Source organism: Rattus norvegicus, chromosome 9 (assembly GCF_036323735.1).
Source record: "Rattus norvegicus strain BN/NHsdMcwi chromosome 9, GRCr8, whole genome shotgun sequence".
Classification (NCBI taxonomy): Eukaryota; Metazoa; Chordata; class Mammalia; order Rodentia; family Muridae; genus Rattus; species Rattus norvegicus.
This window is the reverse complement of record NC_086027.1, coordinates 20692321-20761532: the sequence shown is the minus strand read 5'-3', so window position 1 is coordinate 20761532 and position 69212 is coordinate 20692321. Positions and strand designations below refer to the sequence as shown.

At 52.5% G+C, this 69212-nt stretch overlaps 2 protein-coding genes and 2 long non-coding RNA genes across 10 annotated transcripts in view; 2 read left to right on the top strand and 2 right to left on the bottom strand.

Moving 5' to 3' along the window:
* The window catches only part of LOC102554309 (uncharacterized), a 5252-nt gene extending 2889 nt beyond the window's left edge, over positions 1-2363 (bottom strand). The window contains exons 1-2 of the long non-coding RNA XR_356853.5: positions 1940-2363; positions 1143-1367 (exon numbers count right to left, since the gene is read on the bottom strand). This is a non-coding gene — a long non-coding RNA (uncharacterized LOC102554309). The remainder of the gene's footprint in view (positions 1-1142; positions 1368-1939) is intronic.
* Positions 1-6531, top strand: part of Pgc (progastricsin) — an 8219-nt gene extending 1688 nt beyond the window's left edge. The window contains exons 2-9 of the mRNA NM_133284.2: positions 188-347; positions 694-811; positions 1691-1809; positions 2220-2419; positions 4451-4570; positions 5046-5196; positions 5852-5950; positions 6247-6531. Of these exons, the coding sequence (NP_579818.1) occupies positions 188-347; positions 694-811; positions 1691-1809; positions 2220-2419; positions 4451-4570; positions 5046-5196; positions 5852-5950; positions 6247-6399 (1120 nt within the window). The 3' untranslated portion in view covers positions 6400-6531. The remainder of the gene's footprint in view (positions 1-187; positions 348-693; positions 812-1690; positions 1810-2219; positions 2420-4450; positions 4571-5045; positions 5197-5851; positions 5951-6246) is intronic.
* Positions 6532-9267: 2736 nt separating this feature from the next.
* Positions 9268-65093, top strand: Tfeb (transcription factor EB). 6 transcript variants are annotated; one of them, XM_039083486.2, is made up of 10 exons: positions 9268-9406; positions 21909-22071; positions 58633-58867; positions 58949-59203; positions 59626-59706; positions 60936-61056; positions 61153-61209; positions 61795-61870; positions 62327-62474; positions 64025-65090. In XM_039083486.2, exons 3-10 carry the CDS (start codon positions 58655-58657, stop codon positions 64502-64504), a joined length of 1431 nt encoding a protein of 476 aa, XP_038939414.1. In that variant the 5' UTR covers positions 9268-9406; positions 21909-22071; positions 58633-58654; the 3' UTR covers positions 64505-65090. The 6 variants fall into 6 exon arrangements, with proteins under 6 accessions (XP_038939414.1, XP_006244504.1, XP_038939416.1 ...); XM_006244442.4 differs by lacking the exon at positions 21909-22071 and having other exon boundaries at positions 9340-9406; XM_039083488.2 differs by lacking the exons at positions 9268-9406; positions 21909-22071 and adding an exon at positions 10227-12053.
* On the bottom strand, positions 33695-43527 carry LOC134480340 (uncharacterized). 2 transcript variants are annotated; one of them, XR_010054712.1, is made up of 2 exons: positions 42952-43527; positions 33695-42814 (listed from the first exon to the last, which is right to left on the bottom strand). It is a non-coding gene; the product is annotated as an uncharacterized LOC134480340 (long non-coding RNA). The 2 variants fall into 2 exon arrangements; XR_010054713.1 differs by having other exon boundaries at positions 42998-43527.
* Positions 65094-69212: the final 4119 nt, after the last annotated feature.

Here is a 69212-nt window from a genome sequence, read left to right as displayed (position 1 = left end):
GCAGACTGGAAGAGAGACTGAGGCACACAGACAGAGCCAGGAGACAGACAGACAGACAGAGACAGAGACAGAAAGACAGAGAGAGACAGACACACAGAGACAGAGAGAGACAAAGAGAGAAATAGAAGGAGACAAGGAAGAAAGAAGAAGAAGGCAGGGCCTGGGCCTGACATACAGCCTTCGGCAGGGTCCCCCTGAGGAAAATGAAGAGTATCCGTGAGACCATGAAGGAACAGGGCGTCCTTAAAGACTTTCTGAAGACCCACAAATATGACCCTGGCCAGAAGTACCACTTCGGCAACTTCGGTGACTACAGTGTACTCTATGAGCCCATGGCCTACATGGATGTAAGTCTCAACACCTCGCGGGGAGTCTCTATCCATGCTGCCTTCCTACCCTGGGGTGCACATTCTTCTTCTAGTCTGCTATGGGAAGCTGATGGAAGAGCCTCGGGATGAGGGGCGAAGGTGGGGAGTCCTTTCTGCCTCTGCAGCTGAGCCCACAAAAGAAGCCTTGTGTCTGTCTGAGCATTCCTTGTAGCTTGAGGCAGGTTTTGAGGGGAGAATTGGGCCAGCGGTTTTGGTGTGTTCTGGAGGGCAGCTGCTGGGTCCCTTTCTGTTACTTTTGGAGTTGTTGAGCCCTTGGAGCCCTCAGAACTAAACAGTTTGCCCCGTGACACCCCTACCCCATCAGGCTTCCTACTTCGGTGAGATCAGCATTGGGACTCCACCCCAGAACTTCCTGGTCCTTTTCGACACCGGCTCCTCCAACCTGTGGGTGTCTTCTGTCTACTGCCAGAGCGAGGCCTGCAGTGAGTGCTGGAATGGGGGGCAAAGGGGACAGATACCTCCCTGAGAATGCTGGGAGGAAATCCACTCCTGGAGAGGATGGTGGTGTTTGGCAGTCACATGACAGACATATCCGAGCCACGTCAAGAGGCTGGCCCTGCAGCTGGGTGGCTCCATTGCCTTTCTTGCTAAGCAGTATATACCTTCCCCGGTGCAGGCCCACTTTACCCACTCTGTTATCCCCCCTTACCCATCTCGATCGCCCGGACAATGGCATCCCTTTTTCTCCTGGGAAATGGCTATTCTGTTTTACAACAGTCAATCCCGCCATCTATTCACCCCACATGACCTCACCTCTCATGCTTGCATCATGCATGTCTAAAGGATGGGTTGGAGCAATACTGGATGTGGTCTTGTCCTGCAGTAGTTCGGTCCACGGAAGAGCCTTGGAATCCTATTGCCTCTGGTCCAAGGAGTCTCTCTTTGGTCCTATCTCATGCCACTCAGGATCTTGGTGTAGGCAGCTTCTTGAAGGGGTGGAGGCCGTGGGATAAAGGCGTGCTTAGAGGCCCATTCACCCTAAGGGGGAGTGAGTGGTCACCATTGGTCTGTGCTAGGACTCTTCTGTGACCTAAGACGCAGAAGGAGGTCTAACCAACCCTGTCCAGAGACACAAGCCATAGTCTCAGAGCTCTCCCTGTAAGCCACAGGAGGCTCTCAGGTCACGTGATTCGATGTTGGAAGCCTCAGCTGGTCACCCCTTGACTTGGGGTCCTAAGTAGGGGATGCTAAAACCTCTTGGACTTTAAGCACAGACTGAGGAGGGATGGCACGTTCTGGGCTTGAGAGCACAAAGTCCTCCACTCACCAGCCTGTGCTCTATGCCCTGTCTCTCCTTGTAGCCACACACGCCCGCTTCAACCCCAGCAAGTCCTCCACTTACTACACCGAAGGGCAGACCTTCTCCCTGCAGTACGGCACTGGCAGCCTTACTGGCTTCTTTGGCTATGACACTCTGACCGTGAGTGAGGTTCTCTACTCCTGGCTGGGGGGATGGTAGGAAGATGAGGACCTTAGGCAAAGCCCCTGATATGTGATGGAATCGCTGTTCATAGGACGGGCGTCAGCACAACAAGACCTCGTCCACTCACCTGCTGACCTTCATTTCATGTCAGGAGCCAGGGAAGCCATGATGAACCCTTTGGTTGTGGCCATTTTCCTTCAGGAACATAAGCTCTGCTGAGGAGAGAGGGGTGGGACAGGGGCAGAGATTCTGATACTGTTAGAGCTGGCCCTGGAAAGAGAGTATGGCTCCTGCCAGACTTACCAAGGTGGGGATGGGGATGAACAAGACGTCTCTGGGGAAAGGGTCTGGAGGAGGGAAGTCTAGTCTGGGTTGTCACTATCCTGTATTTTAACCTCCGTCCCCAGGTCCAAAGCATTCAGGTTCCCAACCAGGAGTTTGGCCTGAGTGAGAATGAGCCTGGTACCAATTTTGTCTATGCCCAATTTGATGGCATCATGGGCCTGGCCTACCCCGGCCTGTCTTCAGGGGGTGCCACCACCGCCTTGCAGGGCATGTTGGGGGAGGGCGCTCTCTCCCAGCCCCTCTTCGGAGTCTACCTTGGCAGGTAAGCAACCGCTCAGCAGGCTCTCAGTCCTTCCGCTACTCGGCTGGGGTTGAGGTTCGATAGTTTGAGGGGTTGGCAGGTTCAGCCATACCTGTTCCGGTTCCTGAATGCTGCGCTCTCCACCCTGTATCTGTTTCCTGTCCACTCCTTTTTATTTTTTTATTTTTTCTTTTTTAAACATGTATTTATTTGTGTTAGAGCAGGGGTTGGGATACACTCCACAGTGAGCTTGTGGAGGTCAAAGGACAACTCGCAGGAGTCGGTTCTCTGCTTTTATCGTGTGGGTCCCAGAGATGGAACTCAGCTGCTCCGGCCGCAGGCACCTTTACTTGCTGAACCTTCCTGCCAGTCCGTACAATTGTTCTTTGTCTTTCGTGGATGGGACAAACTCCTACACACACACACACACACACACACACACACACACACACACACACACACATGGACAGGCACACACATGGACACACACACACACACACACACACACACACACACACGGACAGGCACACACATGGACACACACACACACACACACACACACACGGACAGGCACACACATGGACACACACACACACACACACACACACACACACGGACAGGCACACACATGGACACACACACACACACACACACATGGACAGGCACACACATGGACACACACACACACACACACACACACACATGGACAGGCACACACATGGACACACACACACACACACACACACACACACATGGACAGGCACACACATGGACACACACACACACACACACGGACAGGCACGGACAGGCACACACATGGACACACACACACACACACACACACACACACGGACAGGCACACACATGGACACACACACACACACACACACACACGGACAGGCACACACATGGACACACACACACACACACACACACACACATGGACAGGCACACACATGGACACACACACACACACACACACACATGGACAGGCACACACATGGACACACACACACACACACACACACACACACACACACACACACACACACACACACACGCCCCTGCTCAAATCTGCTGGAACTTCCTGTGTCCATCTCCAGCGCCCGCCCCACTGAGGTCCCACTCTGGGGAGACTTTCCATTCCCTATCTCTTTTGTGTGGTAATCTCGCTTCAACTCCTTTGATCTGTTGTTCCGACTGGTCCTGGAGTCTTTGGGGCCGAGGCCCAGGATTGACTTCTAACCTGGTGTTACCCTTCCAGCAGAGGTGAGCAGGTGCTGGCTAGGCTTCACCTTTCTTTCCTTCCTTCCTTTTTTCCTTCCTTCCTTTTTTCCTTCCTTCCTTCCTTCCTCTCCTTCTTTCTTTCTTTCTTTCTTTCTTTCTTTCTTTCTTTCTTTCTTTCTTCCTTCCTTCCTTCCTTCTTCCAAGTTAGCTACCTTCTAGAGTGTCCATATGCTTGCTCACCGTGGTTTAAGGCCCTAAATCTGACTTTGTCACCAACTCTGTGGACATACTTTTCACCTGTTTATAGTCACTACACATCACCTTTGGAAGCGCCATCCATCCCTGCTCTTTACCCTTGGCCGGGAGGCTACTAGAACAGTCTTTCCTCCCCCTCCAGACAAGCCCCACTTGTCTGTCCCAAAAGAGAAGTGAACAGCCAGGGTGTGGCGGGCTCCTGGGGGTAGATGGATGGAGGAAAAGGTAGAAGACAGCAAAGTAGCTGGTGGGGTTCGAAAAGTAGCTTCCCTTCCAAGGAGGCCGGGACTCTGAAGGACAGCTTCACTCCAGAGTCTGAAGCACTGAGGATTCTGAGAGGCCCAGACAGGGGCCCATCTGAGAGAAACACATCCCATCTTCAGGAAGCCCTAGACTGAAGGAAACACAGACTGTCCTCAGGGAGCCCCAGTCTGAGGGAGAAAGCCTGTCCCCAGGAAGCCTCCATGGGAAATGAGGGAAGGAGATGTTTTCCTCTGAAAATGGTTAGCGGACCACCACCGGAATTCTTTTGCTGTTCACCCCTACCCTTCTTCCTTTTGTTCTCTGTAGCCAGCAGGGGTCTAACGGTGGGCAGATTGTGTTTGGAGGCGTGGACAAGAACCTCTACACTGGGGAGATCACCTGGGTTCCTGTCACTCAGGAGCTCTACTGGCAGATTACCATTGACGAGTGAGTGTGGTCGGGTCTCAGGGAGCGTCACCTGGTACCTCAGGCACTGCATCCGGGTGGGGGGTGGGAGAGGACCTTCACCAAAGTCACAGCCACCTGTGCAGCAGCATGGAAGCCCAGCTCAATCTGGAGAAGAGGGGGCGAGGCCACACAGGGACAGTCTCAGACGTGAGGGAGGGCCCTGTAGTCCAAGGCTACAGTTTAGAAACTGAGTGTTTCAATGTCCTCGGGACAGCCAGTGGCTCTCTGGCTCTCAGTGTGTCGAGAGCCTTCCTTGAGAATTTGGAAGTAGATCCAGCGGTCATCCAGGTGACCTTGATAGACTCTAGGGTGACTGATGTGAGGTGAGGTGCCCTTACCTTCCTTAAGAACGGCTTGGCCTCTGTATGCACCCGCCTGAGGTGCTGTGGTGGGAAAGCCCCTCTTACTGCCTTGAGCGGGTGGGGACTGAGGCTGCCATCTTCTTACCATTCAGCTTCCTCATTGGCGACCAGGCCTCTGGATGGTGCTCCTCCCAGGGCTGCCAAGGCATTGTAGACACAGGTACCTCTCTGCTCGTCATGCCTGCCCAGTACCTCAGTGAACTTCTGCAGACCATAGGAGCCCAGGAAGGAGAGTACGGAGAGGTGAGTCTGGGAAAGGGGCTCTCTTCCTCTGGGGAGGCGATCCTCGTGTGTGGTATGTGTGTGTGTGTGTGTGTGTGTGTGTGTGTGTGTGTGTGTGTGTGTGTGTGTTTCTCTTTGGAAACACAAAGGGATCTGAATCCTTGGCTTCCAGGCTTTTAGCCACTGAAGGCACTGGTGGATTAGTGGCCTTGGTAGTGTAGCAAAGCAAGACTTTCTTCTGAGCCAAAGCCACCTTGAAATATGGATTGAACACCGTCCGGGCTTTGAGATTGGAGGAAAATAATTAGAAGATGGGAGCCACACAGATGAGTGACAAGGGACAGCTCTATCATCTACACTTTCCTCACGTCCACATGCTCTCCTGCTCCTCTCAGTCCTAAAGCCAGTGGAGAGTTTGTCTACTACTGAGCCCATTCTCTCGGATTCTGGGCGGGCACTGGCGGGTCACGTGCTCTACAGATCTGTAGGTTAAAGGGCGTTAGCTGAGGGAGGGCAGCAATTCAACCTGAATACTGAGAGTCTGTAAGTCAGGTTTCCCTTGATGCTGTGCCCTCCAAAGCAGACTGTGGGTGAGGGCCTAGGGTGTAGAATGCCCAGGATGTGACACACTCTCCTGAGGGAGCTGTATCAGCCTGGACTGTGTTCCTTTCTGCAGTATTTTGTGAGCTGCGACAGTGTCAGTAGCCTGCCTACCCTCAGTTTCGTCCTCAATGGTGTCCAGTTCCCCCTGTCACCCTCTTCCTACATCATCCAGGTATGTTCTTGTTCCTCTGGGCAGAGCTTACAGAATTTAGAGTGGGTCGGGGAAAGTTATGCTAAGGTTTGAACCCAAGTTGGTCTGTCTTCAAAGCTTACCAGGCTGACCTGCTGCAGGCTCGGAGCAGGGGGAGGGTAGCTATGGAGGAAGCTATGGAGAACCATTGCTAATCGGTCCTCGTTAAGGAGGGTCAGCTGTCCAGTGAGCCCTTCGGATAGTCTTTGTGTTATTCAAGGGCTGAAGTTCAGTCCCCAGGTAAACAAATGGGTGAACATTGTCTTTCTGTTGAACAGGAGGACAACTTCTGCATGGTGGGTCTTGAGAGCATCTCTCTGACCTCTGAGAGTGGCCAGCCCCTCTGGATCCTTGGGGATGTCTTCCTCAGGTCTTACTATGCCATCTTCGACATGGGCAACAACAAGGTGGGCCTTGCCACTTCTGTCTAGACTTGCCCTCTAGACACGCCTGTGCCCTTCTTCCCCTCAGCCTGCCTGCCCCCTCTGTTCCTCCTCTCTGCATCCAGCTTGTCTTTTCCGGACCCTAGACTTGCCCTAATAATAAATAGTCTTCCATATTGACCAGCTGGTTGTGTCATTTGTGTGTAGGGTATGCGGGTGTGGGAGCTGGGTGAAGTTGTCACATTCCTGGGTCTCGGGGAACTGTCAGAGTGGGAGACAGGGCAAGTTCCACTTTGACTGACCTTAGTGGCCACAAGCTTTCCCGGTGGGTCACTCAGATGCCAGTGAAGCAGAGTTTCAAGCCAGGCTTGGCGATTGGCCTGGAACTTGTTCACAGATTCCCTCTGAAGAGATCAAACAGGCAACGGTTCGAGGGGCGTGTGCATGATGGGTGAAGGGAAAATACTCTGTTGAGCCACTTCCCCAAACTTTCCCTCTGGCCTCAAGACCCAGGAATGTCCACCAGCAGTGTATCTGGGGGCGACATGCCACAGGGCAAAGAGTCTGCCTCTTCAACTTTGAACCGATTTTGACTAGACTTTTCTGAAGGATGCTGTATGCGTGCTCATTTATAACTGTCATGGATCCTTGAGGAAGCAAGATCCTATTTCTAGAAAAGCTGCTCATCGGTGACACTGAGGTAGACTGATGTTATTTTTACCCAGTGTGCTAAGTCCCAGGACATGTGTTGGAAGGAGGACTGTCCCTTGGCTGTGGACTGCAGGGCTAGCTTTTCCCCAGGCTTTCTCTAACCAGCTCAGTGACAGGTCTGTCACTGTAGACTTCATCCTTAGGACTATCTTAGGGAGCCCAGAAACTTGGGGTCATGTGATAGGGGGAAGAGGAGCAAGAGAAGGAGAAGAGGAAGAAAAGAAAGAGTGGGGAGGGAGAGAAGGAACGAGAGGAAGCAAAGGATAGGAAGCCGAGAGAAAAAGAGGTGGTGGGAGAAGGAAGGAAAAAAAGGAACCGGAGTTGGGGATTTAGCTCAGTAGTAGAGCGCTTGCCTAGGAAGCACAAGGCCCTGGGTTTGGTCCCCAGCTCCGGAAAAAAAAGAACCAAGGAAAAAAAAAAAAAAAGGGACCACAAGCTGAGCAATATTCTAGTGCCCGTAGCTTCCAGCAGGAGGGACAGACATGGCGGGCGACTGGAGAACTCTGAGCCGTAAAATGTAGGTTCTGACGCAGGTCCAACTTCTCTTACACTCGGGGGCAGGGACAAAAGGGCAAGATCCAGGTCGTGTGTCACATTCCAAATCGAGACAGGATAGATAGTAGACACTGTGGGCACTTGAGAGTAGAAAGAGTTTTATACCCCATACCTATTGGATGGTCTTTTGTGGGTGGCACAGCGACCGTTTTTTCCACGAAGCATGCAAACATGGAGGGAATTCCATTAGGCGTGTCTGAACAAGCAAGGAGCGGTGACACACGCCTTGAACTCCAGCATTCTCGGAAAGCAGAGGCAGGCAGATCTCGGTTAGATTGAGGGCAGCATAATCATTCAATGAATGCTGGGCCAGCTAGGGTTATTGGTTGAGTCTGTTCTCAACAAAGCAAAACAGTGGTAAAAATAACAATAAACCAGGTTTAAATCCCAAGCACGTGAGTGGGGCCTCAGCACTCTCCCAGACTTTGTCTGGAAATCCCACTAAAAGGACTGTTTTGATTACAGTTAAGATACCCTAACTTCCTTTATAACCTCTTACCTAATCAATTACAACAGTATCAGGTACAGCCCAGGAAACATCCTGTGATCTATTTAAGTGTCTCAGCAGCCCTTTGAAGATAACTTCAGAACTCACCAAAAGAAAGACAGCAATGGTAAAAGACAATGAGGAGCCCTTGCCTAGTTTCTCTGGTGAGCCTACTCTCTCCCTGATCTCAACTTTCTCTTAATCACTTCACACACACACACACACACACACACACACACACACACACACACACACACATATACATACATATATATATATGTGTGTGTGTGGCAGAGTGACACACACACACTTTTAATACCAGCACCTAAGAGGCAGGTGCATCTCTGTGAGTTCGAGGCCAGCCTGTCTACAGAACTAGTTGTAGGACAGCCAAGGCTACACAAAGAAACCCTGTCTTAAAGATATATATATATATATATATATATATATATATATATATATATATGAAATTATTATTTAACAAAGAAATCAAGATTCTCCCCAAATGGAAGTTCCTAATGCTTCTGGCAATTATGGGCATGTCTTCTTCTTCTTCTTCTTCTTTTTTTTTTTTTTTGGTTCTTTTTTTTTTTTCCGGAGCTGGGGACCGAACCCAGGGCCTTGCGCTTCCTAGGCAAGCGCTCTACCACTGAGCTAAATCCCCAACCCCTGGGCATGTCTTCTGTTGTACCACCTTTAACAAAAACTAGGAGGGACCACCTGGGATCCTATACTTTTCTCACATTCCTGAAAAAGCAGCTTGCACTTGATCTTTTCATAAGACGTAATAATGTAGTAAGTCCTATAACGGGACATCATGGATAGAAAAGAGAGAGAAAATCTGAAAAGGGAAAAAAGACAGAAAGTCAAAAGTTGACTCCTTGGGAAATCTCGGCCAGCAGAATGAAACTTCAAATCCCGGCGAACCCTGCGTGGCTGCGACGGGGACTACATTTCCCAGCGGGCGCCGCGGTTGGCCTACGGGGGGCGGTCCGCAGGAGGGGCGGGTGCTGCCCTCTGCCGGGCGCAGCGGGAAGTGGGCGCGGAGTGACAGCCGGAGCCCAAGCGCCGGGCGCGGGGCTAGGTGACAGCGGAGGCGGCAGCTGCGGGCGGGACGCAGAGAACGGCGACGGCGCCGACGGCGGCGGGAAGGGCGGACGGGGCGGGCCTGGCTGGTGGCGCGTAGCCCGAGGAGCCCGACAGCGGGCGGCGGGCGAAGCTCGGGGGCCGGGCACCCGAACTTGGGACAAGTTGCCGGAACCTCAGGGCGCCGGCGGCGGACAGATTGACCTTCAGAGCGAGGTGAGTGGGACTAGGGGGCAAGGGGTGTAGGGGGACTGGGGAACGCCAGCGCCGCACTTCCCATCCTGTGGGTGCCTGAGACAGGTGGGGGGGTAGGTGGGGGTACAGACTGGAGCAGGACAGGGTGCACTGCGCCGCCACCCACCCGCAGCCGGTGCAGCCCTGGGTACCCGGCGCGTGGCCCGAGCGATGCAGCTCGCCAGCCGGGGAGCCCCTTGGGCCCCTCCCTTCGGGCCGGGCCGGGGGCCGCCTCCCCGCGACCTTATGTAACCGGGGCGGGAGTGGCCGGGGCGGGCACGGGCCTTCCTGGCCCGGGGAAGCTGAGCGGAGCTGGGGCGGGAGGTGCAGGAGTGAACTTGCAAGAAGTTTTGAGGGACTCCCGGGCTCTGAGCTCGCTCCCCCTCCCCCGATACAACGGGGACGGGGAGGGGGGCTCGGGGGAGGGAAGTCCGAGGCCCGGGGAGGTGTGTGGGCACCAAGGCCGGCGGGGCCTGGCCCAGCCTGGATGGTCGCGCGGAGTGGGAGGGCCGGAGAGGCGCCACGCCCCGTGGGCTGGGCTGCCAGTGTCCGGGGGTAGTGTGAACGTCCCATCCCTCCCTCCTTCTCCTGTTTGCCTTTCTCCCCTCTGGACCTCTTGCAGAAGACACCTCTGGCTTCAGACTCTGATGTCTCAGGCAGACTTCTCCTCTTGCACTATCCCAGCACCCTAGGGAACCCCAACTCGGGGTCTCACCCTCTGTGCACCTTGCTTTCTGCTTCCTTGAGCTCCCAGTCGTCTGCCCTCCTCCCTCAGCCACACTCTTGGTCCTCAATTCCGGAAAATACGCCCCCTTTTCTCTGTCTACCCCCACACTCGCACCGTCCAACCCTAGGCTAGCCCGCCCCGCCAGGTCAATGCCTTCGTCTCCCCACCCCCAACTCCGGACCCCGTCGCCTCTTCCGCTCAGCGCCTCCTGGAAGGGAGCTGGCGGATGCCACCTGGGTCCCCGCCCTCGGCCCCCGCTGTGCTCTGGGTTTTGGCTTCACGCACCGCTGCCCGGAGCTGCTTCGGGCTGCGCGAGCAGGTTCGCGCCGCAGCCGCCCGGCGCGCCCCAGCCCCGCGCCCTGGGGAGGAAGGGAGGGCGCCCGCCCGGGTGGGGTTGGTCTGCGCCAGCGCTACCCCGGCCCCCGCCCTGCATTCTGCGCCTGCCCCTCACCGCGACGCCCTTCCCCAACCTGCGTCAGCTCTCGCCTGCCTTGCAGCAGACCATTCAGGGTGACAGTTGCAGGACTAAACTTGAGCGCTCAGTTCGCTGGGGAAGTGTGGGTTCCACTTTCCCGGACCCGGAGTGAGGGGCTGCTTGATGAAGAAGGGAAGTGGAGCCTCTAGGACGTGGCCTGAGGCCCCTTACACCCACCCTGGCCCGGATTCCACTGGCCTAGACTAGGCACTCGGGCTGTTTGGGGGGAGGGGGGGTTGTGTTGTGTTGAGGTGGGGACGGATCTCCAGTTTCCTCTCCGGCGGCCAGGTGCAGATGCTGGCAGATCCGAACGCGGAGGCCTGGCTCGGTGGCCCGCTCCCTCTCGAGCTGCCCGGTGCTCCGCCAGGGAGCCAGTTGCCATCCCTCAGGTGGCAGCCCCAGTCTGGAGAAAGTAAGGCAGCCATAGTGACCCGCCAGCCAGGAGAGGCAGTAAACGGGCTTTCCCCTGCTTCTGGAACTTTTACTGTGCCTCAGTTTCTCTAGGTTCATTTGGTTCCCTTCTTTCAGCTCGCCTCCTAGTTACAGGAGAGCCGCGAAGCAGAGCGTGTGATGAAGGGAAAGGTCTGTTCGAGGGTTCTCCTCTGTGAGAGGAGCCGATGTCCTTACACTTTAGCGGGCCTGGTAAACTGAGTGCTAATTCTCAGACCACCTAGGAGGTGGAGCTGAATGGAGACCCAAATCTCTTGGCTCCGTGGAATGAAGCAAGGGACAACTAAGGTGAACATTGAGTCCACTGAGAGCCAACTGTGCATTTTAGGGCTGATGGCCTGGTGACTCAGTCAGAGGTGGGCAGGGAGTGGGCCAGAGACGGCAAGAGTTCATTTAAGTACTGCTGGGGTGTCCAGTGCCCGCCCATCCCATCAGCAGTGAGCCGCCCCCTGCCCCCACCCCATTTCCTGAATGCTGGGAAGTAGGTGGGAGGGGGACCCACCCCTTGCCTGGCTGCCCTTTGAGGGTCTGGCTTCTGGCCCTGATCCCTCCTGGGCTCTGTTTATAGTTGTAATTGCATCGTTAGCCAGGGTTTATAGAGTTACTTAGCACCTGCCCCCACAGGGAGTGGCCCAGCCACCCTTCCCCCTGGCTTCTGTCTCTTCCTTTTCAAAGTCAAGTTGGTTTTTGCAGGCAGCGGGGGTTTCCCCAACCACAGCTGGCATGAGAGCCAGGTTGAGCCTTTGTCCTAGGGATGGAGGGCAGGGGACACTTGGGGCCCAGCATGGGGCTGTCATAGCAATGGCAGTGGGAACCGAGTTGGCCTCCTCTAGTAGGCGGGTGGGGGTAGGGAGCTCAGATTCTCAGAGCTTCCACAAGTATCCCTGTCTCAGGATACAGCCAGCCCGCATGCATGTGTGGTGAAGCCGCCCGTTAGGCTGCTGTGAGGATTAAGGGCAGAGAGAGCCAGGTGTCTGGTGAGTAAGTGGTGGGGTTTGTGTAGTGGATGTGGAACTGTGGAATCAAGTCTTCTTTGTGGCTTCTTTGTGGATGAACTGTGGAGATGGATGTCTCTGATAGAGTCACGCGAGCACAACGCTGTATTCATTAGGATATTAATTCTACCAGAGCAGGACTGTAATAAAACCGAGCTGCAAACACCAGCTGCCAGCATAGAATGTTGTCTCTTTGCATTAAGGTAGGAAACGTTTCCTTATACTGCTTCAGAGGAGTTAAGTTGGAAACCATGCAGCCTGGAAGCAGAGGGCTGGGGTTCTAAGCCAGCCCCAACAGATTCCAAGATCCACATGCCTAATTCCTGAAGAAGACCACATCAGTGGTGGCCAGAGTGTTTTTTATTTTTGTTTTTAAAATTATTTTTATTTAAGTATGTTTGTATGAGACTGTGTGCATGGAGTGCAGTGCCTCTGGAGTCCAGAAGAGGGCATCAGCTCTCCTGCAGCTGGAGTTACAGGCAGCTGTAAGCTGCCACACTGGGTGCTGGCCACTGAGCCCGTCTTGGGGCAGAACAGCAAGAGCTCTTATTCGCTGAGCCCTCTCCCAGGGGTTCACCTTTAGATGGTGTGTGTGGTGGTGGTGGTGGTTGGGGAGCTGGTGGGAGGACTCAGCTCGCAGCAGTTAAGAGCACTGGATGCTCTTCCAGAGGGACTGAAGTTCAGTTCTCAGCATCCACACAGCAGCTCACAACTCCAGTCCTGTGGGATTGGATTCTTCTTCTGCCCTCCCTGGGAACTGTACACATATGGTACACAGACATACATCCAGGCAAACACCAACACGCATAAAATAAAAATTAAAAAAGCAAAAACCATTTATATAAAAAAGATTTTTTAAAAGATTTATTTATTATATATGAGCACACTGTAGCTGTCTTCAGCCACACCAGAAGAGGGCATCAGATCCCATTACAGATGGTTGGGAGCCACCATGTGGCTGCTGGGATTTGAACTCAGAACCTCTGGAAGAGCAGTCAGTGCTCTTAACCGCTGAGCCATCTCTCCAGCCCAGAATTTCTTTTTAAACTGGGAGTATGGTAGGTAGTTTGGGGACCTTATTTTTGCTGCCCAGGGTCTTCTGCCCTGGGGCTACACTTGTCTCCTGGCCTCTTTTCTGAGTGACTGAACCATGTGCCCAGCGGACCACTGGGAGATCCGGTCCTGTAAGGAGATAGGTTCTGACATTCTTCTGGGTATGTGGCCATGGACAACATGCTGTTAAGCCATGGGACACCCTCACAAGCACTTGTTTCATCAGATGTGGAGGAAAGGCAGTGGGAGCTTTGGTTGAGAAAGTCACAAGGTCACAGGACCAGGACCCAGAGACCCCATAGCATCTCCAATTATCTGTGTTGACTCTGTTCAGTTTCCCTTTGCTGAAAGACTAATCCTCGGTGGGGTCCCCTCCAGGAATGACCTGCAACAGGTCTCTGCCTGAGGTCCCAGAACAGCGGCCCGCAGAACAGGAGGGTGAGGGTGACTGATGAACAGAGGACCCGGGGACTGATGGCATTCTGGAATCAAGTGTCCTGCTTTGTCAGGGTTTAACCCCAGCCACCACGCAGCACTGTACTGAGTGTAACTTCGTCTGGGTGAATGTTGGGACTTGGGGCTCTGTCTTGGGAGTCCTAACTGTGCTACTCACCACTATGGGATCCTAGGCTGTTTAGCAACCACTGCCTCTGCTTCCATGACTAAGACGTGTGCACTCTATAAGCTCCACCTAAAGCAAGGGCCAAATGCCCTGCTAGCCAGAATACAGAGCGCTTAAAATGACAGACACACTGAGTCCCCGTGGCTGTTGTCATTTTGCACCTTGAAGTGGGAAGCAGAAGCCTGGATTGCTCCAGGAGGAAGAGAGAACTGTTGAACGCCAGGGATACACATGTAGCAGGGTTGATACATACAGTACTTGCCTAGCGTGCAGGAAGGCCTGGGTTTAGTCCCCAGTTCCAAATACACTGGGCATGGAGGCACATACTTGTAATGGCAGCACTGGAGAAGTAGAGTCAGGAGCAGAGGTTCGAGGTCACCCTCTGCTATCACAGTGAGTTTGAGGTCAGCATGAGAAACTTAGGAGCTTGTCTTTATTTTATTTTATTTTTTAAAGATTTATTTATTTATTATATATAAGTACACTGTAGCTGTCTTCAGATACACCAGAAGAGGGCATCGGGTCTCTTTACAGATGGTTGTGAGCCACCATGTGGTTGCTGGGAATTGAACTCATGACCTCTGGAAGAGCAGTTGGGTGCTCTTAACCACTGAGCCATCTCTCCAGCCCAGGAGCTTGTCTTTAAAAAGAACATCAGTAAGTGGGTGTAGAGACATGGCTCAGTGGTTAGAGACCTCGCTACTCTTCCAGAGGACTGGGTTCTGAGCACCTGTGTTGGGCAGCTCACAACCACCTGTATTTCCAGCTCCAGGGGTCTGACATCCTTTAGCGTCCATGGGCGTACAGACTCTGCCCCACCCCTGGCCAAAGTTGAACACACATGCACATACATTTTTAAAAAGCTAAAGGTTGGCTAAAAGCACTGACTGCTCTTCCAGAGGTCCTGAGTTCAATTCCCAGCAACCACATGGTGGCTCACAACCATCTGTAATGGGATCTGATGCCCTCTTCTGGTGTGTCTGAAGAGAGTGACAGTGTACGCCTGTGCATAAAATAAATGTATCTTGGGCTGGAGAGATGGCTCAGTGGTTAAGAGCACCCGACTGCTCTTCTAGAGGTGCTGAGTTCAATTCCCAGCAACCACATGGTGGCTCACAACCATCTGTAAAGAGTTCTGATGCCCTCTTCTGGTGTATCTGAAGACAGCTACAGTGTACTTACATATAATAAATAAATAAATAAATCTTTAAAAAAAATAAATAAATGTATCTTTAATGGCTCACAGAATCAACTAACAAGGGCTCACAGGGGCTCACAGAGACTGAACTGACAATCATGGAACCTGTATAGGTCTGAGCCACATCCTTTGCGTTTTGTAGCTTGGTGGGACTCCTAACAGTAAGGTGGGGGATATCTCTGAATCTTTTGCCTGCTTTCAGTACCCTTTTCCTCCTTCTGGGTTGCTTCGTTCAGCCTTGATAGGAGGGTTTGTGCCTAGTCTTTTTGTAACTTGTTATGCTGTGCTTGGTTGATACCCCTGGAAGTTGGTTTTTTTTAAAATTTTTTTGATGATTTATTTATTTTTATTGTATGTGCATTTGTGTTTTACCTGCATGCATGGCATGTGTGTGTGTGTGTGTGTGTGTGTGTGTGTGTGTGTGAGAGAGGGTGTTGGAGCCTGTGGAAGTGTAGTTATAAACGGTTGTGAGCTACTGTGTGGATGTTGGGAATTGAACCCAGGGCTCCTAGAAGAGCAACCAGTGCTCTTAACCACTGAGCTGTCTCTCCAACCCTGGGAAGTCTATTCTTTTCTGAAAGGAAATGGAGGAGGAAGAGATGGGGGAGGGGGGGAGGGTCTGGAGTGAGGGGAAACTGCAGTTGGGATATAGTGTATGAAAGAATAACAACAAACCCAAAATCCAAACCCCCAACCCCCATCCCCCAGAAAACCCATCTTCCAGGCTGGAAAATGGCTTGGCTATTGAGGGCACTAGCTGCTTTTGAGCACGCCCAATTCCCATCGCATGCGCGTGTACACACACACACACACACACACACACACACACACACACACACACACAGAGTGGCTCACAACCATCTATAACTTCAGTTCCAGGGAATTGATCGCCCTCTCCTGGCCTCTTCATGCATGTGAAGAGTGCACAGACACACATGCAGGCAAAACACCCATAAAAATAAATAAAAATAAAACATAGGCGTATGTATAGATCCAAGGTTTTTTCAGACTATAGCCACAGTCCCCGCCACACTCTGCAACCCCATCTCCCACTCCTGGCTTCTCCTCCTCCATTAACTAGGCAGTGCAGGGGATTTGGCAATGCCCGTAGCGAGTGTCTACACCTTCAAGTTCCCTGTGGAACATAGTTCTGCCTCCCCTCTCCTAGGCATGGCTCTTCCCGCCTTCCCTTCCCTCTCCTGCCTGCCCCCCTCTTCCACCCTGCACCAGAGATGCTGCTGTGGTGTTGCCGAGGGCAGAGATAAAGTCCCAGCGATAAGGAAGGGCCGAGACTTATCTCACCCACAGGAAGTGCTTTGCTGTGAAGTGGGTTGGCAGTGAGTGAGATCAGAGGACAGAGCAGAGAGGCAGAAGATCAGACAGGACCATTGTTGTCTCGTTATATATTCCCTTCTGGTGCTGGGTATCAAACCTAGAGCTTCGTGCGTGCTAGACAAGTGAGTGCCAGACCCCTGAGCCCCACCCCCACCAAATGAGGAGGAGAGAAATGAATCTGGCCAGTGCCTTGCCCAGTTTTGCTGGAGGACATTCACCGTGTTGAGAGTTATGATACAGTGGGAGTCCCAAAGTAGGAAGGATTTGATGCTATGGAGAAGAATCCAGAACGCCAGCGTACCCCGTGCGTGCGTGCGTGTGCGCGTGTGCGTGTGCGTGCGTGCGTAAAAAGCGGTGGTCCGGAGGCTCTTGTTTTAGTCCTTCTTCTTTCAAATGCCCCTGCCTTCCCGGTTTCCTGGCTTTCTCCCTCCAAAGTTTTCTCTCAATGTGGTCATAGCTTTCAAGGAGGCCATTGGAATCTCCTGACAGGCCTGGCTGGCGGTTCTAATCACCTGGGAGCTCTGGCAGAAACTCCCCGCATCCTGGTCTCTGGGGTGGGGCTTGGGCCTCAGTATGAAGGCAGTGTCGGGATGGTTCCCACGCCCTTTCTCTAGGCCCTGGAGTCTAACACCACAGCTCCTGCACCAAGCCGACCTGCAAAGTCCCCAGTGGCACTGCACCATATCAGCTGTCGCTGTCCTGCTTCACATCTCATGCTTAAGTAGGTTCCACAAGTTTCTGGGGGTTGAAATTTTACCTTTTTTTAAAAAAAATATTTATTTATTTTATTTATATGAGTACACTGTTACTTTCTTCAGACACACCAGAAGAGGGCATCGGGTCTCTTTACAGATGGTTGTGAGCCACCATGTGGTTGCTGGGAATTGAACTCAGGGCCTCTGGAAGAATAGTCAGTGCTCTTGACTGCTGAGCCATCTCTCCAGCCCCAGAATTTTACTTTTTTTTAATTTTTATTTATTTATTTTTTTACCTCCTCTCCCCACCCCCCTACTTATTTTTATTTTACATGAGTACACTATATTTGTTTTCAGACACACAAGAAGAGGGCATTGTATCACATTACGGATGGTTGTGAGCCCCCATTGTGGTTGCTGGGAATTGAACTCAGGACCTCTAGAAGAGTAGTCAGTGCTCTTGACTGCTGAGCCATCTCTCCAGCCCAGAATTTTACATTTTTTAAAAAAGATTTATTTATTTGTTATATATGAGTACACTGTAGCTGTCTTCAGATACACCACAGGGGATCAGATCTCATTACAGATGGTTGTGAGCCACCATGTGGTTGCTGGGATTTGAACTCAGGACCTCTGGAAGAGCAGTCAAGTGCTCTTAACCTCTGAGCTATCTCTCCAGCCCCAGAATTTTACTTTTTAAAAGTAAGGATTTTTTTTTTTTAATGTGCATGTGTGCAGAGACCAGAGAGAAATTTTAGCTGTCATACTCGGGAACACTGTCCACTTCTTTCAGATGGGACTTTTCTTTGGTCTGGAGCTCGCCTCTTAGGGAGATTGGCTGGCCAGTGCACCTTGGTGATCTGTCTCTTGTCTCTAGCTCTTGGATTGTAAAGATGTACCCTCACATCCCACAGTTTTACAAGGGCTGTAGGGACTGAGCATGTGCCCTTGTGGTTGAATGTTCACTGAAGCAGCCTCACAGCCAGGATTTCATTCGTTTTTATTTTGTTATGTGTGTTTATGTGTGTCTATTTGGTTGTATATGCTGATGAGTGCAGTTATCCATTGGGGCCAGGAGAGGGCATCAGAGCCCCTGGAGTTGGAATTACAGGTAGTTGGGAGCTCTTTGTGCTGAGCACTGGAAACCAAACTCAGATTCTCTGGAAAAGCAACAAGCACTCTTAATCACAGTCATTTCTCCAGCCCTATCTTTTTTTTTTTTTTTTAAAGATTTATTTATTTAATGTAGTCAAGTACACTGCTGCTGTCCTCAGACTCACCAGAAGAGGGCATCAGATCCCATTACAGATAGTTGTGGGCCACCATGTAGTTGCTGGGAATTGAACTCAGGACCTCTGGAAGAACAGTTGGTGTTCTTAACTACTGAGCCATCTCTCCAGCCCTCTCCAGCCCTATCTTATTTGCTTATTTATTTTTCTTTAAAAATCTTTTTTTTGTTTTTTGTTTTTTTACATTTTAACGTGTATAAAGTGTTTGGCCTGACATGCTGACATATCACATGCATACAATACCTGTGGAGGTCAGAAGAGGGTGTTAGATCCCTTGGAAGTGCAGTTACAGATGGTTGTGATCTGCCATGTGGGTGCTGGGGATTGAACTCAGGACCTCTGCAAGAGCAGCTAGTACTCAGCCACTGAACCATCTCTTCAGCCCCATTTTACTTATATTTTTAATAAAATTAAAAAAAAAGATTTATTTATTTATTTATTTATTTATTTATTTATTTATTTATTTATTTATTTTTATGTATCTGAGGACTCTGTAGTTCATCTTCAGGCTGTAGCTGTCTTCAGACACACCAGAAGAGGGCATCAGATCTCATTACAGATGGTTGTGAGCTACCATGTGGTTGCTGGGAATTGAACTCAGGACCTCTGAAAGAGCAGTCAGTGCTCTTAACCACTGAGCCATCTCTCCAGCCCCTACTTTACTTGTTTTTGAGGCAAGGTCTCACTGTGTAAATCTCAGGCTGGTCTCAATGTTGTGATCCTCCTACCTCTGCCTCCTGAGCTCTGGGATCACACGAACCCAATGTCCCTAGTGGTGGTGTCTTAGACTGATTTGGACTTCTTTGGCTGATGTCATCTTTCAAGGCAGATCTCCAAGGCAGGGCCTCTTCTGAGTTGTGTGCCACCATTTCTGCCCCAGACTCCCATGTGTTGTTCTGTTTCAAGTTTCTGTAACAGAACACCAGAGAATCAATAACCCTATGAAGAAATAGGGTTTGGTTTTAACTCAGTTTGTGTTGAAGGCAAGGGACCACATCTGATGTGACCCTTCTGACCTTGTGTTTAGAGGAGGGTAAAGGGAGAGTATGATGTGTGTGGTGCATGTGCTTTTTAGTATGGATGTGGTATGCATGCATATGGTTGTGTGTGTGTTTATGTATGTATGTGTGTGCATATATGTGTGTGTGATGGGTGTGTATTTGTGTGTATATATATGTGTGTATGTGTGCATGTATGTATGTATGGGTGTGTATACATGTATCTGTGTATATGTATGTGTATATATGTACATATGTGTATGAGTGTATGCATGTGTATGTATGTATGTATGCATGTGTGTATATATATGAGTGTGTACATGTATGTGTAGTGTGTTTGTGTGTGTAGGCCAGACATCAGCATTGTGTGTCCTTCATCGATCGACACATTTATTTATTTATTTATTGCTTTATTTATTTAATTTTTTTGTTCTTTGAGACAGGGTTTCTCTGTGTGTAACAGCCCTGGCTATCTTAGAAATCGCTCTGTAGACCAGGATGGCCTCAAAGGTCCACCTGCCGCTGCCTCCCAAGTGCTGGGATTAACCATGTGTGCACCACCACCACACAGCTTATTTATGTAATTCTGAGACAGAATCTCTCCTCGAACCTGACACTTATTAATTCCACTAGGCTGCTTGAGGGACCTGCCTGTGTCTGCTCACTTAGTGTTGAGATTACAGGCACGTGCTGCCGTGCGTGGCTGTTTGTGACGGTTCTGGGTATACATACCGTGGTCTTTAGGCTCTGGCCTTAAAAAAGACTCAGTTATAGGGACTCCACCGTGATAATTTTCCCCAGTTCTGCTCATTTCCCCAGCCCTACTTCTGAGCTTCGATTGTATTGCCAGCGTCCTAATCCCCACTCTGAGTAATGGAGATTCAATTTCAAGCCTTAGGGACACTTCAACCACACCCAGATGTGAGCATCCCAGGGAGCTCCACTGTTTAGCCATCTGATTCTTAGTCCCACGCTGGGACAAGGGCTGAGAAATCCATGCTGCTGCTTAGTACAGAGTGAGGTGAGGGAGTGGCACCTCCGAGCAGTGTCCCCAGAACTTGTGGCCCAGGCTGAAGCTGCTGACAGTGTTATCGGTGTCCCAGATAACACTGGGGTGAGGCTGTTAAAATTCTGTCACCTAAGGTTCTATCCACACAGGACTGCAGGGCAAGTATTGATCATTGTATCGTACTCCTCTTCTGAATGGTTATTGTGTTTGATGGGGGCAGCAGATGCACGCCAGAGCATGCGTGTGGAGGTCAGAAGACAACATTTGTTTTGTTTTGTTTTAGACATGGTCTCTCTACATAGCCCTGGTTGGCCCAGAACTCACTCTGTAGACCAGTCTGACTTTGAACTCACAGAGATCCACCTGCCTCTGCTGTCTGAGCACTGGGATTAAAGGCTGTGCCACCATGCCCAGTAGAGGACAACTTTGTGGCATTCTCTCCTTACACCTTTGTGTGGGTTCTAGGACTCAAACTCCTCCCTCGGGCCAGCATGGCAGGCACTGGCATCTGGGAGTCATCTCACTTCCCCCTAAATCACATGGCATACTAGCAGTAAGCATAAAACACACATAGGAGAAATAGTTCTCAGGCTGGAGAGATGGCTCAGTGGTTAAGAGCACTGACTGCTCTTCCAGAGGTCCTGAGTTCAAGTCCCAGCAACTACATGGTGGCTCACAACCATCTGTAAAGAGATCTGGTGCCCTCTTCTGGTGTGTCTGAAGACAGCTACAGTGTACTCATATACGTTAAATAAATAAATCTTTAAAAAATTAAGAATATTATATTTACTTAGTAAAAATTATATTCACTTATATATGTGTGAATGTGTTTGTGTGTGTGTGTGTGTGTGTTTGTGAAGCCATAGTGCTTCGCTTCTGTGGGGGTCAGAGGACAGCTTTGATTCTCAGAGGAATTGCTTCTCTCCTACCACCCTGTGGGACCCAAGATCAAACTCAGGTTATCAGGTTTGGCAGCAAACACCTTGACTCACTGGGCTGTCTTGTCTGCCTATGCGTGGTTTTCTGTTGTTGTTTGATTTTGAAACCTGTCTTATGTAGTCCAGGCTGTCCTTAGAGTTGCCATGTAGGCGGGGATGACTTAAACCGTCTGCTCCCCCTGCTTCCCTTCTAAGCAGTGGGATGACAGGCGTGCATCGCCCTGTCCAGCTTTGTTGCTTGGAGGCAGGGTCTCACTGCTGATCCCCCTGTGTCACTCAGGCTGCTCTTAAACTCAGAGTCTTCCTATCTTAGTCTCATCTCCCTCAGTGCTGGGATTACAGGTACATACCACCTGGGCCTTGAGGGTGTTGTCAGGAGAGCCGGGGAGGCTCAGAGATGGAGGGGTCTTTAGAAATTGAAAGAGGTTGGAAAGAAGATGGTGGGAGGGTAGGAGAGGTGAGCTGGCAGGGAGGAATTTACAATCCCAGGTCACAGATGATGGAAGGTTCTGGACCTCAGATGCCTTCTCAAGACAAGGGTTTGGTCTGTTTGGGTCCATTCCTCCTGCCCAGAGGAAAGCCTTTGATGCAGTGGGTGCCCAGTAAAGTTGTTTAGGGTGAATGAGTAAACACAGTTGAATAATCATATGCCTAGAAGTGATGTCTAACAGATGGCTTCTCCATGACCCCTATTCTGTAGGGACTCATCACCTGATGCCCAGGACCTCATACACAGCTCAGCAAAGACCCTGGGCCTCGGCCTCTGCTCCGTCCTTGCCCTAGCTCTTCTGGCTTGGGGTGCTCTGCCTGCTCTCCGCATAGAAATGTTGCCATCGCTCCCACCCCTTCCCTTCCACCAGTAGGTATGTGGGGAGGGGCGGGGTTTCTGCATGCTTGGCAAGGGGAGTCACAGCCTGTCCTCTGGTCTGTTTATAATCAGTGTGGGGACAGCACCTGTTCTGCCCCCTGCAGTCCCTGAGGGATGTGTCGTGGCCAAGAGGTGACATCCTATACTGTCCACCCTGCTGTCATTCATCCAGCCCCAGCGCTCGCCAGGTGTGCTCAGCCGGCCGGCAGGGCAGTGCTGGTTGGCTCTGCCCTGGGCTGATGAGCCTTAGCAGCTGGCTGGCACGCCTCTGTGTTATTGAGAAGAGGACAGGGTCTGGGACTTGGAGATCCAGCCGCAGCCTTGGTGCCCATAGCCTTCAGGACAATGAGGGGTACCAGATGTTCACTTGGCACCCACGTCTAGACTGTTCAAGTAGGTGGTTAGGAATGGAAACTTCTGGAAAGTTAGTAGAGGTCGGAGAAAGGCAGACAGCCAGCAGAGAGAATGAGAGGCAAATGAGGCCTCTTGGCTCTTGGGTGAGTCCTCAGCCCCTCTTGCCTTCTGGACCCCAGAAAGGGCTTGCCTCACCCAGGGTTCTTGTCCTAGGCGTCACTGCTACAAGCCCAGGAGGCTTTCTTCCTGGACAGAATTCTTCTTTCTAGGCATTCTGGAGGAGAGGGGAGGCCCCTGGGCTGTTCACCTGCTGTGTAGAAGCCTTGGGGCTGTGAAATATGTGCACTTGGAGGCTGGAGGACTCCTCTCTCCACCACCATCTTCTCTCTTCCCCCTCCACTCACCTCCTACCCATCTCCTTCCTCTATGTCCACTGAACCCAGAACAGTACCAATGTCTACCTCTAGTGCATATTCCTCTCCCGCCTGTCCTCCCCCTTTATTTCTTTTTCTGTCTTCCTCATGCTCAGAGGATGACCCAGAGTGAGTCTCCAGGTCCAGCCATTGGACACTCTGAGGAATGGCCCGTGGTAGAACTAGGCACCTGCCTGACAGTCACTCTGCCCTGATCCAGGAAGGGGCATCCTGGCCAGGGTGAGAAAGAGGCTGTGGTAGCCAACTCTGCTTGGCTGAGGGGCAGCCTGCAACCTTGTTGGGCACATCGAGGGGTGTCTCCATAGAAGAGAGAGGGCCCTTAGCATTATCACACACTCCAGAACTGTGAATAATTATAGGTTATTATCCACATTTTTTAGCCTAATTATAGTGTTTTTCAAAGCCAGGTGTGGGAAGAAAATATTAGAATTTCTATTACTATTTACCTATATCTTGTCCTCTCCTGCCCTGTTTTATTGTGAAATGTAGCACAGTTGCCAAAGACAGCATAAGTATCTGAGTATAGAAGTGATTGGGTCAGCAGGGCGGCTCAGGTAAGGAAGGAACTTGCTGTTAGTTAAGTTCAGTGACCTCAGTTTGATCCCCAAACCCACACAGACTCTGGGACAGAACAGACTCTTGGAGTTGTCCTCTGACCTCCTCAGGAGTACCTGAGAATGATCATTCATACACAAATAATAAATAAATACAGGGGAGAGGGCTGGAGAGATGGCTCAGTGGTTAGGAATACATGCTGCTCCTGCAGAGAACTGGTTGGGCTCCCAGAACCTGCTTTAGGCAGCTCAAAACCACCTGTAACTCCAGCTCCTGGGGAGCTGACACCCTCTTCTGGCCTCCATGGTTACCTGTAACACATGTGCACACACAAACATGCACACGTACACATAAGTAAATTAAATCCTTTAAATAAAATGTACTCCCCAGAGAACAAGCACCTGGATGGCCAAACAGACTGTAACCCGAACTCTAAAGACAGCTCCTGGGAGCTGGGTATGTTGGCTCACACCTTCGATCCTAGCACTTAGGAGACTGAGGGGGTAGATCTCTGTAAGTTCAAGGCCAGCTGCGAACTGTTTTACACAGGGGAAACTTAAGGGAAGTGAGCAGCAACAACAAACACCTTTTCATCACTTCTCTTTATTTTTAAAGGATTTTTTTAAAAAGATTTATTCATTTAATGTATGTGAGTGAGCACACTATAGCTGTCTTCAGACGCACCAGAAGAGGACATCGGATCCCATGACAGATGGTTGGGAGCCACCATTGGTTTGTGGGATTTGAACTCAGGACCTCTGGGAGAGCAGTTAGTGCTCTTAACCACTGAGCCATCTCTCCAGCCCCTTTTCATTACTTCTAAGACTAGCAATTCTTTGGCTTTATTTTTACTTATTTTTCATTTTGTTTATTTTTCTGAGGCAGGGTTTCTCTGTGTAGCCCTGGCTGTCTTGGAACTCACTTTGTAGACCAGGCTGGCATTGAACTCAGAGATCTGCCTGCTTCTGCCTCCTGAATGCTGGGACTAAAGATGTGCGCCTCCAGTGCTCAGAATTAATTAATTCCTCCCTCCCTCCCTCCCTCTCTCCTTCCTCTCCCTCCTCTCCCTCCTCTCATTTTCTTGATGCTCTGCCTGTGTTTGTGCTACAGTTCCTAATCCTCTGGAACTGCAGGTGCAGACAGGTGTGAGCAGCCACGTGGGTGCTGGGAATTTGGGCCCAGGTACTCTGGGACAGCAGCCAGTGCCATCCCTCTAGCAGTCTTTGTTAATGCTTTAATTGTGCGTGCGTGTGTGTGCTTGAGGGTGTGTGCATGTGAGTGCAGTTGCCACAGTCGGCCAGAAAAGATCATCAGATCTTAGATCGCTCGGAGCTGGAGTTCCCAAGAGCTGGAGATCGAGAGCCATCCGCTGTGGGTGCTGGGAACTGAACTCAGGTCCTCGAAGAGCAGTGTGGGCCCTTGGCCCTTGAGCCGAGTCTCCTGCTCCGACTTTGGTTTTATGATGAGTGGCTTCTGACTTCCCTTCGTTGTCTCGCCCAGGTGACACTGTCCTGACCTTGGTGCTGATCAGCTCCTGGGGTCTCTTCGGATTTAGATTTGTCTGACTCAGTGCAGATGAATGCTAGTGTCCTATTCGTGGTGGGTCTGAGTGATTCTGCTCCCTGTGGCTGGGGCATGCGTCCTTTCTGTGCCACATAGCATCCATCTCCCTGCACAGAGACCTTCGGGTGGCTTTCTTTACGTCTACCCGTAACAGCATTCTCCCTTGTGTGTTTCTTGGGATGTTGGTATGCAGGTTTCTGTACAGTGCCTATAACCTGAGTGGGGTTGCCTGGGCTCCAGATAGTACAGCCTCCCATGTTATTCCAAATGGTTGTACAAACTTTATCTCCCTGAAGACTCCTGGGAGTTCCTGTTGCTCTAGAACCCTGCCAGCCCTTGGTAGTGGTGTTAGAAGCTTGGCCTACTGCTGAGTGGTTACGTCACAGGGGCGACCAACGTGCTCATCCTTCACTTTGAAAAATTATGCGTACTGCAGCGTGTGCAGTACCTGCAGAGGCCAGGGAAGGCGTGGGGTCCCCTGGAGCTGGGGTCACAGATGATTGTGAGTCACCATGTGGATGCAGCAAGTGCCGGTAACTCCTGAGCTGTCTCTCTGGCCCCTCCGTTTTGGAAATAATCCATTATGCATATACTCAGTGGTATGCCTGTGGTATATAGTTGGTGTATACAGTGGGGTCCCCGTGAGTCCTGCATCTAAGAATGTGGCCAGCTTCAGGTTTAAAATGTTTGAGGAGGAGACCTAGCGGTTAAGAGGGCTCCTCCTCCGTGGGGACTTGGGTTTGGTTCCCAGAACCACACCGGCTGTTCATGAACGGCCTTCCCTGCAGCTGCACGGGCTCTGCGCTTTCGTGCCTGTGCCCACTCACAGGTGCTACGTTGGATTAATTCCGTTTTCCCTGCCACTGTTTTCTATGCAATACGATCATTTCTGGCTCGGCAGTCTCCTAGGACTGCTTTAAAGAACGTCAGAGGTATGCAGCAGCAGAGGGCTGCAGAGGAATGAGCGTCAGGGTTAGAGGTTCTATATGTAGGAGACATGACATTTCTGGATTTTAGCATCCAAAGGGATCCTGGAATGAACCCCCAAGAACACGGAGGAATGGGAATGTTTGTCGGTGACTCTGAGGAGAGGGGCATGCATACCCGGGTCGATCTCCCGTTCTTCCTTTCGTGATGGAAGGGGTCTGATACAAATGGGGGAAGAGCGCTGCCTGTTGGAGAACTGCCCGTAATCATACTTGAGCAGGAAGGGGACATTAGGTCTTGGAAAGAGACCCCAAGTGGCAGTGCCTGCTATTGGGGCACCCTCTCTCCAGAGAGTGTTAGCCAACCATGCTTCTGGCCCTCTTGCCTAACGCACCTGGCACAGGAGGATTCTGTGCCTTCCATTGAAATCGGGAAGCCCTTGACCTGCCTGTAGCTGTTTCTAAGGCTGAAGTTCTCGGGTGAGAGCAATTGACTGGCCAGGGGAATGTTTGGCATATCTGATGGCATTGACTAGTGAAGCTGAGACGCGTCCTAAAAAGGGCAGGTTATCCCACATCAGCAAATGGCCTGGCCCGAGTCTCAGTGGTACGACCTCTGAGAGGGCATTTACATGCTTTGTACTCCGTTTCTCCATCTGAAAAATGGGAGTGGTAGTCATCAGAATCGGGGCACAGGGAAGGAACCTTGGGGCGACTGTGTTTCCCAGACAAGCTAGGCCTTCTTGCAGCCTCCCTCCCTGGCTGTCCCTGCTGAGCTGAAGGCATTAGCAGATGAACCTGGTGCTGTGGGTCCTCCTGTGTGGAACTGCTCTGTGTGGAGTGCAGCCCTGAGGGCCCCCGGCTTTTGGTGAAGACTGCAGAAATGAGGGACTCTATGGGAGCCCTGGGGCCCCAGGGAAGAACTTTGTCCTTAGCTGGAGTCCAAGGTTGTGGGGGAGATAAAGAGGAGCCTATGAGTTCCTTATCTGAGGCCCCGCTGCAGGGCCAGGGCAGTGTCATCATCATCGGGGGGCTCTGCTCGGCCATAGGCTTCTGCTCACCTTTCACATTCCTTCCTGTTTACTAGCCCAGGGCAAGTCAGAGTCATGGTTGTCCTCTCCAGCCGGCCTCTCTGTTCAGGGCCTCTCTCATCTCACTGCCCTCCTGCTTCTCTCATCTCACTGTCCTCCTGCCGTTTCCGTTTCCGGGAGTCATGACTGAACCACTACACTTCTGAAGAAAGGGTCCAGGAAGCTCCTCCCTCCTGAGGCCCACCTCATCCTGAGGTGGCTGATAACTGCCTGCCCCTCCAGACCATACCTGTTGGCACTGGGTGCTAGAGAAGAAGCCTAAGAGCCATGGAAGTCACCTGTGTGTCATAATGGTTTCTCGGGCCAGCGAGATGGCTCACTGGAATGGTCTAGTGTATTGCACAGTGCCAGTACACCAGGAACTTCTGTTCTGGAAAGCACTTTGTTTTGTGTGTGTCTCCAAGGTCAAATGAAATACATCTTTCTGTGAGTCATGGTTAAAAACTTTGGGGCCATCCTAGAGATCTCTCTTCTATGCAGGGTTTATGCAACACCTACTGAGTATAATAAGACTGGCCGCTCTTCCAGAGGACCCAGGTTCAATTCCCAGCACCCACATGGTGGCTCATGATTGTCTCCACTTCAAGGACGCCTGGCAACTTCACACAGACATGCATGCAGGCCAAACACCAGTGCATATAAAATAAAAACAAATAATTAAAAAGAAAGAGAAAGAAATATAGAATGGTTTCTCTTTCTGGGCCGGGTGGGCACCTTTAGTCCCAGCACTGAGTCCCAGGAGGCAGAGGCAGGGGAATCTTTGAATTGGAGCCAGCCTGATACACAGATCATGTCCCAGAACAGCCAGGGCTATACAGAGAAATTCTGTCTCGACAAAAAGAATGGTTTCCCACAGTACAGAGTGCTTTGTCTCCAATCTGCCCAGATCCTGATGGGTGACATTTAGTAAGACTGGTGGTAAGACTGAGCTGGAGGCTGTGTGCCTGCTTGGGAAGATGGAGAACTTTGGCGTTCTCTGGGAGAAGCATGGGTTTGTGTTGACTGTTGTCCCTCTGTGTCTCTCTGGGTGCCTCGAGGCCGAAGCTAAGAAGGAAAGGCTCTGTCTAGGACTAGAACCTGAGGTTGGGGAGATTGGAGCCAGCCTGCCTGGGGAGGGTAGGCTTTGGGTGGAGGGGAAGAGGCTTCTGGTCAGAGCTTCCCTCTGAGCTGTGAGTAATCCTTGGCCACATTTGCAGCTCCCAGGGGATTGTGCAACTTCCTCTCACTGAGGTGCAGGGGGCTGGGTGAGAAGCAGCACCGGGGCGGGGAGGGGGAAATGAGGAAATGGCTTGGGTGGGGGAGTAGAGTTGAGCACCCAGAGTGCCTCCTTCCAAGGGTTACCCTGTCCCAGGTCCATGCAAGGGTGTGCACACATGCGTGGCATTTTCAGACAGGAGAATCCCTCTGGCCTCAGGATCCTTTCATTGAGACTTTGTCTTACCCTGTATCTCAGGCCGGCCCCTTCATCTTCTGGGCTGGGCTGAGGCAGAAGGGAGGATGAGAAAGGTCCAGCTGTAGAGCGTGCCCAGATCCAATTAGGAGCAGAGGATGGCGGGAATCATGGGAAACTAGGAGCCAGCCCCAGTTGGGCCTGGGTCTCCTCACCCCTAGACTTGTCTCTAGGTCCCAGTGAGAAGGTTATGTAGGTTGTTGGGTCAGGGTTTGAATCCCAGTCCTGAAACCTTTCAGCTGTATGATCCTAGCAGGTAATTTGCTCTCAGAGTGCCTCAGTTTCCACTCCTCTAAAATGGGGTTGACAAGTGTAGTCCCCCATCTTGTGTGTTCATCGTGGGTATTAAAAGACACAAAGGCATACAGCCTGGCAACCAATAAGTGTCCCTCACCCACTAGCACCATGGGCTGTCTCTGCACCTGTGACAGAACACTGCCAAGCAGGTGATTTTGTGACTGTTGTTCTGGGGTTCAGGCCTTCAGTGCTGTTCCCTCAGCCCTTGGTTGTTTCTGATGGAGAGTGGTGTGGGGTACGTCTGGCTGTACAGCCTAGAAGACCTGAGTGGATTCTCTCTGAGCCTCACTTTCTTCACACTGGGATTGGAGATCCTCACAGGTCCTGTGCTCTAGACAGGTGGGGAGGCTGGGATTGGGTAGAACAGAGCAGCATTGCTAGGTCTGGCCTTGTGGCTGCACCACATGGAAGGGTGCTCAGGGAGGGGCTTTTTCAACTGTGGACCAGGCCACTAATTGAACTCATGAAATCAGTGCTGTGGTCTCCACAAACAGGATTTTTTTTTAAAAGATTATTTTATTTATTTTTATTTTATGTGAATTGGTGGGTTTTTTGTTTTTTGTTTTTTCCTGCATGTTTCTGTGAGGGTGTTGGGTCCTCTGGAGCTACAGTTACGAACAGGTGTGAGCTGTCACGCAGGGGCCGGGAATTGAACCTGGGTCTCTGGGAGAAGAACTAGTGCTGTTAACTGCTGAGCCATCTCTCTAGCCTTGTTTTGTTTTAAATATGTAAACCGGGAGTTGGCAGCGCACGCCTTTAATTCCAGCACTTGGGAGACAGAATCTGGTGGATCTCTGAGTTCAAGGCTAACCTGGTCTACAGAGCAAGTTCCAGGACAGTCAGGGCTACACAGAGAAACCCTGCCTCGAAAAACAAACCAAAAAGCAAACGGAAATATGTTTTATGTGAGCATATGCCATGTAATTGGGTGTTCTCATAGAGAGAGTAGACTCACCCTGGAGCTAGGGCTTCAGCCTGTCCTGAGCCATGGGGCAGGGGTGCTGAGACCCAGACTTAAGTCCTCTGGGAGAGCAGGAAGCCCCCCTTCCCACAGGGCCATCCTCCAGCCACTACAGACACTTCTGAAACCCAGAGGAGTAATAGCAAAGGCTCAGCGGATGAAAGCACTTCCTGTGCAAGGATAAGGACCAGAGTTTGAATCCCCAGCGGCCACATAAAAGCCAGGCATGGCCACAGATACCTGTAACTCCAGGGTTGGGAGTCAAAGACAGAGGATTTCAAGAACTTCTCATCAGCCAGCCAAGGGGAACAGTGAGCTTCAGGTACACATGCGCGTGCACGTGTGCGCACACGCACGCACACACACACACACACACACACAGAGCGAGAGAAAGAGAGAGAGCGAGAGCGAGCGAGCGAGAGAGAGAGAGAGAGAGAGGAGAGAACAGAACAATTTAGTGTGTTGCACAGTGTCAGTACACCAGGAACTTCTGTTTTGGAAAGCACTTTGTTTTGTGTGTGTGTCTCCAAGGTCAAATGAAATACATCTTTCTGTGAGTCATGGTAAAAAACTTTGGGGCCATCCTAGAGACTCTCTCTCCTGCGCAGAGTTTTTGCAACACCTCCTAAATATAAGACCCAGCGCCCTAGTGGGGCTGAGGTGTCCAGAACCCAGAGACGTGGCAGAGGGGGAAGGGGGTCTTCAGGGCCCAGTTCTGCACAAGCTCAAGCAGAGGATAGGTGATCCGGAGTGTTGGCTGGGGGTGGGGAGAGGAGAGAGGAGAGAGGAGAGAGGAGAGAGGAGAGAGGAGAGAGGAGAGAGGAGGAGACAGTTCCTGGCATGCTTGGTTGGCTGCTGATCTGGGGGCTAAAGAGCCTCTTAAGAGAGGCAGCTTCTTATTGGTGGAGGCTGCAAGGCCGTGCCTGGCAGAAGGTGTCATGTGTGTCAGAGCAGAGGTTTGGGTGGGCGTCATCTGGGGACACTGGGTAAAGTTGTTTTAGTGGGGTGGTATTGAGGACTCCAGGTTGGGACGCTCCCCTCCCTGCCTGTAGAATCTGGGTTGAAATGAGGGGCTCATCTTTCCTTCTCTCGCTGTGCCTCGGGAACCTCCTGAATGTTCTCCTGCCCTCTGCAGCTGCAGCTGGCTCTGGTAGGCCTGGTCTGCGACCCGACCCTCAGCTCTGAGTCCTGCTCAAGGAGCCAAAAGCCCTTTTATGCCGTAAGGCCTAGCCCTGGCAAGTACTTGGACCACTCTGGGCCTCAGTGTCTCAATTGTACAGTGGGTACCTAACACATAAGCTGACGGCCTGCTAGCGGCAATGCCCATGCCTGCCTCGTGACTCAGCACGGATGACCGGGCTGCAGGAAGTGTGGGAGCTCTGGGTGGGTTAATGTTGTCTCTCTCGGGCTGGGAGGACTGAGGAAGGTCACGAGGACATCAGGTGCCTGTCTGGAGAATCCCCCTTCCTTCCCACCCTGTGACCGAGGGCAGTGGGAGGAGCTGTGGGGAGAAGCCTGTGATCGAGGCAGGCTGGGGATATCCCTGGCTTTGAGTAGAGATGGTCGGCTGAGGCCCCAGGGGGTGAGACCAGGTCTGGGAACCCCCAGCCTCTGAAGCACCCCCCCCCCTGCATTGAGTCTCCTAGGAGCCCCAGCTTGAGTTGTATGTTGCCAGGGGGAGGGGCAGTGCCCAAGGTAGCGGTCAATTTCCAGGAAGCGGTGGGCAGCTTCCGGTCCGCTGAGCAGGGAGCCCAGAAGCTTAGGCATGAGCTCCGTAGTACATTGTTGTGTTTAATACAAAGCCGCATGTATTGAGTACCTGGTGTTTGATTGTGAGAATTAACGTGAGCTAAGGGCAGCAAAGTACTTGATTTATGTGGTTCCTGTGAATGGAAACCGCCTTGTCGGTAATCTACTGAGGGAGCCTGGCCCTCTAGCCATTCAGTGTCCCTCCTCGCCCCCACTACCTAGGGATTCAAAGTTCCCAGGTTGTGTTAAGGCGGTCTGTGTGACAGAAGAGCCGGCTCACGGAACTTTCCAGTATTGATATCTGCCCTTGATTTGAGTCTGCTTCAGAGTCTCCAGTCTCCTGTCGACTGCTATGCAAACGGCTGGAATTGATAATGTGCATCTCCCAGGCTTTCCCCAGGACGGTTTCTGAAATGGCTTTGGGGGTCAAGCAGGTATGGATGGTGGCCTTCTGAAAAGTGAAATATGGGCGATAGAAAATGTCAGAGGAGGAGCCTTACTATGACAAGAGCCTCAATATTGGAAATATGACAAGAAAATTTGTACCCCTCCCCTCGGGACATGTCAAACAGCACAGCAAATTCAGTGAATTACAGCGTCTTATACATTCAGAATTATCAATGATAAGTAGTTGAGGCGTCAGACATGTTAATTAGCTTGGTTTAATTATTCTACGTGGTGTGAATAAATTATAACACCAATTGTACCCATAAATATGTACGCTATTTATTTGTTTTTATTTTCTTCGTGTCTGTGAGTGCCTGCAGCATGGCTGTGCCATGTGCATTTATGATGCCCACAGAGGTCAGAAGAGGACATCAGATGGCCTGAGTCAACATCATGCCATCATGCAGGTGCTGGGGACCGAGCTCAGGTCCTCTGCAAGAGCAAAAAGTGTTCTCAACCACTGAGTCATCTCTCCAGCTCCTACAGAGCAAAATGAGAGAGCTGGGTGGTCGTGGCATATGCCTTTAATTTCAGTACTCGGGACGCAGTGACAGGCTTAATGTCTGAGTTCAGAACAGCCAGGGCTGTCCACAGAAATCCTGTCCACACAAACAAATATAAAATTAAAGGCGAAAATGAAGGCTGGGTTGTAGCTGGACGGCAGAGTGCTTATGTAGTGTACAAAGCGGGCTGAGTTCTTTGCTGGACTTGCTAGAGCCTTCAATGGGCTACTACTCATTTAAAAATTAACTTTGTGTGCTGGAGAGATGGCTCAGCGGTTAAGAGCTCTGACTGCTCTTCCAGAGGTCATGAGTTCAAGTCCCAGCAACCACCTGGTGGCTCACAACCATCTGTAATGGGATCTGATGCCTTCTTCTGGTGTGTCTGAAGACAGTGACAGTGTACTCGTCATATATAAGATGAATAAATAAAGTGTTTAAAAAATTAATTTTGTGTATGTGTATGTATGAACAAGTATGTGGTATACGCATATGTGTGGTGTGTGTGTACTTGTGAGTGCACATGTGCAGAGGAGGACATTGAGTGTCTTGCCCTATCAAATTCTACCTTATTCCCTTGGGATAGGGTCTCTTTCTGACCCTGGGGCTAGACTGGGAGGCAGCAAGCCCGGGTGACTGCTCCCTGGATGGACAGCGCTGGGCATACAGACGCATGTACAGCCACTCCTGGCTTTCTGTTTGCATTTTCCTGGGTATTTGAACTCAGGACCTTGTACTTTGGCCTGCTGAGTCATCCGCCAGCCTTCCTGTCCTCTTTACATCCCTTTGATGTGTCCCCACGGCACTTGAGTCCTGATATTTAAAGCCCCATTTCTAGACGGACCTGCAGTAGACTATGTGTGGTTACCTGTGATCTCACTGAGGCTGGACCAGGGGCTCTGACTCAGTGACCAAGATGGACCTAGGACCCTGTTCGTCTTCCTTCTCCCCCGAGTGGAGCTTCTGCACTGAGAGCTGTGCCTGACTTTTCTCCAGCCCCCACCCCCTGGCTCCCAGCATGCGAACGTCTTGTGTGCCTGGCACGTGGTTCCTGGAGACACTTCAAAGGCTGGCACGGGCTAAAGCTTTGTCTTGCACTGTGTTCTCTGGGCCTGGGCTCCCCCTCTAATAAAGTCCCCACCCAGTGCTGCTGGAGAGAGGAGTTCCTTCTGGAGAGTGGGTGTTCTGTGTGCTTCCCAAATCCCACATACAGATGTGCGCAAACGAAACGAGCTTGTGATCTCTGGGGCAGTCAGTAGGTAGAAGGAGACCCCAAGCATGGGGTCCAGTTGGTTGAGACTTTTCTGGATTGACTGCTGTGTGACCTCAGTCCTCTAGTATGCTCCTGCCCCTCTCTGGTCTCTCTGCCTGCTGATGACTCTGCAGAGAGTTGGTCTGGCTGGCTCCGGATACCCATTTCACAGGTGAGCCGATGTACCAGCTGGGGGCAATGGCTTTCTTTTCCATGCCCTGATGAGAACCAGTGTTAGGGCAGGGAAGAGATGTGTCTTGGTGCCTTAGTTTACCCGTGCAGTGGGCCTCTCTGCAGCTCTCACATGCCGTTTTCCCTGTCTTTCATGTGGGGTCGCTGGAGGATGAGCTGTGCTGTGCCTTGCCTGGCTGTGCAGGTGCTGAAGCAGGGCTCGCTGTGAAGGCTGTCTGTGTGCGATGTGGGGCTCAGCGAAGGGCCGGAGGATGGCAGGAGGTGGTGCTCCCCCGGCAGAGTGTCCTCTCCTGGAGGGCTGTCTGCCTATTTATTCTTAGTTGTGACTCATCATGGGGTCTATTTTTAGCTTTCGCTTCAAATGTTGCCAACGTGTGGTGCAGGGCGACCCCTGTGGATGCTTCTGAGGCCTGGAGGAGAGCTGAGGCGAGCTCTTAAGTCATGCACCTGTCGTGACTTGAAGCTGGTTGTGTAGCAGGTGCCTTGTTAGTGCTCCTGGGTTGCCCTCTCTTGCCCTCTCATCCTGCTCCAGTCCTGTGCATGGGGACAGTGTGCGGCGATGTGGGCGTTGCCACTGGTCACAAAGCACAGGTCACAGCATAGGCTTCCCAAGGTAGCCATCAGGAGGTTCATTTGGCCTTTGATCCCCTGCAGACAAGGGTCTCAGAAAAGGGGAGCAGGCCAGGATGAAATGAGGCAGCTGAAGGAGGAGGCGTTAGCTAATGGGGGTGGGTGGGTGATTCAGGGCTCCGGGAAGAGGCTGAGACAGAGGGCTTCTCGGCTTTTCTCTCCGTCGTCGGATGACTCTTGGGATGGGGTTCAGAAGAATCAGTGTGTACCAGGCACAGTGGCAGCGGTGACTTTGACACAGCAGCCGTGTGGGGTTGAGAACATGAAGGTGGGTTGGAGTCGGGCTTATTACCCAAGGCTGGCCTTGTCCCTTGCCATATATGCTGGATCAGATTGTAATACCTGGCCGCAGGGCATGGGGGTGCATGGGGCTGAAGTGATGGGGGCTGCCGGGGAGGTGCCTGTGTCCCCTCCCTTGTGCTTTGGAGTTGTGGAGAACAGGCTGGCATTTGGAGCCAGGGGCTGCAGCCAGCCCTGTGCTCTCTGGAATACCTGCTACCATTTCCTCTGGCCAGCTATTAGATGAGGAGCCAGGGAAAGCCGAGGTCTTTAAGATAAACGCATCGATATCAAGTTATTTCTTAGAGTATATATTACTGTTCTGTGGAAGTTTTCATACATGTACACTGTTATCTTGATATCTTTATACACCCCACCTCCATACTTCCCAAAGCTATGGTCTTGAGAGTGCGGGAGGTCCCCCCGGGTTGTCTAGGGTAGAGTAGATCCTCCCTTCTCCCCTCCCTTGCCTTAGCCTAAGGGGTCCATGTGTTTGGGGGTCCTGCCGCTGCGGCTGGCCTGGGGTTCTCTAGTAGTTGTTTGCTCATGGTCCTTATCCTCTGATGATTTCTGCCCTGCTCTGGTTGATGACCCCAGAGGGTGTAGACAGCACAGACTCCTTGGTACTGTGTGTCCCTCAGAGTGTAGGGCACAACTGAGTTGATCTGGGGTAGAGCTTTGAACCTGTATGGCTGCTTCTCCACACTGAGGAACCTTGAAGATAGACAGCAGTCGTCCCGGGGCTGGCGCTCCCAGGAGGAATGATCCTGAGCACGGAGGCCTCTGCAGCAGGGCAGAGCCCCACACACCACATCGGCTGCGAAAAGGCCTCTGCCTCAGCACGACGACCCAGAAAACTGGGACTGGACCGTGACTTTCTTCCCACCTCCCTTTTCCTTTTGTCCTTCTTCTGATTTCCTGTCTTCTGTTCTGTTGAGCTAGCCTCATGCCACCGCAGCCATGGCTTCCAGACTCCATCATAACCCTGAACGTAGGCTCTTCCCCAGCCTTCAGTTTATTCATCTGTGAGAGTAAATTAAGGGCCTCACTCTCGTTCTTGGGGCATAGGAGCAAACTGTCATGGTGAAGATGGGCATTGTGCAAATCCACATGCTCTTGCGCGCGCGCACACACACACACACACACACACACCCCTATACACACAAACACACATATACCTATCCACACATACACACACGTACACACAAACACATGCATCTACATGCAAACACACATATACATGACACGCACATATGCATGTGTACACATATACATAGACATTCACACACTAATATACATACACCTATGTACATACTCACACACACATACAAATACAAATACACCTGTACACACAAACACACACACACCTATATACACATCCACACATATAAACATGTACACATCCATACACACACATGGATTAAGCGTGTTCTGAGACATGATACTGTGTGAGGCTGACAGGAATGCCAGTCACTATGCTTGTTGCTTGACTAGGGAGGTGGAGGCCTTTGACCATCAGAAAATGAGCAGTCATCTCTCTGTGTCTGATGGGCTAAGGCCGTCACTGTGACCTTTGTGTGTGACCTTTGGGGAGTGTGGGCAGAAGCCTGTGGGGCCGCACGTTTGTATGAGATCCGCTGAAACCTGTTGTGGAGCCCCAGATGAAGCAAGGGCAGGAAGCTCCTGTCCCCAGGTGCTTCCCCGGCTCAGGAGAATGGAAAGTGATTTCAGCAAAGGGCCCTCCCCGTTAGAGCCGCAAGTGCCGGCTTGACTTCCTCCCTTCCCCTGTGCCCATTTCCACTCCTTGCTCTAACTCTGCTTGCTCCGGGGGGGGGGGGGGGGGGGGCGCTGGTTGCCTCTACCTGTTTAATACCCCTATCTGTGGTGCTTCAGCCTGCAGCCACAGGAGGTGTCAAACCCCAGAGCACAGGCACCAGCAATTCCTGCCCCAGAGGAAGCAGCTGGTCCAAGTCCAGTCTGGGACGTTGTGGTCAACACCTGATACCTTCTGAGTGGTTTTCTACCTTGAGACCTCTCAGGGAGGGGAGCAGGCAGCTGAACCTGCCGGTGACCTGCCCAACATCCTGGCTACAGCCGGCTGGTGACTCATTCCCCCAGGGAGAGTGCCACCATCTCTCCTGGGGCACCCTAAGGCTATCAGTATAGGCCGTATGGCCAGAAGTCCTGGGTGCCTCAGACACCGTGCAAATGGAGTTCACCCCTGGGCAGGCTGTGGCGGGAGCAGAAACGTCTTACATGTGGGGCCAGGCCACTCTCGTGTCCCTCTGCCCTCTCTCACTGCTAGAGAAATTACAATCCCAGGAATACACTGTCCCTGTCCTGTAAGAGGTCCCAAACCATTAGACTCAGGAGTCCCTGTTTCTAGTGGCCTGTTTGCCTTCTCCTGCCTGGACCGATGGCTTGCCCATCCTTGCAACCCTTGCTCCAGCCCTGCTACCCAGGAGGGGTGGGAGGCTCTCTTCAGGGAAATGAATTCTTGGCCTGAGCCCAGATGCTGGCCTGCCTAGCTTTGCTCCAGGGTAATATTGGGTGCACACACAGCCCCATTGTGTGCCTGGGCCTCAGGCCTGCGTCATGGGCCTGGCACCCGCGCTATCAACAGCAGTGGCTCCCTGGTCTCTTCAGCAGCTCCCACGGGGGGCCTGAGCCCTCAAACTGGTGAGGGGGCAGGGGCGCTGGTGATTAGGAGAGAGTCCTGGGGTGGGGCCAGGAGTAGGGACCTGCTTGATTGCAGGTCCCCACTTTCAGGCTGGACTCCTGAAATCACATGACCCCAGCTCTTCACAGCTAGGGAAGCAAGGCAAACTTCTTCCTGGTAAATAACTTCTCCTGGGCTATGAGGGAACCTGATACACGAGGATCTGGAGCCCCCATGTGCTGTGTCAAGCGAGGAAAATAGTGATCAGGGATGGTGTGGTTGGTGGGGAGAGCAAGCCTCCAACGCTGGAAGGCAGGCCCTGCCTCAGTTTCCCCACCCCAGCTGTATTGTATGTGCCCTGCCGATAGGGAAAAGGAGTATAGAACTGGGCCGTGGCCAGGCAGGACTGGGCTGAGAATCCTCTCTTGAGCTTCACAGACTGGCTCTGAGCCCCATCCCAGGCCGAGGTTCCACTGGCAAGCAAGACATTCTGCCTCTCGATGCTTCTATTCTGAGAGTTTGGCCTGACTCTCTGTACCTCCTCAGGTTTCCAGCCTGAAGGGGCCTCTGTGGCAAAGGGAACGGCCATGAACAGCTTAGCTCTGGCTAAGAAGGGTCCCACTTCTGTCTTATACCCAAACCGAAGGCCAAGGGGAGAGTCCCCATACATGTCCTGTGTGGGGTCCTTGTTTCTCACCTCCCTAGTTGTACCCCGATTCCCACAGCCCTCCTTCCTAGCTATCTTGTCCATCCTGGACATGAGGCCTGGCACCTTCCTTCAGTACCTTACCAAAGTGACAGGGCATCCTTTTGTGCCTGTGAGACTGTGAAATGCCAGGGCTGGTGCATGGGGACATGGAGATCATAGGAAGTAGAAGGGGACGTCCAGGGTGGCTCCCATCCTTCATGCTGCTCAGACTTACTGTTCTGTTTATACCTTTCCCAACGCCCTGCCATCATGCCTTCCTGTCAGAACACAGCAGTGAGTAGAACAAGCTCCCAGTGCATGAACATGGCAGGCATAGCTCAGAGGGTAGCATTGGGTACCGGCTACTTGAAGGATTATGGGAGGTGCCAAGGAAGAGAAACACCAGGACAGACCTGGAAACTTACACACTGACTAGAAAACTGGGCAGGGGAGTAGAGATTTGGGTCAACTGTTCTGAGCACTTACTGCTCGTGCATAGGACCCAGGTTTGATTCCCAACATACACATGGTGGCTTACAGCCATCTGTCTTTCCAGTTCTGGGGACCCAGCACTCTCTTCTGATCCCTGTAGGCTCTGGGCATGCATGTGATATACATCCATCCATCCATACATGCATGCAGGCAAACACACACACATGAAATGAAAGAAAAATTAAAAAATTGGACAGGAACTTCCTGGTCATCGTTTCCTCCTCCTCTTCCTCTTCCTCTTCTTCCTCCTCCTCCTCCTCTTCCTCCTCCTCCTCGTGCAGTGTATGAGTGCACTTCAGACACCCCAGAAGAGGGCATCAGATCCCATTACAGATGGTTGTGAGCCACCATGTGGTTGCTGGGAACTGAACTCAGGACCTCTGGAAGAGCAGTCAAGTGCTCTTAACCGCTGAGCCATCTCTCCTGCCTCATCCTGGTCTTCTTGAGAAGGTCCCATGAAGGAGCACATGAGAAAGCCCTTAAAAGCATCCCCAGGAGTGGTGAAGGGATGCACGCAGGGGTTAGAGAGGGTGCAAGGACTATGCAGTCACAGCTACCAGCCAGGTCAAGGCTGGGGACTACGTGTACAATGTGCAGTGCACAAACCTGACGGCCTGAGTCTAATCCCCAGAACCCACAATGAGAGAAGTGACTCTTGGAAGTTGTCCTCTGGCCTCCTTTCCCATGCTGTGAAATGTGATGCACACACCCACACAACAGACTAAAAAAATGTTATATACGTTCATCTGTCCATCTGGTGTATCCACCTATCATTTATAATTGTCTCTCTATATATACATTATGTCACTCTATCCACTCATCTATTTATCCATTTATTTATCAGCCCACTTATCCATTCCTCATCTACACATATGTTCACCTATCTACCCCCTTGTTCATCCATCCATCATCCATCCATCATCCATCCATCATCCATCCATCCATCCATCCTATATCTATCCACCTATCCATGCATCCACCAACATGAATGCATGTGTCCATTCATGTATCCATCCATGCATCCATGCATCCATCCATTTATCTATTCATCCATGCACCCATGCATCCTTCTATCCATCCATCATCCATCCATCATCCATCCATCCACCCACCTATTTATCCCTGCATCCCTGCACCTATGCATGCATCCATCCATGAATGAATGCTGTTCACCTCTCAAGGTTTATGGAGCACTCAATCTGCCAGATGCTGGAGTATAAACTTCACACTTGGTCCATACGGAAACTCTCCAGGACGGAGGTTATTTCATTTGTACACCAGGAGCTCTATTAAACTAGATGCATTGATGAAGCTCTCACAGCCAATGAGTGATGGGTCTGAGATTCTGCCCAGTCGGCCTCCGAACACAAACACTTTCTAAAAAATTCTTGAATTTGTATTTTATGTATGTGAGTGTTTGCCTGCATGTATGTATGTCTGTGCACCCTGTGTATGCCTGGTGCCCTCGGGCCAGAAGAGGGCTTTGGATCCCCTGGAACTAGAGTTACAAATGGTTGTGAGCTGCCCTGTGAGTGCAGGGATCAAGACCCGGGTCCTTTGCAGGAGCAGCCAATGCTCTTAACTGCTGAACTGTCTCTCCGGCCGCAAAATACCGTGCTTGTAATGTTGAATCAAATGGTATCCCTTGGTGTCCCAAGAACACCTGATCCCTCCCTGATCTCTGAACACAACAACAGTGTTATCAAATGAGTGGTGTGCTACCTTTCTATGGTGTTCGAGCTCTGCAGTTCTGCCCGGAAGCTCCCTGCAGGTGGAGAGCAATGCCAGGCTTCCCATCCCATTGGCATCTGCTGGTCGGAACCAGGAACCACCCCAACATGTAGTGTTCTGCAGTTATTCTAGTAAGCCCAGTTTCTTTTCTCTACCTCTGCAACGCTTGCATCTAGGGGCAGTCTTATCTGCCCCTGTCAGAAAGGTCTACGTACACATTTAGCCACTGCATCTGGCTCAGGCAGTCTTCTCCAGTGACTGACTCAGGTCCCCACAGGGAAGGAAGTCACCTGTCACCGTCTCACCTGCAACTGGCCCTTCTAATATTTTATTTATTTATTTTGGAGCTGAGTATTTATTTTATTTATATATGTACACTGTAGCTGTCTTCAGACACCAGAAGAGGGCATCAGATCTCATTACAGATGGTTGTGAGCCACCATGTGGTTGCTGGGATTTGAACTCAGGACCTCGGGAAGAGCAGTCGGTGCTCTTAACCACTGAGCCATCTCTCCAGCCCCCTCAACTGGCCCTTCTAAACTTGAGAGCTGGCAGCCCAGTGTCAGTCCAGATTCCTACTGTCTGACAAAAGAGTGTGGCTCTAAACCGTTTATTTGGAAGGTTTCCCGAGGACTACCTGGGAAAGTAGGGTCCAGGGCTCTGGAAGGGCAGGAATCAGATAAAATGTAAATTGTAAAGGTGTGCTATTGTCTCTCTCTCTCTCTCTCATGGGGGAGGGTCTTAGATCATGCTTTGAGGTTATCCAGGGAGGGTTTTGGCTGGGGTCCATAGTGGGTCACTGGGGCAGGAAGCTAATCGCCATCACCTCTGGCTGCATATGGTAGTGCTTAGGTGGACTGCTTGTGGCAGAGATGTGGGCCAGAGGATGTGGCTGGACCCTTAGCAGCTTCTTCTGGGTTCACCAAACCCAGCCCGGTGGTCAGCCTAGCCCTCTTTCTACAACTCCCTTTGGTCTGTGTCCAAGGCAGCCCCTTCCCCTAGGCTCCATGGCACAGTCTACGTTCAACAGACGTAGAGAATCTACAAGGTCCCATTAACTGAAAGAGGAAGCTGGCAGGATCTCTTCCTTGGTGTACGAATATGTGTTTACTGCATTCCCAACACTGAGCCCCCAGAGTGCTACGTTTTCATCTACAAAGGTTTGTGACCTGCTGGGTGGCACATAGCCTGAACCAACAGTCCCCCTCAGAAGTGGAAAACATGATTATTATTTTGTTTGTTGAGACTGGGTCTCTCGATGTAGCTCTAGCTGCCCTGGAGCTCACCTTCGGTGTTCTGGGATTTTAGGCCTGTGCCACCACACCCTGCTAAGAGTCCCCTTCAACTTCCCAAGGCTGTCACAGCTGTCATTATTCCTTCCTTTTCTTTTGCTGCCCCTGCCTTTTCTCCAGGCCCATGGCTACCCCGTGACAGTCAGTTAGTCACTATAGCAGGGAGTCAAGTCTTCTGGTGTCCTTCTCTTTGTGTGCCCTTCTAAATAAGACGCAATTTGTGGCACGTGGTGTGTGTGGGAGTTAGTTTTGCAAAGTCGCCCCTGTTTCTTCCTGGTGAAGGATCTGTGGAGTCTGCTCTGAGAGGGGCCAACCTCTGATTCCACTCCTACCCCAGCCCTGCTGACCTCATGCTGTGGGGCTCTACCTAGTGGGGAGCCTACCTAGGTAGGGAGAGAGAGTCAAAAAGAGGGAGTGGTAGGTAGGTTATGACTCAGTCGGTGGAGTGCTTGTCCAGTGCACATGGAACTCAGGGTTTGATTTTCAGACCCATGCGAAACCAAGCTTAGTGGCTCAAGTCTGTAATCCAAGTACTTGGGATGCGGAGGCAGAAGGTCAGAAGATAAGGTCATCTTCACCTCTGTAGTGAGTTTGAGGCCAGTGTGGCTGCATGAGATGCTGGGTAAGAAAGCCCCCAGCCTGAAGCTGGCAAGGGCAGAATTTACCTGGGGCAGGGCTGGGGCAGGGCTGGGGCAGGGCTGGGGCAGGGCTGGGGCAGGGCTGGGGCAGGGCTGGGGCAGGGCTGGGGCAGGGCTGGGGCAGGGCTGGGGCAGGGGTCACACATCTCCACTGGACAGGTGCAGCATATGGATTCTTAGGGCTTTACTTTTCTTCCTAGCTGTCACTTGTAGTTCTTCTCTTTTGACGTTCGGTCACAGTTGGGTGTCTTGGTGGTTGTGTCAGGCACACGTCTGCCCCTGTTGGCCACCCACCTCACCTCTGAGTCTCCCTGCTTACTAGGAGTGTCTCCTCCCCAGGTCCACCTTACCCACTGTATAGAAAGGTGGCCGTGCTGGCTCCAGGCCCAGGTGAGCTGGCCAGGGGCAGAGAGCGTTTGCTCAGGAGCTATAAGGTGGGCTTGTGCTGGGGGTGGTTTTCTGGTTCACCCTCACGTTTGGGTTCAAGCTTCTTGCATATGTGGGGAACCTGCTGCCGGAGTGACAACCCCTGGGAGGGAAATGGAGCAGCTCAGAGTCCTGGAGGAAGGATGTGGAGATAAAAATATTTACTTGGGGTGGGAGGAGATGCTGCCGTCCCCACCCCACCCCACCCCACCCCAACATGGTTGGGATTCCTCTCTGTCTCTTGGGAAGGGCAAAAGGCTGATGCTTACCAGAGGTAGAAATGGGAGCAAAAAGGCTTCCACGTTTTTCTCATACCTGCGCGTGGCCCCGGGGAGGTGGCTGCAGGTGGCTGGTCAGCACTGGGATGCTGACTTGAAAAGTGCTGTCACCTCAGGCTAGTGTCCTCTGGCTCCCTTGGCTGGTGGGTAGAGAGGCCCTAGGTACACGGCTGAGCTCTGCGTCAGGCAGCTGACGTCCCTGGAGACACCCAGGTGGGCTAGGCTGGGATAGCCCCCTCAGCCAGGGAGCCTTCAGGTTCTCTTCCCTGGAGCCAACTGTATCTTGGGGTAGGGCAGGAGAGGGCGTGGAGTTGGGGAAGAAGAGCCCCTCAGCTGAGGGTTCTGGATCACTGCTTGTGGTCGTCCAGTGGCCTCAGTCCATACCGGCCACCCTCTCCTGCCCCCACCATGTCTGAGTCAGACTGAAAGCAGAAGCAGCCAGACGCTGTGCCGGGTGAAGCAAGGCAAAACCAACTGTGCTATTTTGGAACCTAGTTAATTCCCCCTCGAGCTCCTCCACCTCCTCGTTCTCAGGGCTCCTGCTCTCTCCTTGTCTGAAGTGCTGTGCCTTCCTCAAGGGGACAGTCTGGATGGTACTTGGTTTCCCTGGTCTGTATGAGGTGGTGTTAAATACTCTCCTGTCTGGCTTGCTGCCTAAGAGGTGCTGGCTTCTAGGGTTCTAGTCCTTGGGTGGGTGTTGGGGCAGAGCGCCCCCATCAGGTGGGAGCTTGGCAGAGGCTAATGACCCCAGATCGCCCTGCCCTACCCTGTTCTGCATCTTTCACCAGTCCCAGGCCAGCTGTCAGCTGTGGCTCCCCGGGAGGGAGCTGAGCAGAACTTCAGGTGGGAGCCTGTCCCAGCAGCCAGTCTCAGAGGGACGGGGGAGGGGACTTCCTGACTCAAGATAATTTGGGGCCAAAGGCCTTTCTGAACCTGTGAAATCAACTCCTGCAACAGTCCCAACTGACCCCCAGAACCAGAGGCTCTGTCTTGGTAATGCTAGGCCTGTTTGGGGTTCTGGCCCCATACTCTGGGGTTTCTGTGGTGCCCACAAAAGCTTGGGTTTCCCAGAAGTCCAGCCTGCAGTGGTAAATGAGGTCAGTGGGAGGTGGGGTGGGGTGCTGACGATGGGGGGTTGGAGGTAAGACTGTCACCTGTCCACGGATAGAGTGGACAAGGGCCGCTCCTGAGGCCCCGTGGCTGGAGACGGTACAATTGCCCTTGTCCTGTGTGTCTGTGTGTGCATGTGTATGTGAGTGAGTACGTGCTTGGGAGTAAGTACACGGCGTGGCTGTCTGTGAGGTGAGAGTACCATTCCGCTGCTGTCTCTCAGCAGCCGGACCTGGTGCCTCCTGATCTACTGAGAAAGAGGGCCAAGCAGCGGACCAGTAAAAATGGGTCCTTGCCCATCTTAGGCAAGTTGGAGTTGGGGTTTAGGCAGGTGATTGAGAATAAAGTCAGCGGGAGGGGGCTTGGAGTATCCCGAGGCTCTGTGTATGTGGGAGCCTTCTGTTTCAGAATCATCCTGATTGGGGGGGGGGGGAAGTCCCAGGGTGCTGTGCTCGTGTCAGGGAGTATCTACGGGTGCAGTGGTGTAGGTATGAGTGTGTGTTCTTCCTGCAATTTGTCCTGACGGAGCCTCAGAAAAATCTCAGCTTCCCTTCTGCTAGGCTATAGACAGTGGGCGCCCTGCACTCCAGCCTGGGCTGTCAGCTCCAGTTCACCGTGATTATACCTGTGCTGTACTTTTCTTCTGCTGTTCTTTTCACCCTGATCTCTCCTCCTCCTTGTCCCCAGTTTTCACTCTTGGGATCAGGTGACCAGACCCTCGGAGGTCAGCATGTAAAGTCTCTTTGTTCAATGTTGTACAGATCTGGGAATTGTTGGAATGTAGCTTCTGTCTCTGGGGCCAAGCCCTGAGCCTCTGCCCTTCTAACTAGCACTCAGGGGTGTGACGCTTGTGGATTGTGGTGTGCGTGTACCTATGCCTGTGTGTGCGCATCCCAGGCCACCTTCACACTCATCCTATACTTGGTGATCACCTTGATTCCTGATGCTCCCCATCTACTTGCTGAGGGCTGGGATTATAGGCTTGCAGCATCACCCCCACCTGATCACAGGTTGAAGAGTAAGGGCATAAAAAGACGCTTACCTGGGTCTAAACTGAAACCGATGGACAGGGATACCAGGTAGGGAGCTGACTGTGTACCAGCTACATGTCTACTCTGAGCTGCCATCTGTTTACAGATGGGGAAACTGAGGCTCTGAGAGCTTATGTACCAGCCTGTGACTACACAGCTGATAAGAGGCAAAGCCAGATCTGAGGTCAGCTTTGAAGGATCCAGAGCACATGTCCACCCCTCTGAACTTCAGTGCTCAGGTGAAATCACACTTCACCTGGGTCTCACTGTCAGAAGTACAGTGCAAGGGGTGGCCCTTGGTGTTCCTTGGTGGGACGACAGTCTGATGAGGAGGCTGAGCGGAGAGCGGTTCTGGGAGAGGGCTGCGTCCTGCTGCCACCTCCTTCCTTACACACACTCCAAGCGGACATGTAGGCAGCACATACGTGCTTGGGAGGCGGGTGGGTATGTGGCTTCAGGGGTAGAGTGTTCTATTACCTCCTTGTGTGATGCACATGACGACATGTGACCTAAGGCATGTTATCAGTCCCTCTCTGCCTCTTCTGTAAGATGGGGACATTTTACCTGTCACAGGTTGGTAGGGTTGCTTGGAGGATTAAGTCGGCAATATACAGCCACTCAGGATGAGCTGTGTACCCTCAGCTCTCAAGGAAATGATGAATGTGGGCAGTTTATGCCGTGGGGCTGCCTAGCTGTGTCTGGTCAGGGCTGGTTTCTCCTTCCTTTCTCTTCTCTGCAACACGCTTGTTCATTACCTGGCAGAACCTGGCTGTTGACTGTTTCTGAAACACTTAGATGGATAAGAAGAAGTAGGTTCCTTACAGAAGGGGCAGGGATCCAGGAGAGGCTGGGGTGAGGGTCAGGACCACAGGCCTCCAGGGACCCCAGGAGACACTGGCTACTGGTATAGCCAGGGATGCTTTGTGAGTCCACACCAAACTCCAGGAATATGATGGGGTGACAGTGACCCCGAGGGCCGTTAACAGCTCAGGAAGACAGAGGTGGGCCTGGGTCTGGAGCTGGTGTAGAGCCTTGGTCCCAGAGCCAGAGGTTGCTATGAATCTGACAAGGAGTTTTTCTAATCCCAAGAAAGTGTCCCAGAGACTGGAGGAGGAAGAGTGGGGTTGTGGGTGGGGGGTAACAGGCAGGCTTGGTTCCCGAGGCACTTACAGCTCTGGGGAGGTTTCTAGGATACTGGGGCATGAGAGTGCAAGGCAGCCATGGCTCTTCCCATCTAAGGCTTGCAGTCCTATCTACCATGTATACACACCATAGCTAGACGAGGGAGGAGTCCATGAAGAAACCATTTAGCCTCATTTAGGGACTTGAGGCCCAGAGAGGTCAGGATTTGTCCAGAATCACATTGCTAGAGGTCTTGCCCATTGCATTTCTTTCATCCCTACTCTGGCCGTGGGCAAGCATTGCTGAGCTTTGTGAACACATTGCCATTGTGAACACAGCTGCCGGCAAACTGCACAGGTGACTGGGTGGCACAGATAGGGCATTGATACTTGTGGTCCTGGTCTTAGAGTCCCCTTCTTCTGTCCTCAGGCCCCATTCCTGTTTGGAAAGCCATCTGAGAGCTAAACTTCCCCGCCCCTTCCACCAGGCTCCTGTCCCATGTTGGGTGCCAAATCTAATTCATGCAATCACATTCTCTCTGACAATTTGAAGTGTTTCCCCAGACATTAATGGCCTCAGTGAGATCAAATAGATGGTCCTAAGGCTCCTGGCTATGCATCTTCTTAGCTGGAAGGTTGGGTGGGCTTGGGTCTGATAGCCTCCAAGAGAGTCAGAGGGGTTGTGTTCAGACCTTTACAGGGGCTTTCTGTAGGGTTTGCTGAGGATGGGTAAGGGGCAGCAGAGGAGCTTTCCCGTGTCCCTGTTCTTCTGCTGAAGCTGGTGGTGGTTCTCTGGGACGGCCTGAGCTGTGGGCTAGCCTGCAGCGTGAGGTCAGACAGCATGCTTTCCCCTTTGAGTCTCACTTGCCTCTTTTGCTAACATTGCTGTTTTCTCATGAGGTGTTTGTTTGTGGGGCGTGCGCAGGGTCTGACGTGGGCCATGTGTCAACTGTGACTCCTGGCATTCAGTAGGGACTCAGCAGTGCTTGCAGATGCAGGGGAGGAGAGGAGATCTGTGAGCATTCGAGGTTGACACTGACAAACACAGCAGAGGCCTCCGGGAAGGTTGCTGAATGGGCGGGTAGAGAGGTTCTGAAGAACTGGAAAGGTGGTAGCTGAGAGCCAGATGGGCGAGCAGGAAACAGAGTATCAAAGCAGAGTGAGCACAGGCTACACTAGAGTCGGGATGCAGAGCCGTGAAGGAGAGGTGGCTCAGTCCCTGGCCCCCTCCAACCAAGGGGACTGGTGGCTTGCTAGCTAAGGAAAAGCTAAAACTACAAAGGGTAGGAGAGGGAAGAAGGGCTGGGGACGGGAGGAGAGGAGAGCAGGTATATATACCTGTATATAGGTACAGATATGGGTAAGAGGCAGTCTATATGGAGGCTGGGTTAGAAGCCAGCATGTTCCAAGGACCTTTCTGATCTCTGCTCCCCACCTGTGCGTGCACACTCTTCCTGCCTCCCAGACCCTTTCCCTACACAGGAGTCCAGCTGGTCCTGAGTGACAGGACAGGCGTCTTTCTGGTCTGGGGTTGTCTTTGAAGCTCTTCCCTGTGCCCTAGACTCACAGGCTGGCCAGGCAGGAGGTGCCAGCTCCCGCCCTTTCCTGTGGAATGAGAGGTGAGGCCTGGGGCTGAGGAGCTGGAAGGGGAGGCTGCTACGGGGCTGATGGGGGAAGCTCATGCTATGCTCCTAGATCCTTCCTTGCTGCCCTTCCTCTCCTACTCACTTGCGCCTCTGCTCAGGGGTGGGAAACAAGCCTCTGGTCAGGTCTGAACACTGCTCTGTAAATCCCAGCTCAATTTAGAGAGATCATGATGCAAAAGAAAGAGTAAAAAGAAGGCAGGGGTTATAGTTCAGTGATAAAGCACTTGCCGAGGGTTTGGGAGACCCTGAGTTCAAGTCCCTCTACCTCAAACATAAAAGGAAACAGGGCTGAAGAGATGGCTTACAGGATGAAGTCCCTTCCTGCAGTCAAACCCCAAGGACCATTTTGGATCCCCTGTACTCCTGCAAATGCAAGATCGGTGTGCAGCCTGCCTTTAATTCCAGCACCTGGGATAGGTAGAGACAGGGGCTCTGGAGCAAGCCGGCTAGCTAGACAAGCGCTTATCAGTATGCTCTGAGTTCAACTGAGAGACCTTGCCTCAATAAATAAGGTGAAGAAAGACTGAGGAAGACCTGATGTCAACCTCTGGCCTTCATGTACACCATACATTCCATACACACTACAGACTCACACACGTGTACACCATATACACATCACACACTCACACACATACACACCACTCACATATATGCAGACCAACACACATGCATATTATACTCTCTACACACACACACACACACACACACACACATGCACACCACACACACACCATACACACACGTGAACACCCCACACATCATACATCCATATACATGCACACCAACCTCACATGCATACTACAGACTCTCACACATGCACATCACATACACGACACACAGACACACACATGTTCAAAGACAGGCCTCTGACGGCAGCCAGCCTCTAGCTCTAGCCATGGATTCACGGCTTCCTGTCGGCACTCAGCGCTTCTTGGGATGGCTGTGTGTGCTCTACTGATGCTTGTTAAGTCCCCCTTTTTGAGCCTCTGTGTCACTCTGTTTGGGACCTGCAGTTGTTACCTGTAAGGGTCAGGCAGGCCTGGGTTAAGTGTCCCCACCAAGTCAATTAATGACAGGCCACATTCTGCATGAGAGCTCAAGTGTCTTGGAAACCAGTGAGGCCTTCAGGATTCAGCCTTCAGGGTGAGGCCTTGGGGGATCCTCAGGTGCTTCCCATCTAACCTCCAGTGTTGACTCCATGGGGGAAGGGAATGGCAAAGTTCATGAGTTACATGATTCAGATGTGTGCATTTAAATTTTACATTTATTTATTTGTTAGGGGCGTGAGCGTCACAGTGTACATACGGGAGGTCAGAAAACAAGTTGCATGGGTTGGGTGTCTCTTTCAACCATGTGTATCCTGGGGTTGAGCTCAAGTCATCAGGCTGCTTGGCGAGTATCCTTACTGACCGAGCCGTCTCAGTGACCTCGAATGTGACTGCTTTGCTGGAGTCAACTAGCAACCAATAAAAAGGAGAGAGACCTAAAGGCACCTAACAAGTGCCTGTGACAACGGTTCCAGAGGATCTGTGGCCTTGTTTGGGCTCGCATAGGCGTCTGTGTATACTGGTGCACATATGGGCCAGCAGGCGCGCGCACACACACACACACACACACACACACACACACACACACACACACAAATAAAAACCAAACATTTAAAAAAGACATAAAAATGGTGGGGCTGGAGAGATGGCGCAGAGGTTACGAGCACGCGTTGTTCTTGCAGAGGACCCAGGTGTGGTTCCCAGCACCCTCATCAGGGCTCACAGCCATGCACGACTCACTCCTCTGACCTCTGTAGGCACCACGTGCTGGTTTGGTGCGTATACGAACATGCAGGCAAACATTTATTTGATAAATGTAAAAGCGTGTGCCACCAATCTCATTCTACCTTGGTACCAGGAACCTTCCGACCAAGCAGCATGCATGACTCCAGTTTGATGTTCTCGGGGCAGGAAGTAGTTGAGTCTTGTGCTAGCCTTCCTAGCAAAGAGTGGCTGGCAGGATGCTGGGGTGACAGCCTGTATTGAAGATGCCTCCCCTGAGAGCCCAGGGAACTGGGAACTGCTCTTCTACTTCTGCAAGTCCCCTGCAGTGGGCTTCATAAGCTTCCCGAACATAAGCTTTGGGAGTCAAACAGTCTCTCAGAGGCTGCCCTGTGCCTGCCTGGAGCCCTGGCTGGGAGTGGCGAATGGATAGGTGACCAGAAGGAACAAAGAGACTCGGGCTGTGGAGACGCTCGGTGGATAAAGTGCCTGCTGTGCATGAGGACCTGAGTCTTCATCCTCAGGACCCAGTGAAAAGCAGCATCTCTCACCCCAGTGCTGGGGAAGTGGGAGGCAAGACAGGAAGATTCTGAAGCACTTTGATTAGCCTTACTAGTCAATTGGCGAGCTCTGGGTCAGTGAAGACCCTGTCTCAAAAACCAAAATGGAGGATGATCTAGGAAGACAATCTCTGGCCTCTACATACATGTTCTCTCTCTCTCTCTCTCTCTCTCTCTCTCTCTCTCTCTCATCTCTCTCTGTGTCTCTCTGTCTCATACACACACACACACACACACACACACACACACACACACACACACACACACAACACAGTTTATTCAGGGACATTACCTGAAGCTTCCTGAGCTCAGATGGATGGCTGACAGGAGTGCAGACACACTGTGCACACTTTCCCCTAACCTGGGCATACTCTGTTGGGAGCTGGCTCCAACTAGCAAAACCTGGCTGACTGGTGGGGAAACTGAGGCAAACATTGAGTCATGGCCAAGACTGACTTGAACCCACTGAATTCTGATCCCAAGTCCTATGAGAAAACTACCGACCCTACCTGAGTCCCATGGCTGCTTCTTTAGTAGAGGCAGTCATGTCCTGGGGTATGGCCATCGTGTGGATATCCGTGCTAGTTTGATACTTCCCTTGCTCTTTGAGACAGGGTCTCATGTAGCCTAGATTGGTCTTGAACCTCTGATCCTCCTAACCCCAACCCAGGGGGATGCTGTGATTTCTGGTGTGCACTAGCATGTCTGGTTTATTCGGTGCTGAGTGGGGAATCTCTCCACTGCCACCGCCTTCCTGCAGCAGAGGCCACACAGAGGAGAGACCATTCCCCAACTGTGAATCCTCTTCCCAGACTCCTTCCTTTCCTCCGGCATCCATTCCCCTGCCCAGGCCTTTGTCTAGGGTCATGGTTTCCTTAGGATTGAGCCCCGGATCCCACAGGATGACCGGAGGAGAAAGTCTCTCTCCCCACTGTGGAGGCAGGCCTGTAACAAATGACTTAAGCAGGCGCCCCTGCTCTGGTCTCACACTTTGTGGTTTCCGCTACCAGACATGTGCTTTACTGGGAATGCGGAAAACTGTCTCTGCCCTTTGAAGAAGGCTAGTTGTGTCTCCTGTGTTTGGCGGTTCCAGACTGTTGCTAGACACCATCCTGGCTCTCGGCTGTATGAATGAGATCAGCTGCTGAACCCTTTGATGGGTACAGTACTTCTTCAAGGGAACCCCTAAAATCAAAGGAAGCCACCCTCACTCGGCCCACACAGGGCAGAGGTGGTTCCCAGCCCCGGAAAAGCCAGACTGCCTTAGCCCAGCCCTGATATCAGCCCTGTGGCAGGAGCCTCTCTGTCTGTCTCCGGCTCTGTGGTTATGAATGAACTACAAAAATTAAATCAGGCTGAAGCTCCAGGGTGATGATGCTTACTTGTGATGCCAGAATTTGGGACGTTGAAGCAGGAAGATCAGGAGTTTGGGTTATCCTTAGCTACATAGCAAGTTTGAGGCTAGCCTGGGCTAAATGGGGGTGGGGGAGCTAGAGAGCTAGCTCAACAGTTAAGAGCACTTACTGCCCTTTCCATAGGACCCAAGTTTGGTTCCTCAGCATCCACTTTAGCCAATTCAACTACCTATAACTCCAGATCCAACATCCCTCTGCTTTCCTTGGGCACGTGCACACACATGAGTGCATGCACACACGCACACAGAGTCTTTTTTTTTTTTTTAACTTGAGTATTTCTTATATACATTTCGAGTGTTATTCCCTTTCCCGGTTTCCGGGCCAACATCCCCCTAATCCCTCCCCCTCCCCTTCTATATGGGTGTTCCCCTCCCCATCCTCCCCCCATTGTCGCCCTCCCCCCAACAATCACGTTCGGTCTTAGCAGGACCCAGGGCTTCCCCTTACACTGATGATCTTACTAGGATATTCAATGCTACCTATGAGGTCAGAGTCCAGGGTCAGTCCATGTATAGTCTTTAGGTAGTGGCTTAGTCCCTGGAAGCTCTGGACACACAGAGTCTTTTAAAAACACACATTCACTTAACACCCTTGCTCTTGTTGTCCACAAAAGCCAGTCATATTTTGTGTACTTCCTCCCAAGAGGTGCATGTGTCACACCATTAGGTGATAGCAGATTCATTAATTAGGTGATAGCAGATTCTATATAAAATTGTGCGTCTTAGATTTTGCCATAAACCCTAATTTATTGGGCAACCCTGTTGCTGGACATTAAGAGTTTACTTATTCCTGTTTTGTGTGTATGGCTATTTTGCTTGTGTGTTTGCCTGCTGCCCACAGAGACAGAGCAGGAGAAAGTATCGGATCCCCTGGAGCAGGAGTACAGACAGCTGTGAGTTTGTGCGGGCGCTGGGAATCCAGCTTGTGCTGACTCATCCCTCCAGCTACTCAGGCTCTTGCTATGTAGCCTCGGCTGGCCAGAAACTCAGCCACACAGGCCAGGCTGGCCTCAAACTTTCACTCCTCTTCCTGTTTGATTTCTGCCGTGCTGGGAGCTCAGGAAGGACCTATCCTGAGACCTTTTTTGTAGCTCTCTTCAGACACACCAGAAGAGGGCATCAGAGCCCGTTACAGATGGTTGTGAGCCACCATGTGGTTGCTGGGAATTGAACTCAGGTCCTCTGGGAAAGTAGTCAGTGCTCTTAACCTCTGAGCCATCTCTCCAGTCCTTGTTTTTACTTTTTTTTTTTTTTTCAAGACAGGGTTTCTCTGTGTTGCCCTGGCTGAACTGAAATTCTGTAGACCAGGTTGGCCTGAAACTGAGATCTGCCTGCCTCTGCGTCCCGAGTGCTGGGATTAAAGGCGTGTGCCACCACCACCTGGCTCTTGAGACTTTTAATTTTTTTCTATATAATTACTTCCTTTGGGCTAGTGAACATGTGTAATAAAAACCATCTTTGCAGCGTGCTTTGCAGTGTGTGCGTGTGTGTGTGTGTGTGTGTGTGTGTGTGTGTGTGTGTGTGTGTGTGCGTGCGCGCGCGCACACTGGTGTATAAATGGAGGTTCAGAGGACAACTCGTGAAAGCCAGTTCTCTTCTTCCTTGTGGGTTCTGGGGATCAAACTCAGGTCTCCAGGTTTGGTGACAGGTGCCTTTATCCACTGAGCCATCTCACCAGCTCCCCAAAGATTGAATTGGCAGTTGTGCCAAGGGAGCCTATCGTGGACATGCTTGGGTTGGGGACCTTGGTGAAGGCAAATTGCTTACTAATTTCTTTTAAACTGTGTGAGGTCAGCCTCCCTCCTTCAGTGAGCTTAAAAAAAAAATGAGAACGATTTGGACAGAGCAGCTGGGCTAGTGCTCATAAACAAGTCAGCCCTTCCAACCCACACCTGCAGGAGTCAGACCACTCCTGGTCCCCTCCTGCAGCGTCCTTTCTCCCTCTCGGCAGTTCCCCAAGGCTAACCGGGTCCTGGCGACTTCTCACACAGTGGCGTCATACCTGGGTTTGAGCTTTACATTCTCAGGTGGGACTTTTGTGCTGTTCTGCTTTTGTTGTTGTTGTTGATTTTGCTGGCGTGGATTTTCGAGACAGGGTCTCTCTGTGTAGCCCTGGCTATCCTGGAGTTTGATATGTAGACCAGGCTGTCCTTGAACTCACAGAGAGATGTCTGCCTCCTCTTCCTCTGAGAATCAAAGGCATGTGCCACCACACCCAGCCTGGCTCGGGGGATTTAAGTCTGGCCTCTATTGTCTGCCAGAGCCTCTGGCAGTGGTGTGTGAGGTCAGTGGCTGAGTGGTGACCAAAGGTGCAGCTTTTTCCCGGGGGAGGGCGAGAGAGAGGGGGAACCAGCCTGGAGCTTGCATCGTAGACCAGGTTGGCCTGGAATTCATAGAGATCTGCCTGCCTCAGCCTTCAGAGTGCTAGGGTTCAAGCCATGGCCACCATGCTGGCACGGTGCATAGTCTCTCTATCTCTTCTGTCAGTGGATATTAGGTAGTGTCTAGTTGGGCTCTGGTCACGGTGCTGCCAGGGGACATCCTCATCAGTGTCCTTGAGTGACCACAAGGGCTTCAACTCTGTAATCCAATGTTTACTTTTTTTATTTTAATCTTAGACGAGGATTCATGTGGTTAGCCTCAAATTCCCTGTGTAGCCAAAGCTGGCCTTAAGCTTCTCTTGCCTCTGTGTTCCCTGATCACAGGCAAGTACCACAATGCCCAGTTTACACAGTGCTGGGGGGACCGAGTCCAGGGATCTGCCTGCTGGGCTACATCACCAGTGCCTATGTTCCAGGTTTTAAAGATGCTACCTACAAGGCAGAAAATTTCCTAGGAAGCTGGGTATGGGTGACAGATGCCTCCCAGCATGTGGGAGAAAGGGACAGAAGGATCAAGAGTTTGTAGACAGCCTACACAGCATAGTGAGACCCTGTCTTTCAAAACAGCGCCAGGGAAGCAGCTCTTTGGTAGAGTGCCTGCCCAGTGTGCAGAAAGCCCTGAGTTGGATGCCTAGTAGCACATGAAACCAGATGTGGTGCACAGCTGGAATCCTAGCACTTGGGGAGAGGAAGCAGGACCATCGAGGTTTGAGGTCATCCTCAGTTCATATTGAGTTCAAGAGCAGCCTGTCACTCTTTGTGCCCTTGTCACTCATGGTCTCCACCTGGCTTAACAGTCACTGCTCTGAGTGGGGCAGGACTTGGGCCTGGCAAGACAGCCTTTGGGGCTGCGCACTTCTTTTCAGAGATGCATGATCAGACACGATCAGGATCAGGTGGGGCCCCACAGGCCTCTAGACGCTCTAGCCTGCCTCCCACGAGCCACACAGAATCATGCCGGCGAGTTATGTGCTTCAGAAGTGGAGGGTTTATATGAGAAAACCATGTCCCTCCTTACCACTCTTCCCCAAAGGGGACCATTTGGAGCAGGTTCATGTGCCCGGGAGCCCAGAACGGTGTGTTAAAAGTAGAGATGGGGGCTGGGCTGTTTCATGCATTGTTCTCCTCCCTGTTGCTTAGTAACTGTGCAACTTTGGACCAGTCACTTCTCTTCTCTGTGCCTCCATTTCTTCCCTGGAAATCTCTACAGTGGTAGTCCTCCCCTTCCAGATTCTGTCTCATCTTTCTGCCCATCTGTTCATTCTCTGCCTAACTAGGGCTCCTCCTCCTCTTCCTCTTCCTCTTCTTCCTCCTCTTCCTCTTCTTCCTCCTCTTCCTCTTGCTCCTCCTTCCCTTCCTCTCCCCCCTCCCTTTTTTTCTTATGGTCCATCTTTGATATCTCCTTTCCTGGATCCAAGACTTCCTACTGACATTTCTCTGTGCTCCTATCCCGACTTCCACTCCTCTCCTTAGAACCCAGTGTGTTCATACTCAGACGTAAATGACTTGTTGGGGAAGTCTGGCTGCTGGTGGGCTGGTGAAACCCAGGAGTCAGGACCCTCTCTTCCAGCTGCTGAATGCCTACAGGGTGCAGAGTTCCCCGAATTCTCTCTCTCCTGGGACTTTCACAGCCTCAGCAGGAAGACGTAGAGATGGAGTTAATTCTGTAGCCTTAATTGTCCTGGAACTCAATACGTAGACCAGGCTGGCCTTCGATTTACAGAGATCTTCCTTCATCTGCCTCCCCAGTGCTGGGATTAAAATTGTGTAGCACCACACCCAGCCCTGGAAAGCACTCTCATTGGTTTGCATTACAGGGATCAAGAAAGCTAGGCACACTAATAAATTCCTATGTCACTCAGCCTGCAAAGGTAGTCGCCGGCCTGGGGAGTCACTGGGTTGTGCCCAAGCTGGACCTGGACGAACAGCAGCTGGAAGTGCCCGATGGTCCTGGTATGCAGATGGGGTTGACTGTGCCACTAGGAGAGCCAGAGCCATTGAGCCTTGCTCTTAGGAGTTGGTAGTATCTGGGTTAGGGGTGTGTGTGTGTGGGGATTCTGTCCTGGTGCCTGTACAGAGGCCCCATGGGTCCCATGTTGCTAGGCTTTCGAAGTGTGCCTTCCAGGCTTTGAGGGGCAGAAAGGGAGGGACATAGATTTTGGGCATTCCCTGTCTTTTGGCGACTCCTGACAGAAGGCACTGAGGCCGACCAGCAGACCCCAAGTCCTCACAAGTCCTTCACCCTCTCCCATTCTTCCAAGCCCAGTAGGGGAGGCTAGAGATTTGCCATGAGGCATACACGTTTAAGTGCAGTGGTCACTGACACCCACCAGTCAGCTAGACTTTGACTGTTTATACTAGCTGCCAGGGTGCCCATCCCAGGGGAGGGGATGAGTTCCCACGCCCACTTCACAGACCGAGAGCTGAGGCTAATGCAGCCAGAGCCGGGCCTAGCAGGCCCTTGAGGTAGCCAGGCCAACTCTTTGTCAGGGGAACAAGGGACTCCTTCTCCCTAGCCCTCCCTGAGCTGGCTGGCACGGCCAGGCGCCTTGGCCCCCACTGGCCATGTGAAGTTGGATTGTCCGTGAAGGAGGGGCTGCTGGCTGTCTGAGTGGCTGTGTGGGGCCCGCATCTGGTCAGAGCTAGGGTCTGCTTGCCAGTGTGATGGGTAGGGTGTGGTGTGGAGACAGGGACACCTCTCTGTGAGAGCTAGAGAAAAGGTCCCGGGAGGGATTGGAGGCTGCAGCTGGTGGCTGCTACCGAACGGGGTGGGGGGCAAGGGCAGGGTGTCATTGCCTGGGCTGTTGGGGGCTGCCCTGTAGAGCACGGCTGCTGCATGCTGCAGGCCACACAGCATGGTGGGTAGTCTCCCTCCAGATCAACCAGTTATACAACTGGGGACAACGCTGCCCCTCCCCCACCCTCTCCTCCCTGGCATGGGGTAGACCAGATCCCTGGGGCGGGGCCCTAGCTTTTTCCTACTGGGTGCCTTTGTTTTCCCTTCTTTATAAAAGATGATTTGTAGTTGAGCAAGGGCCTCCCCACAGGAGGCCTTGGCTCACAGTTTGAAGACTCTAGCTAGATTGTACTAGTCCCACGTACTCAGACTGCCAGGCACTGCACAAACCCTGCAGTTTTTACTGAATGCCCAGGAAGATGACGTTTACAGAGGAAGGAACTGAGGCTCCAGGAGATTATAGCTTGCCCAAGGTCACACGACAGAGAACCAGCACTCCGCTCCACCAGTCCTGTGGGGAAGCCACTGCTCAACCATGAAGTCCTGTCTTGCCAAATCCCTCTAGTCCCTAACTGTACCGTCATGGACTCAGATGCCACCAGGCCCTGTACCTGTCCCTGAGAAGTCACTAGGTTCTGCTCAGTGGCCTAGTGGGGGAAGGGATTTGGCTATCGTCACTCAGTGAGCTAGAGACAGAGCAGGCCAAGATGCTGGGCTCATTCTAGCCCGCCCTGCCACCCTTCAGCCTTGCTGTGGGGCCTCAGCCACACCCTCCTATGGTGGGTTCTACTTGGAGCTCCAAGCAGTGAGGAGCCCTGCAGTGTTCCTTCTGCACAGGGCTCGCCTGCCTGTGGGCCTCCCTTTCTCACCCAGATTGTGGGATCCAGGGGCAGGAGCAGGGTACATCTCCAGTGCCTGGTTTGTGGATAATAACCGCTCTCACTCCCTTCACACATTGGCTTCTTTCTTTCTGTCTCCCATGCCCCGGCGGCTAGAGGCTGAAGGTCTAGCCGTAAACAAACAGATGAAATTTATCCCCTCAGGGGACTTGCATTCCTCGTTAGGGACAGACAGCAAATAACAATAACAAACGCAATAAGAAGCAAAAAGTGCTCTGTCCTAGATGGTGGCATCTGATATAGAGAAGCAAGGTGGTGGGGGTATGCCGTCTTAACACAGTGGCCCCGAAACGACACTCTGAGGTGAAGAAGTGAGAGCCTCGAGGGTATCTGTGGGAAGAGCATTCCAGGTGGAGGCCGCAGCAAGTGCAGAGGCCTAGGGTGGAAGCATGCCTGGAGTGTTTGAAGGGTAGTTAAGGCTGGAGGTGTGGCTGGAGTAGGGAGAACAGGGGAGAGAAGCCTGTGTTGGGGGCAGGATGTCTAAGGGGAACCATGGGGGCGCAGCAGGTTACAGAGGGCCATTAGGCTGTGTTTAAGGGTTTAGTCTTTTGTTCCGATGAACTGGGAGCTATGGAGAGTTTGGAGCAGAGAGCAGGGCAGGAACAGGATGATGGAGCCGCTACAAGCAGATGGTGGGGGCGGAGCGCGGAGGAGCATCTGGAGGCTCCTCAGGCCCTCTGGAGGCGTGGTGCAGGCTGGCCTGGGGAGGGGCAGGAGAGGAGGATGGAGCTGAGGCCAGGTATGAAATACCCAGGATGTGGATGTGACAGCGAGGGGACAGGAGGACTCCTGCGGTCACTGAAGGACAGAGTCTTCACCTCTAATCTCGAAGTCGGGGAACTAGGGGCCATGGCTCAGCTTGCTCAGCGGTCTTGGGCAAATCCCTTCTGTCCGGACTCAGTTTCTCCTTATGCACAATGGGAGCAACCGTACTTAGGCCAGCCCACGCTTAAAGACTCCGAGGATGATGAGTACTTCATGGACCTGTCTTCCCTCGACTGCAGGGAGCCGGAATCAACCGCTGCCATGGCGTCGCGCATCGGGCTGCGCATGCAGCTCATGCGGGAGCAGGCGCAGCAGGAGGAGCAGCGAGAGCGCATGCAGCAGCAGGCCGTCATGCATTACATGCAGCAGCAGCAACAGCAGCAGCAGCAGCAGCTGGGAGGCCCTCCCACCCCAGCCATCAACACCCCAGTTCACTTCCAGTCGCCACCACCAGTGCCTGGGGAGGTGCTGAAGGTAAGGCCTCTGCCTCTTCTGTCCCTGCTCCCTGGAGAGGAGTCCTGGCGCCCTCCACAGCTGTGTCACCCTCGTCCCCAGGTGCAGTCCTACCTGGAGAACCCCACCTCCTACCACCTGCAGCAGTCTCAGCATCAGAAAGTCCGAGAGTACCTGTCCGAGACCTACGGCAACAAGTTTGCTGCCCACGTCAGCCCAGCCCAAGGCTCCCCGAAGCCTCCACCAGCAGCATCCCCTGGGGTGCGGGCTGGACATGTACTGTCCACCTCGGCCGGCAACAGTGCCCCCAACAGTCCCATGGCCATGCTACACATCAGCTCCAATCCTGAGAAAGAGGTGAGCGAGGGTTCCTGGCTTGGTGTCAGGTGTGTGTGTGTGTGTGTGTGTGTGTGTGTGTGTGAGAGAGAGAGAGAGAGAGAGAGAGAGAGAGAGAGAGAGAGAGAGAGAGAGAGAGACTGGTCTTAGTGGCAGAAGTGAGGGTGTATCTAACGGAATTCTAGCCTCAGGGAGGCAAAGTGCAGGTCTGAGGAGAGTTACAGTCGTCTTGCAACTCTGCTGGGGACAGGGCAGACTCACAGAGGAGAGAATGCTCTCCCAGCCCTGGGAAGGGGTGTCAGGAACTCCCTGTCAAGGGAGTCCTTGGGCTCAGCTGAGGGACCCTCTCAGGGCCGGTTCCTGGTGAGCAGGTTGGGCTGCAGGAGGTAAGCAGCTGCCCTCTTCAGGCGGGCCAGCCCCACACGGACGTTTCTCTTTTCTAGTTTGATGATGTCATCGACAACATTATGCGCCTGGACAGCGTGCTGGGCTACATCAACCCCGAAATGCAGATGCCTAACACGGTATTTTGGGGCTAGATGGGAGGGGGATGGCACACACAGTGGATCCCTGGCTGGAGAGAGTTGTCAGAGCAGGGAACTGGTGTCTCTGTGGAGGCAGGCGTCCCCTCCGTCATTACTGTGACAGGGACCCAGGGTCTCTTGGGAGGCAGAACTAGGCAGAGGTAGGTGAGTTTCCGCAACCACAGGACCCATCTCTCTGACAGCCTTGTCTGTGCGTCTCCTTGGCTTTGGCAGGGAGGGCGTGGCTTAGATGGCAGATGAGGAGCCAAGTTTGAGTCAGGAAGCCCTGGGTTTCTGTCACGACCTTGGGAAGCCCCACCACAGTTCTGACTCTGTCTACTCATTTGCAAAACTGGGGTGATGCCATCTACCTACAGGGCTATGGGGAGATTAGAAGGGACAAAAAGAGGGAGGGGTTGGAGAGATGGCTCAGTGGTTCACAGGTCAGACTGCCTTCAGACGACCTCAGTTTGGTTCCTCAAACCCATGTTCGAGGTTTACAGTGACCTGCAACTCAAGCTCCAGGGACCCACTGCCTTCTGATGGACTCTGTGGCCACCGTACAGACCTCCATGCAGACACATATATACACACACAGAATTTAACGCTAAACACAAAATGGAAATACAAAAAAACGAAGGGTGACAGGAGTTACTTCTGAGAGGCAGGCCTGCTAGAGGCCACAGCCCAGTTGCCTTTCTTTGGGCTCGCCCAGTTCCTTTGGCCCTGCCATGTCACCGAGAGAACCAGGAGGCAGCAGTCAGCCTTCAGTTCCTTCTGCCCTGGTGACACTGCCGGGTGTCTGCCTTGGACGCAGGGTTCTGCAGTTAATTATCCAGTCTCCCTCTGCGGCTCCTGTCTGTGCGCTGGGTCTCTAAACCAGTGGTTGGCTCTTGCCTGGCTCTGGGGTAGGACCCAGCCGAGCTTACTCCTGCCCTGTTAAATTCCATACTCTGAGGAAACCTTGCAAAAACTCTCAAACTGATTGAGCCCCTCCCTAGGACTTCTACAGAAAGAGCCTAATCCCGTCCTTGCCTGGGTTCGTCCTCACCCTGGCCGGGGGCTACTGAGGGCAGGGCTGTGAGGAGCCGTACTTCAGCCAAGCCTCGCACACTGCCTCCTGGAGAAGGGGCTCAGGGGTAATTTTAGCATTGCTCAGAGCAGCAGCTGCTGGGACCATGGGTCCAGGTGAGGACTCACCAAGCCCTCCTCCACCCCTTCCCTCACAGCTACCCCTGTCCAGCAGCCACCTGAACGTGTACAGTGGTGACCCCCAGGTCACGGCTTCCCTGGTAGGTGTCACCAGCAGTTCCTGCCCTGCCGACCTGACTCAGAAGCGAGAGCTAACAGGTACCACGTCCTCTTGCCTGTACCTTTGGGGCTCCCCGTCTTCCTTTTTTCTCTCTGCCTTCTTTCCCACCACCTCTTTGCTTCTTTGGCCTCCAGATGCTGAGAGCCGGGCCCTGGCCAAGGAACGGCAGAAGAAAGACAATCACAACTTAAGTGAGTCCTGCTGGCCCCCTTCAGCTCACCTAGGCTGGGGAGCCAGCCCCTGCCCCATCCCCGCCCTAGCCCCTCTACCAGTGTCCCTAACTTGGGGCACCGGCATGCTCCAAGGCTGTGACCCCCCCTCCCCCTTCCAGGCTTTTTAGGAAAGTGGGAGGGGCCGATAGAAGCAGTTACTCTTGAATTTTCCAGTCAATCGGATTTCAGTCTTCAGAGCCTGGGGCACTAGGAGTGAAGGAGGCTGCTCCAGGCAGTTCTCTGGCTGGAAGCTGAACTGGTTTCCTGACCCCGCCCCCTAATTATCTAGACTGCACCCAGATCCTCCTCAGCTTTCAGGGTCTCTCTTTTGTTTTATTTTGTTTTGAGAAAGGGTCTCTAGCCCTGGTTGCCTTGGAACTTACTTATGGCCCAGACTGGCCTAGAACTCACAGAGATCCACCTGCCTCTGCCTCCCAGGCAATGGAATTGCCACCACACCGGGCTTTGGGTGCCTTGTCTTCTAAACAGGTTTTCTATGGGGTGTCCAGTTTAGGTTGGGGGCTCCGCCTTTCTAACCATAACCTCTGGAATCTTAATCTGTAGTTGAGAGAAGACGCAGGTTCAACATCAATGACAGAATCAAGGAGCTGGGAATGCTGATCCCCAAGGCCAATGACCTGTGAGCGGGTTTCTGGAGGGAGGGAAGGGTCGGGCTAGGCAGCAGCTGTAGGTACTGCCAGCTCTCGGTTGCTAAGGGCAGTGGTGGAGGTAGCGTGTTTGAGAAGAAAAGGTCTCTGCTCCTGCTGGGTCGAGACAGCTTCTGTTAGGAAGGGAGGCTTCAGGGTAAGGAGGGGACTTCCTGGAGGAGGGGCCTTACTGGAAAGTGTCTGGAGAGCTGTGAACTGAAGGGGAGGAGATGCTGGCCAGGAGAGCTGAAGACAGGAAGATGGGCACGGGGTGGACAGATTGCTTGAGCCCAAGGATTAGTGAGGACCTGGACGTTTCTGTGGACGTTTGTATGAGGCTGGGTATGAGTGAGGGTGGGGGCAGCTGGGACTCTGAACCAAGCCTAGGGTCAGAGGCCCTGGCCAGGCCTCTGGGTTCGCCCTCTCACCCCATCTGGTTGTGGCTGCAGGGACGTGCGCTGGAACAAGGGCACCATCCTCAAGGCCTCTGTGGATTACATCCGGAGGATGCAGAAAGACCTGCAGAAGTCCCGGGAGCTGGAGAACCACTCTCGGCGCCTGGAGATGACCAACAAGCAGCTCTGGCTTCGCATCCAGGTCTGACAGGGACTTTGCACTCCAAGGGCAGCACTCCAAGGGCAGCCCTCACTGGCTGAGCGGCTCCCAAGCCCGGGGCAGGGTGCAAACAGCAGCAGATCTGGAAATGCTGCCCATAGGGAGGGAAGCTTTATCAGTCAGCATGGAATGAAAAATGAGCCCCAGTTCCTTCAAGCAGCAAATAGCAGCAGGTTCCCTTCTGTGAAACCCTCATTTTGCCTTCCACACTGGGGGTCAGACAGGTCCATCACGTGTGTGCATGCGCACGCGCGCACGCGCACATGCGTGTACACACACACAGTCTCTGTCTCTGTTTTGTCTCTGCTTGAGCAATTGAGCAAGCACACACACACACACACACACACACACACACACACACACACACACACACTGTCTCTGTCTTCTGTCTCTGTCTCACTCTCTTATTCAAAGACAGGGTTTCCCTGTGTAGCCCTGGCTGTCCTAGAATTAGCTCTGTAGACCAGACTGGCCTCAGACTCACAGAGATTCTCCTGCCTCTGCCTCCCATACCCAGGAGGTCTAACTCTTAAAATCATATAGCCATGTGTTGGCCCACATTTAAAAAAATTGTTATTGAGAGGCAGGATTTTTCTTTGTAGAGCAGACAGTGCTGGAAATGCCAGGTCTCCTGCCTCCGCCTCCCAAGTGCTGGGATTACAGGCCAGTGCCACCGTGCCTGGCTCTGTTCACATATCCTTGGGCAATGCTGCATGCACACTGTGCCTAACCTGAGGGACTCAGGACTAACTCCCCCGCCCTGGGAGTCTGGGAGGCAGCACTGGGAATCGCTGGGCAGGCTTAAGAACTAAGACCTGAGCAGGTCAGGAACCTTCCAGAACTGCAATTCAGTTCCTGGCTGTATGAGAACCACCCAAGGCCGTTCCTCTTCACGGGTGGTTCTGAAACGTCCTAATGCTGTAACCCTTTAATACAGTCCCTCGTGTTGTGGTGACCCCCAGCCATAAAATTATTTTCATTGCTACTTCATAATTAGTTTTACTATACTTATGAATTGTAATGTAAACATTTTGGGAGGTGGATGTTGTTAAAGGGGTAGAGACCACTACCGTAAACAAAGTATGCTAGGACCACAGGTTTTAAACCTGAATTGCTCATGGTGGGTGATAGAAGTCACTTCTCCACCTAGGAAAACTGAACTTTGGCGGATGAGAGCTCACCCTTAATTCACGCAATGCATCTTGACCATTTCCATTCCTGCCGCCTCTAAAAATTTGAGAGAGAGAGAGAGAGAGAGCGAGAGCGAGAGTGAGAAAGCAAGCGCTGGCCAAGGTGTGCTGTGGCAACTCCACAAGCCGCTGACCAGCTCTAACTTGCAGCCTGGAGAGCTCTTGCTCTAGACTCACGCTGCTTTCTGTTCCTCCAGCTGAGATATTGTCACAGGAGATAGGGAGGGCGAGTGGTGCGGTGGGTTACCGGGAGGGCTAGCCTGTGCTGCCATTATGTGTATGGAGGGCTAGCCTGGGGCTGGTATCATGTGTATATCTCATCATTGCATCCAACCCAAACAGGAGCTGGAGATGCAGGCACGCGTGCACGGTCTTCCCACCACCTCACCGTCCGGTGTGAATATGGCCGAGCTGGCCCAACAGGTGGTGAAGCAAGAGCTGCCCAGTGAAGATAACCCAGGGGAGACCCTGATGCTGGGGTCCGAGGTCCCTGACCCTGAGCCCATGCCGGCTCTCCCACCCCAGGCCCCGCTGCCCTCAGCCGCCCAGCCACAGTCTCCGTTCCATCACCTGGACTTCAGCCATGGCCTGAGCTTTGGGGGTGGGGGCGATGAGGGGCCCGCAGGCTACCCTGATCCCCTGGGGACAGAGCATGGCTCCCCTTTCCCCAACCTGTCCAAGAAGGATCTGGACTTAATGCTCCTAGATGACTCCTTGCTCCCCCTGGCCTCTGATCCCCTCTTTTCTACCATGTCTCCTGAGGCCTCCAAGGCTAGCAGCCGGCGAAGCAGCTTCAGCATGGAGGAGGGCGACGTTCTGTGACCCTGGCTGCCCCCGTGCCAAGGAGCAGGGCTGCCTGGGAGCTGGGAGGACTGGGCAGAGCCCTCCCATCCTTCAGGCTGCACTTGGTGTGAAGTAGCTGCCTCTCTCCTTCCCCTTGGTTGCTCCCCCCCACCCCTGTTTGGACTTAGTGCCTGCCTGGCAGTCGACGGGGCTGGAAAGCTCTCCCCTCGGCTTCGGGCCCCCTCCTCTGGCGGCAGTCCTATGATGGGGAAGGACAGGGGTGAGGCAGAAGAGAAATAAGAAGAAACCCTGCTAGGGGAGCCCCTCTCTTCTGAGCCTGGGCTTTCCCATGAAGGGCATTTTGGAGAAGGGGGTACAAGTACCTCTGAGGCAGCAGCTGGTCTGGGGGTGCCCAGGCCTGCCTTCCTGGGACTAGATGGCACCCAGCCTGTCCCCCCAGCCTGAATTTCCCCACAAGTGGGCACCCACCCCCATTTGGTGCTAACAGCTCTCCCCTGGTGGTATGAGGGTGGGGTGGCCAGAAGAGGAGTCTGGGTTCAGGGTGGTGAGCACTCCCACCCCCAGACCTCCCACTTTGTGCCTTTAGTAAACACTGTGCTTTGTAGTATGTTGTCCTGGTTCTGCGGTGCGTCCTCAGCCCACAACAGGAGGGGAATCAGCCCAGTGGATCCCTTCCTGGATCAAGTGCTCCATGAAGGATCTGGAGGAGATTCTGGATTCCCAGGCCAAAGAAACAACTTTGACAGCGTGGGGCTGGGGGCATTGCCTCACTGTGGCCACATGGTGGCGCTGCAGCCATGCTGGTCTGGTCGCAGGCCTCCAGCTGTGGTCTGAACAGCTATGGTGGTGGGTGTGGGCAGATCCGCCCTCAGCGGGTGTCTTCCCTAGGGTATGTTGCTCTGGCTGGCCGGTGTTCTAGTGAGGCCCTCGACATTCTTCCCTGTGTGGGTAGCTACAGTCCAGCTGGAGACCAGGCTGTATCCCTTAATGGCTCTGGGAAATGGACCCGTTTGAACCAGTTTTGGAACAGATGAGAGCACAGGACCCTGACTGGAAGTCAAAGCTTAGGGTTCACCTCCTTTCCCATCTGGCACCATTCGCTAGTGGGGTTCAGGGAGCACTTTGCTCTAGGTTCTGGGGTGCTAGACTCTTTCCCTGAATGGGGAGGTAACCAGGGCAGGGTCTCTGTAGGTTTTGCTTAGTTCCCCAATTTTCAAGGCTTTTTTTGCCAGGGACCAAAATGACTTCTCCCTCTAAGGGCCCTAAAAGGCCAAAGGAGCCAATTAAAAAGAATTTAAAAATTTCTCTCCTCTTCGAAGAACAAGAGATCAAATCAACATTGGAACAATTAATGTTCAAAGAAAGGCAGTCAAATGGTGTGGTGGAGACGGCAGGAGGCTAGCTGAGCTGAAGGGTTAGTCTCAAGGTCGGATGCCGCTGTGGATGACCTTGGAGAGCCTGAGTTAGCCTGGGTATATCTCCTTCCAGTTTGGGGTCCTACTCCATTGCCTGGGACTTACCCTCATGAGACCCATGGGCTAAACCCCGAACTCTGGCTGAGGTCAACTGGAGACCAGAATTTGGGGTTCGTGGGGTCTGGGGCCAGCACTTCAGGTGTTGATGGATCTGACATTTCTATCGTCCTTGGGACTGAGGTGGAAAACTGCCTTCTACTTCCTCATATAAACCCTCAAGACCACCCAGAGCTACCTGTCACCAAGGTCTGGAATTCCTTTAGTTTGCAGCCTGCTTGCTGCCTGGGCACTGGGTCAAGACCAGGGTGTGAGTAGGGTTCTGTCCACACGAGGGCGCACTCACCTAGGCAACAGAAGTCCGGGGAGCCAGTCTTAAGACTGGTTAGTTCACACAGCCTGGGTGACTTCCATCCTGCCTGATGTCCACCTCTGTGACTAAACCCAAGCCAGGTGCTGCCTCCAGCAGTTCAAGCCATCGGGAAAAGTGTATCTGAGACTGGTTGGCTAGACCCTGGCCTGTGGTTACAAGGGAGTCAGGCTGGGGGTTATGACAGTCACTTAAATAAGGGGACTGTGTTCTTCCCCCTTAAATGGTGGGTATCCTTTCCAGACAGGACTTCTGCAGGGGAAAATCTCAACAAGACCGACTGCAAAGTGTGCTGTGAATCAGAGATGGCCCCTCTGACCCTTCCAGTGAGGGAGTCCCCTTTAGACCTTGGGGACAAACTATTAGGGTGCAGGGGATGAGGTCCTAGCAGTCATAGCTTCCTTGGGTCCCATGTGGGAGGACCCCAGGAAGGAGCTGAGTGGGCAGAATTGGGCTTACGCATAACACCCCACACCCTTGACCCCAAGTTCCTGTGACTGTCTGTCTCTCTGTCCACACCAGCTTCCCCAGTTGCCAATTCTGGATTTCCAAGAGTGGCTACCTGTGATCTACAGGGACACTGCGACCTCAGGATGTCCTGCTTGGCATCCCCACCCCTTGTCCTCTTTGTCAGTTGAATTCTTCACTTGCTACTTTGTAGCTTTTAACAAGCTGAGGGTGTGCGACACTGTGGTGTGCACATAGACACACTTGTATCCCTAACTTCAGGAACACCTGTCCCCTCCCCCACTCAAGGCCTGTCTCTCCCCTGCCCTTTGAGCCCTCTGAGCTGGAAAGAGCCCCCTTAATGCCCTTCTGGCTTCCAGGGTGTCAGACCCATGGTCCTGTTCCCTTCTGCTCTCCTCTGGACTCATCTCTTCTTTGCTGCCTTTTCTGAAAGGGGCAGTGGAATTTATACAATATTTAAGCAGCCAGAGCCAGGTCCTGGAAGATATTATTAATGTAAAAGGGATGGGCCGCAAATGCTTTTGGACCTGGTTACAATTAGAGGGTGATTTTTCTAAAGGTCAATGAATTCAGATGATATCCACAGGGGGGAGAGAAATTTAATACCTTTTTAGTGAATTAATTAATTATAATATTATATCGGCTTGGGGTTCTTTTCCAGAGTGATTAAGGCAACGATCTGTCTTGTGTGAGCTGGCTGCTGTGAGGACCCTGTCACAGGCTTGGCGACTGGGGCCCTCCACTCTCCTCTCAGCCAGCCAGGTGGGGGCTGGGAGGAGGCAGAATGCTCACAGGGGCTCCTGCAGGTGTGGTGATTGGCTCTGTCCTGCTCCTCAGCCTACGCTCCCAGCCTGCTCCCTGCTCTTGGTACCAAGCCCCATACCACAGTGACTTAGAGGACTCTCCCTTACACTTAGGGAAACTGAGGCCCATGGACTATGAGATCTTAAGTGAGCATGCTGGCTGAGGACAGCTGGGCAGAGCTGGTTGGAAACACCATTCCCCCCATCCATCCTTTAAGCCGAGCAGTCTGGACAACCAACCCTCCATTGGGGAAGTGCCAGTGTGGCATTTGATCTTCCTGTCAGGAAACTATTATGGGGTGTGGAGCGTGCCCATGTGGCTGCAGGGCTGGTGAAAAGAAGCTAAATTTTCTGTCCTGGGGAGACCGGAGCATGGCCACATTTGTCATACAGTCTTTGAACAAACCTTCATAGAACATCATTTTGTTCCTTGGGAGAAAGGCTGACAGTCATTCTGGAGCCCCAGTTAGTCTTCCCAGAGCAGTGGAGAATGGGAGTCTGCGGCTAGAGGGGCATCACCAGGGAACTGCTGAGCGGTCACTGGGTGCTGACCCTAGCTGGATATCCTTGGATAGAGGGCTAGACTGACTCTGTGAACTACATACAACGGGGGGGGGGGGTGTTGGGAGGGGTGAGGGAGAGACAGGTGAGTGGTGACAGTGAGCTGAGTCTCCAGGGACCAGGCTGACAGGAGTGCTCCCCCTGCAGGAGGAGGAAGGGAACACCAAGTATGGACACCAGTTGTGCAGAGAGGTCTGAATGTGCAGACCAAGTGAGGGCCCCTGCCAATGGGGCTTGGCACGAGGCCGGGTATGGCTGCCTCTGCCAACCCATGTCCCAGATGTGTTGACTAAGACTTTTTGTTCCACTGGGCCACAGCATCTAGGTGGAAGGCCAGAAACAGCAAAGCCAATGAGACCCGCACTTAATGGTGGGCTCTGCCACAGCTTGCTTCGTGATGGAGATTGCAATATATAACTATTCAGGCTGCTGTAGGAATTAAGATGGGAATAAGGGAGAGCTAAACTTTGCTCTTAACTTTCTTGACATCCTGGGAGGGTCACTGCCTCACCTCCATTCTCTTTTAAGGGGGCACCAGTGGAAGCTCTAGATGAGGTGAGTTCTTTGTTGGGGGAGACGGACTTTTTCCTTGACTCCGTCTTTTCTTCTGCCTGCTTCTGTCCCTCTCCCTCAATGCCCTCCATGGCCTGGCTCCCCCAGAACCCCTCCCCCTCTGGCTCGCTTGGTGTGCGGTGTGCGGCAGGCCAGGGAGAGCCTTCCCATTGTACTATCTTTGGGCCCTAAATTAAAATTGATGACATCTTGAAGTGAGCAGTGAGGGTAATTTTGCTTCAGAGCGGGGATGCTAATGAGGCCCCTTAATGGTGCAAATGCTGAGCTGACGGGTCGTGTGTCACACGCAGCAGCGAGGGGGGTAATGGCCACGGTAAGTGCTGGTAATTACACCCTGTCTTGCTCTATTTTGGCAGGCCTGGTGGGAGAGCAGAGGCTCAATCACTACTGGGCTGGGACGCCCCCTACCCACCATGGACTGACAGCCAGGGATACCCCCTGTGCCCAGCCAGGCCGCCTCGACTCCAGCACCACCTAGA

Excerpts from the sequence above, each read along its gene's own strand:
- Tfeb (NM_001025707.1), top strand. The coding sequence starts at position 58,478 with ATGGCTCAGCTTGCTCAGCGGTCTTGGGCAAATCCCTTCTGTCCGGAC. Across the intron at positions 58,868-58,948 it reads TGCCTGGGGAGGTGCTGAAG|GTGCAGTCCTACCTGGAGAA; the intron begins GTAAGGCCTCTG and ends CCTCGTCCCCAG. Across the intron at positions 59,707-60,935 it reads AAATGCAGATGCCTAACACG|CTACCCCTGTCCAGCAGCCA; the intron begins GTATTTTGGGGC and ends CTTCCCTCACAG.